This window comes from Mustelus asterias, chromosome 2 (assembly GCF_964213995.1).
Source record: "Mustelus asterias chromosome 2, sMusAst1.hap1.1, whole genome shotgun sequence".
Taxonomy (NCBI): domain Eukaryota; kingdom Metazoa; phylum Chordata; class Chondrichthyes; order Carcharhiniformes; family Triakidae; genus Mustelus; species Mustelus asterias.
The window spans coordinates 138,190,083-138,258,572 of NC_135802.1; the positions used below are offsets into that span (position 1 = coordinate 138,190,083).

Consider the following 68,490-nt stretch of genomic DNA (forward strand, 5'->3'; position numbering starts at 1 on the left):
ACAAACCAAGTTTCTCCAACCTCTCCTCATAGCTAATGCCCTCCATACCAGGCAACATCCTGGTAAATCTTTTCTGTACCCTCTCCAAAGCCTCCACATCCTTCTGGTAGTGTGGCGACCAGAATTGAACACTATATTCCAAGTGCGACTTAACGAAGGTTCCATAAAGCTGCAACATGACTTGCCAATTTTTAAACTCAATACCCCGGCCGATAAAGGTAAGCATGCCGTATGCCTTCTTGACTACCTTCTCCACCTGTATTGCCACTTTCAGTGACCTGTGTACCTGTACACCCAGATCCTTTTGCCTATCAATAGTCTTAAGGGTTCTGCCATTTACTGTATATTTCCTATCTGTATTAGACCTTCCAAAATGCATTACCTCACATTTGTCCGGATTAAACTCCATCTGCCATCTCTCTGCCCAAGTCTCCAACCAATCTATATCCTGCTGTATCCTCTGATGATCCTCATCGCTATCTGCAAATCCACCAACCTTTGTGTCGTCCCCAAACTTACTGATCAAACCAGTTACATTTTCCTCCAAATCATTTATATATATTACAAACAGCAAAGGTCCCAGCATTGATCCCTGAGGAACACCACTTGTCACAGCCCCCCATTCAGAAATGCACCCTTCCACTGCTACCCTCTGTCTTCTTTGACTGAGCCAGTTTTGTATCCACCTTGCTAGCTCACCTCTGATCCCATGCGACTTCACCTTCTGCACCAGTCTAACATGAGGGACCTTGTCAAAGGCTTTACTGAAGTCCATGTAGACAGCATCAACTGCCCTACCCTCATCAATCATCTTCCCCACTTCCTCGAAAAACTCAATCAAGTTCGTGAGACACGACCTCCCCTTCACAAAACCATGTTGCCTCTAATACATCCACTTATTTCCAAGTGGGAATAAATCCTGTCTCGAAGAATCCTCTCCAATAATTCCCCTACCCCTGATGTAAGGCTCACCGGCCTGTAATTACCTGGATTATTCTTGCTACCCTTCTTAAACAAAGGAACAACATTGGCTATTCTCCAATCCTCTGGGACCTCCCCTGTAAGAAGTCTCACAACACCAGGTTAAAGTCCAACAGGTTTATTTGGTAGCAAATACCATAAGCTTTCGGAGCACTGCTCCTTCGTCAGATGGAGTGGAAATGTGTTCTCAAACAGTGCAAACAGACAAAATCAAGTTGCAGAATGCTGATTAGAATGAGAATCCTACAGCCAGCCAGGTCTACAGCCAGACCTGGCTGGCTGTAGGATTCGCATTCTAATCAGTATTCTGCAACTTGATTTTGTCTGTTTGCACTGTTTGAGAACACATTTCCACTCCATCTGACGAAGGAGCAGTGCTCCGAAAGCTTATGGTATTTGCTACCAAATAAACCTGTTGGACTTTAACCTGGTGTTGTGAGACTTCTTACCATGTTCACCCCAGTCCAACGCCGGCATCTCCACATCATGACCTCCCCTGTAGCCAGTGAGGATACAAAGATTTCTCTCAAGGCCCCAGCAATTTCCTCCCTTGCCTCCCTCAGTACTCTGGGCTACATATCATATATGGCCCTTGGGACTTGTCTACCTTAATGTTTCTCAAGAACCCCATGAAGGCAAGACATTTCTTTCTGCAGATAACCTGCAGACTTTCCAAAACAACAGGAAGAGAGGGAAAAACACTTCTTTTTAACTTGCTGTCCCTTCTAAAACTAAAAACTCAAACCTGCAGCTCCAAACAGAAAGTAAGAAAAATCCTGTCCAAAAACACATGACGGTCCTCCTAACAATGCAGGATCATAAAACGAATCCTAGAGTAAACACAAACAACCCCATTTAAGCCACTTAAGTAGCAATGAAAGGACATTTCCAGTCAAGCTAGCAACAATGACATCACTGAAGCTGTGATTGGACTGTTTTAGTCTTAAGAACGTATACTCTGGAGAGGTTCAAAAAGGAGAATTAGGTGAAGAAAATTCAATTACAAGGCAAAGTGTGGAACAATTCCCATTTTACTTATATATACTGCAAAATAACTTGAGTGTGATGATTTTTCTAGGCACGCTAACAGTACTGCTACCTTCACCACATGGACTGCAGTGGTTCAGGAATCCTAAGCACCAATTAGGAATGGGCAATAAATACAAGCCTTCCTAGCAACATTCATATCCCAAGTAAGTACAAATCTATGTTTAGTAATCTATAGATAATTCCTATTATTTCCCAAAAGTACGTATCACGTCTCACTGCTGAAGCCTGGCCTTCTGAGAATTTCCACTGACCCTTTTCTGCTTACCTCCAAAAGTATTAACTAACTTAGGAAATCCAAGAACTACAAATGAGATCTTGCGGTATTTATATTACTGATTATGATCATTGGTAGCGAATGGTTGTACCGCACAGCTTCTATCACTTACCAACTTTAGCAGAGGTTTTAGATGGCACAGGTCTGAGACTTCACACGAATTCCTGTACCAATACAGCATTTCTGCCAGGAGCATAGTCTACCAAGAAACACTTGCCCACTGTGTAAAACACAAATAGATCTGTTCATTACCATCACTGGGCTTTGTAGCCTGTAAAGCTCTGACAGTTGTAGATTATTTCCAAGGTTCCCCTCTTTGTAACAATATTAAGACGCGTTCTCTATTTTATTGGTGGTTTGTAGTGGTATCTCAAAAAAAAAGAGGCTGCAGCTAAATAGGTTTAAAGCACAGGAATCCTAAAAACAAACAAACAACATATGTGCATAGGAAAAAAGAACAGTGGACAACAGCAGAGGCAGAATCGTAAACTTCGTACAAGCCATTTCCTCTGTACTTACTGGGAACTGGAAGGAGCAAGAGCTGCAGTAATCAATTCTTATCCTCACCAGCCAACTGATTGGAATGGGATGGAACTACATATAGTTTACATGATGTAGCATATGCACAATAACCCTCTCCATCTAGATTTCAGTCAGTTACACCCCTGCTCCAGAAAGCTCAGGTTAATATAGTTCTAGGGCTTCGGTCAATGGTGTTCTTCCTCGTCTAGTTTCTAAGTCTTTGTGTCCTTGCAAGTACTCTCCCATCTGATATTCCTTCCTCACAGCACAATGGAAATCAGAAACTCTGAACATCTGTGAAAAGGGCATTTCCTTCCTATAGGCTATTGCACTTTGCTCTTCTACCAGTCTGCATCTCTGTACCATTACGAAAATAGAAAATTTGCATTTTATTCAGTAATACATTCCTGGCAAAAGAAAATGCATCATGATTTCTTTGTAGATGGTTAAAAGTTCTCTTTATTTGTAACATTAAAATTAAAAAGATATTTAAAAGCAAAAATCGCTCATCAATAGCACGCTGCCACAATATGGAAAAAGGGGAATTTTCCCACCTTTACCTCCATAAGTTCACAGGTTTAGGGTTACATTTGACAGACGTAGTGCACTTTGGTGCCGTGAGCATACTGCACCAATGTACAAAACTATATTTCCAAACTATCCATCACAGCTACACTGATGAAGAGGCAAGTCTCAGAACACCAGGTTAAAGTCCAACAGGTTTATTTGGAATCACGAGCTTTCGGAGCGCTGCTCCTTCATCACTCACCTGATGAAGGGGCAGCGCTCCAAAAGCTCATGATTCCAAATAAACCTGTTGGACTTGAACCTGGTGTTGTGAGACTTCTTGCTGTGCCCACCCCAGTGCAACGCCGGCATTTCGAAGAGGCAAGACAGCAGTATAGAACGTAAATTATAAAAGACATTCTGTCATACCGATTTAAAAGCAAGTTGCAGGATTTTTTCATATTAATCAAAGCAAGAATATAGTTTACATGATTCAAAGAAAAGAACAGATTATCACTGAAAACACTTAGCCTCAGCATCAAGTACTCCCAATCTATTGGAAGCGCTGCTGCAGCAACACAACTTAACGCTTACAGCACAGCTGAATAAACTTTTCCATTTCACTCAAAACATATCCTTGCCCTCCAGAATTGGACTGCAAAATAAATGTAATGTACTGTGATGATTTTAATCAATGAAAACCTGTTGAGATACCTGGTCAAAGAACGCGGAATATTTGCATTATCACAATCACACAGATAGAGCGCTTTGAAGTGCAATTCTACTTTGTGCATTGCTTTCCATCCATCCATCTCACAAAATGACATCGAAGTCACATAGGAGCCCCCAGTGATCACTGCAAAACCGCCCACAATCCAACTTGTCTTGTCCCATGAGGGTCATCTGCTGTGGGACAATCTGACCTTCGCTGGCCGTCCTATAAAACACACGGTCAAAGCGGAGCCTGCAAGTGTAACGGGCCTTCAGGTTGTTATTAGTTTTAGTGTCCCAAGTATACTGGCAGTGTTCAGGTTTGTTTAAGAATTCCCAGACGTCCAAGACACCAGCTGGCAAACCTCCAACCTTCGCAACCTGTGAAGAAAGCACAAAGTGAAAAAAGAAGATTTACCTGCACAATGCACCACATTAAACTTTATGTCGGTGACCACACACCAAGATATTTAAACCCCTAAATCTTCCTTCATCAAGTTCAACACCTTGGACTAACACTGGGTGGAAGCCAGGTGCTTTCCAATATGTAGTGAGGTTATCCAGTTCAGGTTACTCAGGTCTACTTCAGTAATATTAAAATGCTCCCAAGTCAATCGTTAACTTCCAAACAAAGAAAGAGAGTGTCCTTTGGGAAGCTGCTGAGGATTTATGGAAGGAGATATATTAAATCCATTCTCTGTTACAAAAAGAATTCTAACTGAAGAACCCCCACACTCCAGTATATAACTAAATATTGGAAAAAATGTTCAACTGAAAACATTCAGTTGTAAGATTATGAAAAGAAAACGCAGAGTGAAAGATTAATAATCAGACTGCAGGCAATATTTGTGTTCATGTGACACACCCTAGCATGTTCATACTTGTAACTTCTCCCTTCATGGATGTTCCATTGGAGGGCAGGGGTTTGCAGGGTGCACTAGCTGATAGAATAGAAAGTAAAGCAAGAGAATGAGGAACCAAGCTTTACCAAAGCATTGCAAGTCCATTAAATCTTCTGGCATTTCCCGTGACCATCTCCTTCTGATCTGAGAGTTAGGAGGCCAGAATTTACAAGACGGCTTCGGTAAACTGTCCATTGTGCAGATTGCATATACTGGTTTAATATCACTAACTATTGCTAAAATGGAATGAGAGTTCACTTGAAAGGATCAATGTGCATAAAGTACTGCGCAGATGCACTATTGTGTAATGTCATAACAAGAATTACACCAAAGCTTTTACCTGACTCTTCATGTGGTCAAGCAAGTTGGCATGTAGTGCTCCAAGCTGGTTTTGATCTCCACTGAGAACCTCGAACACAACTGCTCCATTTCACAGCATCTAGGTCATATCGGGATTCTTTTATTTATTCAAGAGATGTGGGTTTTATGGACAAGGTCAACATTTATCGTCCAAACCTAACTGCCCTTGAGAAGGTGATGGTGAACCACCTTCTTGAACCATTGGGAGTTAGCACTCCCACAGTGCTGTTCAGTTAGGAGATCCAGCATTTTAACCCAGCAATATATGCCCAAGTCAGGATGGTGTGCCACCTAGGAGGGGAACTTACTATTGGTGGTGTCCCAAAGGCATGTTGGTCTTATTCTTCACAGTAATGCTGGTTGCAGGTGATATTGAAGAAATCCTGGCAAATTGCTGCAATGATCTTGTATACAGTGCACACAGCTGCCACTGGTGAAGAGAGTGAATGTTTTAAGATGGTGAATTATGTGCAAATCCAGCTTTAGCCTGGGAGATCTGCAAGTGCTGCTGGCGCTGGATTCATTCAAGCAAGTGCAGTATATCCCATAACGACTGACTTGTGTCTTGTAGATGCTGGAGAGGCTTTGAGCTGCGAGAAGGTACCACTTTGCAGCAATTCCAGTCTCTGACCTGCTCACGTAGCTACAATGTGTGTGTGACGTGTCTAATTAAGCTAGAAAACCATCTTCCTTTGTGCTAGGTTTACCTCTGTTTAGCCAAGACTGTAATGAGGTCAGGAGCCAAGTGGTCCTAGCAGAACCCAAACCAAGCACTGATGAGGTTATTGATGTGTAGGTGCCACTTGATAACACTGTCAACGACAGTTTCCATCATTGTGTTATGATTGAGAGTGAATGCTGGAGTGGTAATCGGCCAGATTGGATTTGTTCTGCTTTTTGTGGTCATATTAGATGAAAGAGGCATATCTGGGCAATTTTCTACATTGCCAGGTAAATGTCAGTGTTGTATTTGCACTGGAAAAGCTTAACCAGAAGCTTAACCAGAAGCAGTCAGATAGTTTTTGAACCAAAAGTCTTTGGCACTTGATGCGCGTTATCACACACGAGGCTTGATGCTCAGGAAATAAAGGCTTTTATTTGCTGTAACAAGGCAGCTACTAATTATATACACGATCCCAGACTGAGGGGTCCCAGACAGAGCAGAGACCTTTATACCTCTCCCAGGAGGCGGAGCCCGACTGGGATGTACCACAATAACTATAATACAAGGTATAACAACCCAACCCTAACCCCAACAGCAACAAGTAGAACAACCCATCCCTAACCCCAACAGCAACATATATACATACTTGTAGTACTGGCCAGACCCTGGCTCAGTACTATCTAGTGGGAACCAACGATGGTTCACCACATTCACCCCTCCTTTGAAGACAAAGGCCGGCGGGGTACAAAAACAGAATAATTTGTCATCAGTCTATAAGTTCAGACGGTCAGGGGGACCGCACCGTCGTTGTGACCTCCTCAATACCGGCGATGACACCGGAGTAGGCACTTGCGGTGGCGTTCTCCCCAAGGCGATGTCCAACTGTTCCTCCACAGACTCACGGGCCGGTTGACCCTGAGGTGACGGTAATCCATGGAGTTCCGACACGCCCTGAAGTGGCGACCATCCTCTGGACTCAGGCAAGCTGTACACGGAAGTAAAAGGGTTAAGTAATGGTCCCGATGCTGCCCGCGCCATGTCCGGAGGGGAAACAAGAGTCATGGGGTTTGTAACAGGGGGTATGGGAGCGACAGGGGTTGCTACGTCCCCTGCTGGCGCCAGGTCTCAGATCGAGACAGTGTCCTCTCGCCCATCAGGGTATGCCACATAGGCATACTGAGGGTTGGCGTGGAGGAGATGGACCTGTTCGACCAACGGGTCGGACTTGCGGGCCCTTGCATGTCGCCGCAGGAGGACAGGTCCTGAGTACGTCAACCAAGACGGTAATGAGGTCCCAGAGGAAGACTTCCGAGGGAATGAAAACATCCTCTCATGGGGAGTAGCGTTGGTTGCCGTACACAGGAGTGAGCGTATGGAATGGAGCGCATCAGGGAGCACCTCTTGCCAACGGGAGACTGGAAGGCTTTTTGACTTCAATGCCAGTAAGACAGCCTTCCAGACTGTAGCATTCTCACGTTCCACCTGTCCGTTACCCCTAGGGTTGTAGCTCGTGGTTCTACTAGAGACAATCCCGTATGAGAGCAGGTATTGCCTCAAGTCATCGCTCATGAACGACGAGCCCCTGTCGCTGTGAATGTAGCTGGGGTACCCGAACAGGGTAAAAAGATCACGGAATGCCTTGATAACCGTGGCAGCGGATGTATCAGAGCAGGGAATAACAAAAGGGAATCTAGAGTACTCGTCAATGATGTTGAGGAAGTACACATTCCGATCTGTTGAGGGAAGGGGCCCTTAAAATCGACACTCAGTCTCTCGAAGGGACGAGTGGCCTTGACTAATTGTGCCCGGTCAGGTCGGTAAAAGTGCGGCTTGCATTCCGCGCATACCCGACAGCTTCTTGTTATGGACCCGACGTCCTCCACCGAGTAGGGCAGATTGCGGGCTTTTATAAAGTGGTAGAGCCGAGTGACCCCAGGATGGCATAGGTCATTATGGAGAGCCTGCAAACGGTCCTCCTGTATACTGGCGCATGTTCCACACGAGAGGGCATCTGAGGGCTCATTGAGTTTCCCTGGACGATACATGATGTCATAGTTATAGGTGGAGAGTTCAATTCTCCACCGCAAGATCTTGTCGTTCTTGATCTTGCCCCTCAGCGTGCTTTTAAACATGAACGCCACGGACCGCTGGTCCGTGATCAGGGTGAACCGTTTTCCCGCCAAGTAATGGCGCCAGTGCCTGACGGCCTCCACAATGGCCTGGGCCTCCTTTTCCACCGCTGAATGCCGAATTTCGGGGCCTTGGAGGGTGCGGGAAAAAAAGGCGACGGGCCTGCCCGCCTGGTTAAGTGTGGCGGCCAGGGCGAAATCAGATGCATCGCTCTCCACCTGAAAGGGGATGGACTCATCAACAGCGTGCATCGTAGCTTTCGCGATGTCGGCTTTTAATTTATCAAAGGCCAATCGGGCCTCTGGTGTTAGGGGAAAAGAAGTGGACTTAATGAGCGGACGGGCTTTGTCCGCGTAATTGGGAACCCACTGTGCATAATAAGAGAAGAAGCCTAAGCATCTTCTCAGTGCTTTTGCACTAGTGGGCAGGGGAAGTTCAGAGAGGGGGCGCATACGGTCTGGATCAGGGCCAATGACCCCGTTTTCCACCACGTATCCGAGGATGGCTAAACGGCGTGTACGAACCACACACTTCTCCCTGTTGTAGGTCAGGTTCAGGCGAGATGCAGTGCGTAGGAAATTCAGGAGATTTGTGTCGTGGTCCTGCTGGTCATGGCCGCAGATGATGACGTTATCCAGGTACGGGAAGGTAGCCCGCAGCCCGTTCTGGTCCACCATTCGGTCCATAGCACGCTGGAAGACCGAGACCCCATTGGTGACACCAAAGGGAACCCTGAGAAAGTGATACAAGCGACCATCCGCCTCAAAAGCCGTGTACTGTCGGTCCTCTGGGCGAATGGGGAGTTGGTGGTAGGCAGACTTGAGGTCTATGGTGGAGAACACCCGGTACTGCGCAATCTGATTGACCAGGTCAGATATGCGCGGGAGGGGATACGCATCCAGCTGCGTGTATCTATTAATGGTCTGACTATAGTCAATGACCATCCGGGGTTTGTTCCCACTCTTGACCACCATGACCTGCGCTCTCCACGGACTAGCGCTAGGTTGTACGATCCTTTCCTTGAGGAGCCGCTGAACTTCAGATCGAATGAAGATCCGATCCTCAGCGCTGTAATGCCTACTCTTAGTCGCAATGGGCTTGCAGCCTGGCACAAGATTCTGAGCTCCGAAAGCTTGTGTGGCTTTTGCTACCAAATAAACCTGTTGGACTTTAACCTGGCGTTGTTAAACTTCTTACAAGATTCTGGAACAGGGAGGGTGTGGTGATCTTCAGCGTCGAGAGACTACAGGCGGGGCGCGTTGGGCAATTTGGAGGCTGCTGTTCTCCCACTGAAAGCGAAGGGAGTGGCCCACCGTACTGTAGGGTTACACTCCTCAAGTGGACCATGAAGTTTAGTCCGAGAAGTATTGGCGCGCAAAGGTGCGGCAACACTAGGAGCTTGAAATGCTCGTAAACTGTGCCTTGCACCGTTAAAGTTACCACGCAACTCCCTAGCACGGTGACAGACCGGGACCTTGATGCCATAGAAATTGTCTGTTTGACAGGTTGAATCTGGAGTCCACACCGCTTCACAGCGTCTGGGTGGATAAAACTCTGAGTGCTCCCGCTGTCAAACAGACAATAAATCAAGTGGTCGTTTACCTGAATGTCCATCATAGACTTGTCAAGTCTATGAGGCTTGGCCTGGTCCAGGATGATCGACGCCACCGTTGGTTCATGAGCGCCACTGCAGGCAGCTGAAATTGACGAGGATGACCCCTGCTGGTCGTTCGCGGTCGGTGCCGACCAACATGGCCGCTCCCATAGGTCGCACGTGGGTGATGGCGCCAAACTCAGCGACCCCTGGTGGTCACACATCTCCGACTCCATCGACCGTAATGGCGTCGTCCCGGCCTCGCACGTGGACGAAACCCTCGATGATTTTGACGATGAAGAACCGGGCTCTGAGGAATCGCAGGCCGCACTGCTGTTCCGAGAAGCAGATTTAGATCGGCGCACTTTCGAATAGTGCCCCTTCTTACCGCAGGCGGAGCACAACACAGCTTTAGCGGGACACCGTTGCCGAGTATGCTTCGCTCCCCCACAGAAGTAACACCGCGGGCCGCCCGGAGCTGCTGCCGTCGTCTGGCCCGAGTGTGAGCACGCCATTACGCAGCATTTCGAACCTGAGGGACGAGGAGGGATTGGCGACTGCTCCTGCCACGTTGTCTCCACGTGGTCTTCAGGATACAATACTAGGCTTTTGGAGGCCGTCTCCAGCATCTCTGCTAGCTCTATTGCCTGGGTAAGGTCAAGGTTACCTTTCTCCAGTAGTTTGAGTCGAATGTACGACGATCCGACTCCCGCCACAAACGCATCTCGGGCGAGGTCGTTCATACTCTGCTCAGCCGACACAGCTTTGCAGTTACAGCCCCTGGCTAGCTGTAGGAGCTCGTTCGCGTATTCCTCCATCGTTTCGCCAGACTGCCGTCGTCGAGTGGCTAAGAGGTAACGAGCGTGTATTTCGTTGGGCAGTTTGATATGACGCTTCTTCAGAAGCTCGAGGGCCTTTGTGCAATCAGTGGCCACACGGATCGCGAGGTAGACAGTGTCGCTTACCCTCGCATGGAGGACCCAGAGTCTGTCATCATCTGTGGCGACCGCTGCGGAGGCTGCCAGGTCGTCTTCGAAACACTTCAGCCAGTGGTCGAAGGTGTTAGAGGCGCCCGCCGCACGTTGATCCAGTGTAAGTCGTTCAGGCTTCAGTATCTGCTCCATACTCTTTTTTTTTCTTCGACGAGAGTTTATTTACAGCAAATAAAATTGATGCGCGTTATCACACACGAGGCTTGATGCTCAGGAAATAAAGGCTTTTATTTGCTGTAACAAGGCAGCTACTAATTATATACATGATCCCAGACTGAGGGGTTCCAGACAGAGCAGAGACCTTTATACCTCTCCCAGGAGGCGGAGCCCGACTGGGATGTACCACAATAACTATAATACAAGTTGTAACAACCCAACCCTAACCCCAACAGCAACAAGTAGAACAACCCATCCCTAACCCCCAACAGCAACATATATACATACTTGTAGTACTGGCCAGACCCTGGCTCAGTACTATCTAGTGGGAACCAACGATGGTTCACCACAGCACTACAGTTGGTATGCTGTTACAGTTCATAGCCTTTGCTGTATCCAGTGTACTCATCGGTTTCTTGATATTGTGCAGGATTACTTGAAATCGCTGAAAACAGGCAAGAGGTGGTGGCAGAGATGGATCACTTCTGCACTTCTGGTGAGGATGGGCAGGATGTTGTTTCGGAGAGTCAGTGCAGACTTGATGGGCCTGATAGTCTCCTTCTGCACTCTACGGATTCTATCCCAATTAGCACAATGATAGTGCCACATAACACAGTGCAGACCATCTTCAGTGTAAAGATGGGACTTTTGGTCCAGATCAGGACTGTAACGTGGATACTCCTATCAATACTGTAATGGTTAGACACATCTGAGACAGCCAGACTAGTGAAGACGAGGTTAAACATGTTTTCAAAGAACAAAAGAACAGTACAGCACAGGAACAGGCCCTTTGGCCCATCATGTCTGTCCCGACACAGATGCCGCTTTAATCTAATATTTTCTTGTCTCTACGTGGTCCATATTCCCTCTATTCCCTGCCTATTCATGTATCTATCCAGATGCCTCTTGAACATTGTTATAGAATCTGCTTCCACCACCTCCTCCGGCAACACGTTCCAGGCATTCACTACCCTGTGTGAAAAACTTGCCCCTTACATCTCTTTTAAACTTTCCCCCTCTCATTTTCAACCTATGCCCCCGAGTAATTGACCCTTTGACCCTGAGAAAAGGACTCTGACTATCCACTCTATCCAAGCCTGTCATAATCTTGTAAACCTCTATCAGGTCCCCCCTCATTCTCTGTCGCTGCAATGAAAACAATCCACGTTTGTTCAACCTTTCTTCATAGTCCATATCCTCCAAACAAGGCAACATCCTGGTAAATCGCTTCTGCAGCCTTTCCACAGACCTCCAGTTAGAAAAGTACCCTTCCACTGCTGCTCTCTGCTTTCTATGCCCAAGCCAGTTTTGTATTCATCTTACCAGCTCACCTCAGATCCCACACGACTTCATCTTCTGTATCAGCCTGCCATGAGGAACCTTATCGAAGGCTTTACTAAAGTTCATGTATACAACATCCACTGCCCTGTCCTGATCATTTTTTTAAATGACTTCCTGAAAGAACTCAATCAAGTTTGTGAGACACGACCTCCCCTTCACAAAGCCATGCTGCCTATCGCTATTAAGCCTATTCTCTTCCAGATGTGAATACATCCTGTCCCGAAGAATCTTCTCCAATAATTTCCCCACCACTGATGTAAGGCTCACAGGCCCAATTTCCCATTCTCTCACCACCTGCCGCTGGCCCAGTCTGGCAAACCTGATCAGTAGTGGTGCTACCAACTTATTCTTGGTGATGGATATTGAAATCTCCCACCCAGAGTACATTCTGCACCCTTGCTACCTTAAGTGCTTCTTCCAAATGGTGTTTGACCTGATGTCAGGAGACTTCACAGGTCTGGAGTCAACCTTGAGTTGACACAGGACAACTCCCTTCCAATGTATACCACTATTACCTCTGGCAGAACAGAACTTACCCAGTGATGGCTATAAAAGAATCTGAGACATTGGCTGTAGATGTATGATCCGGTGAATACGATTGTATCAGGCTGATGCTTGATAAGTCTGTAGTACAGCTCTCCCAATTTTGACATAAACTGGCAGAAGTTAGTGAGGAACTTTGCAAAGTTGAATGAACTGGGTGTGCCATTGCAGCTTCTAGGTCACTGTCAGCTGGGTCTGACTGATTTTGTTCATATTAGTTTTTCATAAAAGTTTGACATAACTGGAATCGATCACATTGCCGTGGGTCTGGGAAAGGATGACAGTTAGATAACTAGTTTTATGACAATCCAGTAGTTCCACATTCTCTATTACTAGAACTAGCTATTTTTTAATTCCAGATTAATTTAGTTATTCAACTGAATTTAAATTTCCCAGTTGCTGTGGAGGGATCTGAACTCATGTCTGGATCATTAGTCCAGACCTCTGGATAAATAGTCCAATATTAATAGAACCAGCAGATAAGTTTCAGGACAAATGATAACAGAAAAATGTAAATGTGATGCTGAATTCAGAAGGGTAGTGTCTTGAATGTGCCAGCAGGTCCAAAGCCACCAGCAGTTTAAAAGATATTTCACAGAATGTGAATCCAATAACGAGGTTAACAGTTGTAGACAGATCAAAAGAAATACATCATCCTGTTAATAGGAAACACTTTGGGTCGACTATTGCACCATCCAGGGAAGGCGTACAAAAGATAATCTTTTAGAACTAAGAGGCTGAGGGGAGTTAGCTAAATATACAGACAGAATCTTCAAAGGGGAACAACATATAATAGGCAATATTTCTATGGGGGCAGGGGGCAGATTCCATCGAGCAGCCTAAGAGACAGGTTGTCCAACCAGTAGACTGTAAGTTGGTTCTAGCTAGCAACTCAGAAGCAAGAGTAGAGGAAACCTTCATGGAAGCAGTTAAAAACCATATCTTCCCTGAACCAAGAGAACTACTCAATCATATACAGTGTGGTAACTATAAGTTGGCCTCTACTTATAGATCTATGGGATTGAATGTTGTTTGGGAAGAGGGAAGTCCTAAAAGAGTTCAGATCTCATGAATGTACTTTGAAACAAAATAAGGGTAATTCCTACTTAAACTGTGAGAGTGTGTTTAGTAGCTTCTTGTACATAACTGGCTTAGATCATTATTGTCCTGTTTGTGTATATGTGTCTTTTCTTTACTGCAATAGTCTTTAATAAATGTTATACTATGACTGGCCTGTTTACTGTTCTCATTGGGTCTCACACATGGCCCCTTACACCATTCCTGTAAACAAAACTAGACACCACCACGAGTCAGTGTTTCCAAGTTGGGACACCCTCGTAGGTAACATCAGCCGGGTTCGTGACAATAAGAAACAACCAGAAGTAATTCTGTGTCGATGAATGACATGTTAACAAAAAGAAAACTCAAACTGTATCAAGGAAATTGTCAGAAGATGGTACATTCTATCCACTTCCTTGTATGCTCCAGAAACCTGGACAATAAATAAAGATCTATGGAAGAAAATAGAGAGCTTTGAAATGTGGATGCCAAGTCAAATGTTGAAAATTCTATATACAGGTCAGAAGACAAATGAAGAGTTGGAGCTTCAAAAAGTGACATCCAGTAAAGAAGATGTCAGTATTTTGGCCCTTTGATTAGACCTGAAACGCTACAGAGCTGGAAGAATAATGAGATCAGAGGCAGCAGGATGTTTTGCTCTCAAGGACTTTAAAAGGAACGTTTTTTCCTATTAAATAATATTTTTGTTCAGCTCAGTTTTTTTTTTAATGGGGCAGCAGAAACTTCTCATCAATAATAAAGCAATGAGATGTAATCTTATTCCAAGTGGGAAAAATAAAATGCCCATCTGGCTCTTAAACAAGAGCGGAAGAAAGAAGGTTCCCTGGAAGTGGCTACACAAGTAGCGAACATGATGTAGCCCCTCCCTTAACTTCTCTTAAATTCAGGTCAAGGACTAAAGTATCCAGTTTAAAAACTATCAAAGGTTGTAGAGCGTAGCAGGAATGACAAGGTAAAAGGAAGGGGATTGAATGAAGATAGGTTTCAGAATAAAAGGTTAACTTTGGAAAGAAAAATCTTCAGGATTGCAGCAGAGAATACAGTGAACAGGAACTGAGGCACATTACCCGAAGAAACCTTTATGCCCGAAAAGATGGGGATGGGAAGATCACATCTTTGCACAGCAGCAGTGCATCATTAATGTCTTAACGGTTTTCCCCTTTTAACTACCTTTCTCTCCCAGTATTTGTGGCTGTGGAGTGTCAACAAATGACAAAGATAAAAATTCAAAAATGAAGCAAGATAGTTGCCCTTATTTCTGAAATCATATTCTCAGCAACAGGGAGATGGAAGTAGACGGGTACAATTTAGATAAGCAAAGGTGAGAGGGGGTCCAGTGCAGCATAAACACTGACATGGAGTGGTTGGGCCAGAATGGCCTGTCTTTCTGTGCCCTATCTCCTGTGTAATCCTATGAAAGTTGGGCAAAACTAATGAAACCCTAATGCACTTTTTGTAACACACTCACCTCCTGGTCTCTCAAATTGGTATCACCTCCGAATATTACAGTGGCACTCGCCGGCGCTTCTTTGATTTTCTTCAGGACAATCTCCAGCTGTTTCATCCGTTCCTTAGAATGTGCCCTAGTGCTCTCCAGGTGGGAAGTCATGAGGCAGAGTTCATTCCCTGCTATGTTTACCTGTAACAGAGTGTGGTTGGACACATTACTTTTCAGCACTTCTATGAAATTGCCACTGCAGTGCTGGAACGTCACACTTATCTGCAAATCACAATCCATCTCCTTCGCATGATAAGCCATGTTTAAAAGATATTCAAGTATATCCCAATTTTTGTAAAAAAAAATTCTGCTTCACTTTTGGAAACTAATTGAGTAATTTTTGAGAATTTTCTTGAGAAATGGGAGTTAATGTTTAACGTTTCCTCAGCTTCAAGGGAAAGGAATGACCAATTAGTATCCAATGGTATATTTTTGAGGGGAGGAGGAGGAGTTAGATGTTGAACAAAACTCAAAACGAAAAAGTTAAGTAGTCAGCAAAATCCAAGGCAAAACTGAACTCTATCTTATTCCCTGAAATTTCAGTAGCTGTATTATATCCCAGTTGGCATGAAAGAATACACAGTCATTAACAATTATGTTATGACTTAGCTTTTTAAGTTTCCTTTAGTTTTGTTGCAAATAAATTTTAAGTTTGGAGTTCCTTTATTAATTGTGCCTCTGAAAGGGTGGAGGGAGAAGAGTTCCCATGTGGATTGTTCATCCTATTAATAAGACAGGGACAACTTGGTCATCCTTATGAAATTATTTTAGAAAGGGTGTTTTGGCACTGTCAGTGATAGAGTTGGAGGGCGGGCAGGATTTATGGCAGGACTTACAGCAAGGTCTATTTTGCAGCAAAGAGTCTCTATAAGTGAAGCAAACAGAACCCTGGACTGAAACTACAGCAGTCTCCATTTAAAAGCAGCAATCTCTTCTTCTTTTAACCTCAGAGTGAAGGGACGCTCCTTTAAAATTAAGATGAGGAGGAATTTCTTCAGCCAGAGGGTGGTGAATCTGTGGAACTCATTGCCACAGACGGCTGTGAAGGCCGGGTCATTGAATATCTTTAAGACAGAGATAGATAGGTTCTTGATCAATAAGGGGAGAAGGCAGGAGAATGGGGATGAGAATCATATCAGCCATGATTGAATGGCGGAACGGACTCGATGGACCAAATGGCCTAATTATGCGCCTATATCTTATGGTCTCCCCTCATAGGTTAGTGGAGGATAGTTACATGCTGCAAACTGCATTTACAGAATCAGTTATGTTAAGGCACAACTGACATAGGAATAACTCAATCATCATCAATCTAGCCAGGACTTGTAACTATATGGCACCTTTCTAAAAAGGCAAGCTGTGAAAGCTCAGATTGACTGGTTTAGAAAGGGTGTTTTGGTACTGTCAATGATAGAGTTGGAGGCGGGTAGGATTTATGGCAGGACTTACAACAGGGTCTATTTTGTGACCACACAGTTTTAAGAGAAGGTCTTGTGGCGCAGTGGTAGCGCCCCTGTCTCTGAGCCAGACGCTCTGTGTTCAAGTACCACTCCAGGACTTGATGACCAAGGAAACTGCGTTCATCATGTGACCAAACTGGCTGTGTATCAACTTGCAAATCCTTCCAACATATGCCAATGGCAGGCAATAAGAACAGGTTAATTTCCTGGTCAGGCATATATGGAAAGAAATTGGAGTCTCTGCCATCACTATCGACAGTTCCAGGTTGCATCATGCATGCAAAATTGTGCATTGCCGCATGTAACAATTGCCACTGAGGCTTAGTTAACTGGACGGCCGCTGTAGATCAGATTGGTGCCAACAACATGGGGCTCAATCTCTGTTCTAAGTGAACTCTTTGCCCTACCCATGGTGGAGAATGCAGTGCTATGGGTCAGACCTACCTTTGAAGAAGAATAGTTTTAAGCACGCCACAGAAGTTTCAGAAAGGTATGGTGAACTTAAACAAAAAACAATAAACACCCCTCAGTACTTTAGAAATGAGTCATTGGTATCCTCAGCACGGTGGAAAATGCATTTGGCAGCAAAGTGGGTATAGAAGGGGCTAAGGGAATAAGTATTGCACAAAAAAATAAGTTTTGCTCCTGACACAGCCAAAAGCGACAGCCAGGGTGGATGTTGGAAGACGAAGCAAGCAGCACATAGATTCTGGCAAACACCAAAAGAGATGCCTTCCATTTTGCCATAATTAAGCTAGAGGTTACTTTGGCTGACAGAACAGAAGTTGCACAGCTCTTTCGAAGTGCAACCCCATTAACCCCACTTGTCCGCTCTTTTCCTATACTCCTGCAACCTTTTCTCCTTCAAGTACTTAGCCAATACATCTTTGAAGGCTGCTATTGAATCTTTTATAGGTAGTGCATCCTAACTGCTAACCACTTATTCCGAGATTGAAGCATTTTCCTTGATAGATTACAGCTGATGGAATGAGGAGTGATAAAAGAGATATTCTAGAATTACAGCAGAGGCAACTGTACAAGTGGGAGAGAGTAATTAGAGACTCTGGGGTTAATTTGATGCATGAAAAATTTTTGTCCAATTATTCCATCTTCTCTAATTCTACTCAAAACATACTTATTTACAATTACAGGATAACATTCGGCCACATACATTATGCTCACCAACCAAGAGCTTGATCTTCAGAACTTCTACATCAGACTTTAAACATTTTTTAAACACGTTTGCACTGGAAAATGATTTTTACCCTCCATGAAAGATGACTAGGATGCAGTTTATAAGGCTGGTTCTTTGTACAATATGACAATTGATAACTGATTTTCTCTTCAGACAGATCATCGTACATCCTTCTTACCTGAGCAGTGAGAAGATTTCTCATCATGGAGGAGGTTGGGAAAGGTGTTATCTCTTGTTTCAACAATTTCACTCGGGACTTTTTCAGCATAATGGCGGTGTAGTAACCATCGTCATTTCCTAAACAAACAAAAATACTTTAAGTTTCTTTATTAAATAAAACCATTCCTTTCTCTTCACCCTTCAATGTAAAAGTGGTTCCACTCCATGCAACTTCAATAATTGAAGTTTACAGTAACTTGCATTTATACAATGTCTTTAACACAGTAAAACATCTCAAGGCACTTTACAACCTCATTGAACAAAAGTTGACAATGAACCACACAAACATACTAGGACAGGTGAGGTAGGTTTTGAGGGGTGGCTGGAAGGAGCAGCAAGAGGCAGACAGGCATAAGTTTCAATGAGAGAATTCCAAAGCTTAAGGCCGTGGCAGCTGAAGGCACAGCCATCAATAATGGGGCAATGGAAGTAGCAGATGCACAAGATGATAGTTTTTATTAGAGCAGCACAATTCTAAGTGTTGGAAATATTCAGCAGGTCAGGAAGTGGAAGAGTTAATGTTTCAGGTTGATAACCTATTCATAGAATCATAGAATCCCTACTGTGCAGAAGGAGGCCATTCGGCCCATCGAGTCTGCACCGACAACAATCCCTTACCCCCACTACCCCACACATGTACCCCACTAATCCCTCTAACCTACACATCCCTAAGGGGCAATTTTGCATTGCCAATCAGCCTAATCCGCACATCTTTCGACTGTGGGAGGAAACCGGAGCACCCGGAGGAAACCCACACAGACATGGGGAGAATGTGCAAACTCCACACAGACAGTGACCCAAACCGGGAATCGAACCCAGGTCCTTGGAGCTGTGAGAACTATTGTCAGAACTGATGGCACAAGTATGGGAATACCAGATGGAACCTGACCAAACGTCATTGACTTAAAACAACTGTTTCCCATTCCACAGTTGCTGCCCGACCTACTGATCATTTCCAATCATTTCTGTTTAAATTTTGGATTTCCAGTGTCTGTGTTCTTTTTACTGTTGTCACTCCACTCTGTGTTGAGCCAAGGCTTGTTACCAAATCAGATAAAAGCAAGTTTCATTGCACACCTAAGGGAAGCATTTTCCAAACAAAGATTGGATTCAATATTTCACAATGTACAAGGAGGGGGGCCCGAGGCAGTCTTTAGCTAAAAGGGATTTTACGCTCCACCTGATATCGCTATACAGCAATATCAGCTCCATTTAGGTAAAGGATGAATCTCAGAAGAAAGTTCTGAAAATATGCATAAGACATAGGAGCAGAATTAGGCCACTCAGCCCATCAAGTCATTCAATCATGGCTGATATTTTTCTCATTCCCATTCTCCTGCCTTTTCCCCATAATGCCCGATCCCCTTATTAATCAAGAACCCATCCATCTCTGTCTTCAAGACACTCAACAATCTGGCCTCCACAACCTTCTCCGGCAAAGAGTTCCACAGATTCACTACTCTCTGGCTGAAGAAATTCAAATATATTCCCAATGCACTTTTATTACATCAAAAAGCTCACAATATGGAAATAAATCTACAGCACTAGCATTAGTAGTTAGTGTAATTCCTTTTCTCACTCCCAAATATAGAAGTTTGAGCAAGTACCTTGAAGCAAGGTTGGAAGACAAAAACTCCATTATCACATTCAGTCCTCGTAACCTAAGGTTTATGTTTTGATTGGCTAATTAAAGCATATTTAACAAAAAAAAACAGCAAAACTACACAAGCATTTTAAAAAAAAATTTCAACTTTGTTACCTTCACCATTTGGTGTCACTCGGTCAATGTGAAAGCTAATGTCACTCCATTTATTCTGACACACTAAAGAGTTTCTCAACAGATTAGTAACATGTAAACTTCTGCACCTCTGACTCAGGGTAACTATATGTTGAAGTTTGTTGTCAGTTAATGTTGAACCACCACTGACTATTGCAATCAATCAATAACCTCACACCACTCTCATGCCAACAATTGTTATCAATACTTAAGAGCATGTGAACAAGACAACCACCATCTACCCTCGATCCTTTCTGATAAACGTGACTTTGAAACCTGAAGGCGTTCCAAGTTCTTTGGTATACTGTTAAAGACAACCAGAGGACAGGTGCCTCCCGAAAGTTGATCCTAAAAGTTAATTTAGGAGCAGAAAGAAAAGTTGGGAGAAAGCTGTAGGGAATAGATTTCCTGCAGGTCAACATATGCTCCAATTGCACTAGCTCCGCAAGTAATAGGAGTGCAAGTGTTAAGACCATTCAGCCCCTCACCTGCTTGGCCAGTCAGATCATGGCTGATCTGTGCCCAAGACAAGGAGCAGGAGGAACTCTGAGACCGGAGGGGATAATAGTGCAGCAGCAGGGCAGGCCCGACACCAAAAGGATGGGAATTCAGCAAGACTAGAGTAGATAGAAGTGTGGCTGGGAACAGGTGGACTGCATTCAAAAAATACATACAATGTGGTGTCACCAGGAAACAGGCAAGTGAGTATTCCCCTTCTTGTTTTTTCTCTCTAAGCCAGGGCATTGATTTTAAACTAGGAGCTGGGAAATTCAAAATTCCAATTGGGGGAAGTAAATCAATATGCGGATTAATAATTAGAGTATTAGCACAGAGCAGCTCTACCCAAGTGCTGATTTCATCAAGTGTAAAGGAATTTGGTGAGTGCATGAATTGGGTGAGGTGGGAGTAAGAGATGCTGCTTGATGTATAATAAAACATAAATCAATAGGGTTAAATTAGGATTGTGGACTAAAATACAGTAAAGCCCACCTTCTTCCTCTTTCATATGGCTTTAGCAGCAGAAGTTGTGTCACAGTTTTAACGTCAAGTCCAATGCTCAGCTGGAGAGCCAATGCTGCTCTAGGATGCCGCCCTCAAACATGAGTTGGGAGCAGGATGTTATGTACTCCATAGTTTGCTCAGGGTTTCCCCAGTTGCAGCCAGTCAAGGTTTAGCACCGCATCGGCCATGTCCAGTCCGTATGCTATGGAGAGTGGTCCATATGCTCTGCCATAGATTGAAGCCTGGTTGTTGAGTTGGAGACAATGCGCTTATTTGGTGTTTGTTGCCCAAGCTTTACTCCATCTTTCATCAGTGTTATGGAATCGGAAATGCCCTACTTGTACCATCTGATGAGTTGTGAGGGTGGAGGGGCAGGGGGGGGTCTTGATGGTCTCTATGGATGGGAGCCCCAATTCTTTTGTTGAAAAACAATTAAACTAAATCAAATAAACTGAAGGACAAATAGGTGGAAGGACCAAGTTGCTCCTGGTAAGAGTCATTTCTGTGTGTTGCGGTGTCCCATCAAAAGGAGAGGGGGCAGTATTTGAGGAGACTGGTAAGCACCGAAATGGAGCTGATCTCAAGAGTTCCAGAGATTATTCTCAGCACTGAGTAAAATTGTGCGCCGACGAGTTTGGTGAGAAGACTTGAGACCCATCCACAGTACTCAGCTGTGAAGAAGAGCACAGCTGCAGCAGAAGTACAAAGGATAGGAATTTTTGCCAGTTTGTGCTGCTGAGATTGTGGCTGCTGCTCACTCATGTCTGGGTCTCTTGGGTAGGATGGCAAGTTAGGGAGCAATCACAGGTTCATGAGGTAGTTTTTCTCCACAGCAGGTGACATCACGTGACACCTAGAGTGTTGCGTACCTTACATTTTTAAGATGGAACGCACAGGTGATGGACTTGGCTGGATTTGGTTGCAGTTTCCAATTGTAGGTTAAAATTTAGCATGGCTTCCATAACTTAGAAAGATTTTGCCCAAGTTGTCAAAGCAATATCATTGACATAACTACATTTTCATGATGATGTGCTGGGCCTGTCACTTACATCGATGTTAAAAAGAGTCAGTGTCAGGCACTGCCCTGTTGGGGACTGTTGTTGAGTGTTCTTGGGAGTGCTGATTTTGCCTTGTGAACTGAGCTCCATCCTTCTGTTGTTCAGAAATGTCCACAGCAGCCAGAGTAATTTGCACGTGGCAGCTGTGTGGCTCAAAGATTAGTGTTGGAGAAATGGGTGCCGATTCATGGGACACTGGGGTGAATGATGACAGCCTTCTTGGGGTCCATCCCACCAAGCGGATTCTTGAACTTTTGAATCCGAAACTAATGTCAACAAGACAGCAACCAAATGCCCTTACAAAAGTTAACTTTTGCTAATAGTTAATGTGGCAAAAATAAAAATCAAAGCTATCACATGAAAGACCTATAGCATATAATTAAATTTAATAAACTAAACAAAGTTATTACCTAGATTAAAATTGATTGATATGTCAAAACTTGAAAATCTAATTATCACAATGATGTGTCATCACGTGCAATGTGGAGTATTAATCATTAGTTTCATCAGCTGGTGTAATGCCTTCGATTTTTTTTTAAAAGGAAAGAAACACCCAGAACTGCAAAGACACTAGTTTTAAAATGGCTGCAGAAGTCACCTGATGTACAACTTGGTCAAGTCTGGAAGTCGCTGAACATGGATTTGCCTGGAGATATGTCTAGGCATTCCCCTGATGGACTTCACACCAGCCTCTACCTGTACTCCACAAAACACAAGGACAATGGGCTACTGGACATTCTGATCCCAGAAACTAACAATGAGGGACTAAACAAAACTCTTCATGCAAGGAGGTTGCTAAGAACCCTTATCTGTTTCGATGACACCTTGATAGCTTTGACAATGGGAGATAAAAACTCCTTTGTTAATATGGATTGCCCTCCATTGTGTACCAATAGCAGCTATCACATCACCAAAACCCACATGTGAAAAGCTAGGATTATAAACTTGTCCTTTGCGAGAGCGTGCACACAAGAGCAAGGATTTGGAGAGACAGTCCACCTTAAAGCTCTGCTTGTTATTTGCCAGATAACTTGTATTGTTACAATTATGAGGTTTATAATATTGTTATAATTTGGGATCATGCCTTTAACTTAAGGAAACTGAAGGAAGGCATGTAACCTGTTCTGAAGTCTGCCTGACAGCAAGCTTGTGTGGTTTTATTATTGGAGATTAATGATACAGGCGACCGCGACTGTTTTACTGTGAAGAAAGTGCAAGGCATATACAATTGGACACAATGGCAGTCAAGATAGAAGAGAGCTCGGGTCTAAAGGATAGCTAATAACCATTTCTGCCTACATACAAGGCCCTTGTGATTCATGCTGCCCGGGTGATGGGCAAGAGATTGGAAGGATACAGAGGAAGCCATTATATGAAAACGAGAGTGGGAGAGACTAAGGACAAACATACTATGATTCACCATGCCATAGTGTAGGTGGAAGTTCGAGCTTTGCTTGCAAAGATGAAGTTTGTGAGGAGTTAAAATGAAGTTGAAAGATTTGCTTAGCTTGCACGAGAGGATTTACAGTAATACTCATGTGAAGGACTGTTCTGGGGTTAGAAGTAAATCCTCAGGAGCCAAGAATCATTTTGGATTGATTCAGGGGGGATTTGAATGTTGACTTAAAAGGATAGTGTAATGTATACCTGATAGCGGGATTTTTTTTGCTTGTGCTAAAAATAAGACGAGGGAGATATTTCATTCTGCACTTTAAAGGCAAAAGTTGCTGACAAAAAAAGTGTTTTAATCTGTTTGTTACGGCAAACATAAAATCTTGCTGTGTCACTCTTTCAGCTGTTAACTGGAAATTTTAATTTTAGAACTTTTTTTTCAGTCCTGACAGATTATATCAGGTTTTTTGAGCTACAGCCAAAACTATGCTAAAAAGATCTTTGCTTTTTCCACTGTGTTCAAGCTATTGGTCAGTTTAAGTGGCAAGTAAAATAAATTTATTTGAATTTTTAATTCTTTGAAGGATTTTGAATAAGATGCCCTTTGTTAAGTGTGGCAAGGAGAGATGGTGGTGTTATGGTAATGTCACTGGACTGGTAATGCTCTGGTGACATTTGCTCAATTCCCTCCAAAACAGCTGGTGGAATTTAAATTAAATTAAAACATCTGGAATTGAAAGGCAGTTTCAGTAATGGTGATCATGACAACTGACACTGATTGTCATAAAAACCCATCTGGTTCAAGGAAATGTGCCATCCATACCTAGTCTGGCCGAGAAGGGACTTCAGACCCACAGCAACACGGTTGACTCTTAATTGCCCACTGAAATGGCCCACTAGTTTCTGGGGCAATATCCACACCCCGTAAATGAAGAGAGGACTTTCACGTCTGGATCAGGATTGTTGGTTTAGCTGCTGCAAGTCGATGTTTTATTCACTGGGCGTTTAATACAGAAAACTGCTGTCCCAAAATTAAATTTGGAGGCTGTTTATTTATCCAGAAACAACCGTAGTTTTTTTTTTATACATGAAGTGCTCACACTGGTGAGCTGATCATTCACTGGCCCCAGGGAAATTCAACCAGCAAAACATCTTACACTGCTCCTTTGTGCATTAAAATGATTCCCTTTCTAATTTAGACCAGAACTGATGGATAATAGCCACTCTTCCCAAAAGAGATGAAATAAAACACATTTAATAACATTAAAACCATCAAACATAACTACTTTCTGTAGGACTGAAAATGTGTTAATAACACTGACAAACTGTTAGTTACTCAGGCAGACGAACTGCATTCCCTCTGAATGACATTTATCAAAACAACATGAAATGAAAAGCAGAAATAAGTCATACTGCAATGCAATGTAGCAGAAAGGCCAGTAGGTGGCTTTCTGAACAGACCACATTTTTTCCTGTTAACCCTTTCAGCACTGAACAACTTGCATTTATACAGTGCCTTTAACAACAAGATACTTCAAGGTGCTTCACAGGAACATTATTAAGTAAAATTGAACACCAAGTTACATTGAAAACTTAGGATAGGTGACAAAAAGCTAAGTCAAAAAGATAGGTTTGAAGGAGTATCTCAAAAATGAGAGGGGTGGAGATGCCTCGAGGTTTAGAGTAGTTATTCCAGGATTCAAGGGCTAGGTAACCGAAGGTATGACAACCAGTTGTCGACAAGTACCGCAACCTTCAAATTCCTCATTATAATTGTGATTAAAGATCAACAGGGACAACAGGCAGCCTGGTGGCACAGTGGTTAGCACATCTGCCTCACAGTGCCAGGGACATGGGTTCGATTCCCGGCTTGGGTCACTGTCTGTGTGGAGTTTGTAAATTCTCCCCGATTCTGTGTGGGTTTCCTCCGGGTTCTCCGGTTTCCTCACACAGGCCGAAAGATGTGCTGGGCAGGTGCACTGGCCATGCTAAAATTCTCCCTCAGTGTACCTGAGCAGGTGCCGGAGTGTGGCGACTAGGGGATTTTCACAGTAACTTCATTGCAGTGTTAATGTGTACGAATAAATAAGCTTTAAACTTTAAAAATGGAAACGTTCAGAGGAATGCAAGGAAAGTAGAAAGAAACAAGGTGGAAGAAGGGCTAAAAGGGATCACGAAAAATCATTGGCCAGCAGAATTAAGGAAAATCTTTTTATACATATGTGAAGAGCAAGAAGGTAGCCAGGGAGAGGATTGGCCCACTCAAGGACAGGGGAGGAAATCTATACATGGAGACAGAGGAAATGGGTGAGGTATTAAATGAATACTGTGAGTCAGTATTCACCAAAGAGAAGGACTTGGTGGATGATGAATCTGGGAAAGGGTGTGTAGATAGTTTGGGTCATGTTGAGATCAAAAAGGGGGTGGTATTGGGGTTCTTGAGAAACATTAAGGTAGACAAGTCCCCAGGGCCTGATGGGATATACCCCAAAATACTGAGAGGGGCAAGGGAGGAAATTGCTGGGGCCTCGAGAGAAATCTTTGTATCCTCACTGGCTACAGGGAAGATCACAGTTAGAAGTTTAACAACACCAGGTTAAAGTCCAACAGGTTTATTTGGTAGCAAAAGCTACCTGAAGAAGGGGCTTAGAGCTCTGAAAGCTTGTGTGGCTTTTGCTACCAAATAAACCTGTTGGACTTTAACCTGGTGTTGTTAAACTTCTTACTGTGTTTACCCCAGTCTAACGCCGGCATCTCCACATCATGACTACAGGGGAGATCCCAGAGGATTGGAGAATAGCCAATGTTGTTCCTTTGTTTAAGAAGGGAAGCAAGAATAATCCAGGTAATTACAGGTGAGCCTTACGTCAGTGGTAGGGAAATTATTGGAAAGGATTCTTCGAGACAGAGTTTACTCCCACTTGGAAATAAGTGAACGTATTAGCGAGAGGCAACATGGTTTTGTGAAGGGGAGGTCATGTCTCACTAACTTGATCAAGTTTTTCGAGGAAGTGACGAAGATGATTGATGAGGGTACGGCAGTGGATGTTGTCTACATGGACTTCAGTAAGGCCTTTGACAAGGTCCCTCATGGCAGACTGGTGCAGAAGGTGAAGTTGCATGGGATCAGAGGTGAGTTGGCAAGATGGATACAGAACTGGCTCGGTCATAGAAGACAGGGTAGCAGTGGAAGGGTGCGTTTCTGAATGAAGGGCTGTGACAAGTGGCATTCCTCAGGGATCAGTGCTGGGACCTTTGCTGTTTGTAATACATATAAATGATTTGGAGAAAAATGTAACTGGTTTGATTAGTAAGTTTGCAGATGACACAAAGGTTGGTGGATTTGCAGATAGCGATGAGGACCATCAGAGGATACAACAGGATGTAGATCGGTTGGAGGCTTGGGCGGAGAGATAGCAGATGGAGTTTAATCCGGACAAATGTGAGGTAATGCATTTTGGAAGGTCTAATACAGATAGGAAATATACAGTAAATGGCAGAACCCTTAAGAGTATTGATAGGCAAAGGGATCTGGGTGTACAGGTACACAGGTCACTGAAAGTGGCAACGCAGGTGGAGAAGGTAGTCAAGGCAGCAAACGGCATGCTTGCCTTCATCAACTGGGGGCATTGAGTTTAAAAATTGGCAAGTAATGTTGCAACTTTATAGAATCTTAGTTAAGCCGCACTTGGAACTAGTATTCAATTCTGGTCACCACACTACCAGAAAGATGTGGAGGCATTGGAGAAGGTTCAGAAAAGATTTACCAGAATGTTGCCTGGTATGGAGGGCATTAGCTATGAGGAGAGGTTGGAGAAACTTGGTTTGTTCTTTACTGGAACGACGGAGGTTAAGGGCTGACCTGATAGAAGTCTACAAGATTATGAGGGGCATGGACAGAGTGGATAGTCAGAAGTTTTTTCCTAGGGTTGAAGAGTCAATTACTAGGAGGCCTAGCTTTATGGTGCGAGGGGCAAGATTTAAAGGAGAAGTATGAGCCAAGTTTTTTTTACACAGAGGGTGGTGGGTGCCTGCAACTCGCTGCTGGGGAGGTAGTGGAAGTAGATACGATAGTGAGTTTTAAGGGGCGTCTGGACAAATACATGAATAGGATGGGAATAGAGGGATATGGTCCTCAAGAGGGTAGGGGGTTTTAGTTCAGTCAGGCAGCATGATCGGTGCAGGCTTGGAGGGCCAAAGGGCTTGTTCCTGTGCTGTAATATTCTTTGTTCTTTGTTCAAACTCTCACGGAACAATTGAAATTTTGCCATACTTTCAAAAATTAAAATCACAAACCATTTTGTTGTCATTCAGGCACAAATCATATTCAAGTCCACAAGGTTTAGGTCATTGCTCATTTCATACCTGGAATAATTGTATAGCTGACTGCTCGTTTCTTTAAGTATAGGTAATAGGGTTCAATAACTTCCTGCAGAAATACTACATCAGGGTTATACCTTCAAAAAGAAGAAAAGTTTGCTCAAGTCATTCTTCAAAATCTAATCAGACATTTTAATATAAATTAGTGAAGAGCTCACAAATCCTTTGAAACCCAAATGCGCTACAAAAACGTCTCACATTTATATAGTATCAGAATAGCATACACTCAGGTAAAAACAAATAACCTGAAGATTAAAGAGATGTATGTAAAATTTCAGGTAAGCCATACTGTTGAAGATGTTAAAAGGTAAAAGGTTCAGAAAAAAATCTAGGAAGTAGCAAAAGAACTAAAAATTGCACAAGTGGGAGAAAGCAAGGAATACAATAAGTTAAAACATTAGAGCATAAGAGCAGGAAGTGCCGACGGCCCAATTAAAACAATTATGTAAAAATTTGTGGAGCAACGAAATAAAACAAGTGAATTCGAAGCACAAATTCAAGGGTATGGCAGAGCGGTCATTACCGAGACCTGGCTTCAAGCTAGACATTACCAGGGGATAAATAAGCCAAGTTACAAGGTCTTTATAAAGAACAGGGAAATTAGGAACCATAGAATTATTTCAGACACTATTGCAGCATTAGAAAGGAAAAATATCAGCAAGGGTGAGTAAGCAGTCGAGACTTTATGGGTAGAATTCATTTTGGTGGGAGTTTTTTTTATTAACCACCATATAACAGCGATAAAGAAGCTGAAACATTAGCACAGATGAGAGAAGTTCGTGAAAAACTGAGCAGTAACGTAGCATCTCAAACTGGACATCCATAAGGCAGTATGGGTCATCAGCAGCAGCGGAATTGCATTCAACCACAATCTGTAACCTCATGATTTGTAACGGTAATGTCATGTCCAATAAATCTAGATGAATTTTGGGGAGATTTACAAGGATGATACAAGGAATGCACGATGGGCATAGACATCAAGAAAAGTTTGACAGGATGGGTCTGTCTTCTCTTTTGCAAAAAGGCTGAGGGTGAACTAATAGGTCTTTAATACGAGACGTTTTAATAGCGTGAATACAGTGCAAATATTTCCACAAGAGACTATCAAAGCAGAATAGTCTAACCCCGCACACATCAATAGGGAATTCAAAAGAAACTCCTTAACCTAAATAATGTTGAGATTGTGGAACTTGCTGCCACAGGGAGCAGTTGAAGTGAATAGTATGGATGCATTTAAGGGGAATCTGGACAAGCATTTTGAGGGAGAATGGAATAGTAGCTTACGATGATAGATTTAGATGAGTAAAGATGGGAGCAGATTAGACTGATATGGAAATCTTTTATAATATGTTTATATGGACTTCAAGACGACATTCAAGTGAGTCCATATAAAAGACTCTTCACAAAAAACAGGAGCACATGGAATTCAGTCAACCAATTAGCTTGGATAGGGATTTGGTTAGCGGGTAAGAGACAAGAGTGTCAGGATAATGGGTATATACTCACATTAGCAGGATGTGAATAGTGGTGTTCCCCTGGGATATATGTACTAGGGCCTCAGTTTTTCACTATATTTAAAAATCTTGGATAAAAAAGTATAGAGGGCTGCATATTATCAATATGATAATTCTAAGTTAGATGATATAGCAAATAGTGTAGATCACAGAATTATTATAACACAAAAAAAGTCAGCCAATTGTGTTTATAATGGCTCTCCAAATAAACAATCTACTTAAATGACACCTGTACATTATTCCTTTTCAGGTAACAGTCCAGTTCCCTTTTGAATGCTTTGATTGAACTTGCCTCAACCAGATTCTCCGGCAGCGTGTTACAGACCTTAACCACTTGATGCATGGAAAAGAAAATCATATCACTGGGGCGGCATGGTTGCACAGTGGTTAGCACTGCTGCCTCACAGTGCCAGGGACCCGGGTTCGATTCCCGGCTTGGGTTATTGTCTGTGCGGAGTTTGCACATCCTCCCCTTGTCTGTGTGGGTTTCCTCCGGGTGCTCCAGCTTCCTCCCACAGTCTGAAAGATTGAAGCTGGTTAGGTGCATTGGCCATGCTAAATTCTCCCTCATTGGCGCCGGAGTGTGACAATTAGGGGATTTTCACAGTAACTTCATTGCAGTGTTAATGTAAGCCTACTTGTGACACCAATAAATAAACTTTCTTTTGCCCATTACTTTAGATCTGTGGTCTCTCGTTCTCAAAACGAAAGCTTTCACAGGGATGTAGTTGGATTAAGTGAATTGACAAAATTGCGCTGATGGAGTTCAACATTAAGGAGTGAGGTCACCCACTCTGGACCCAAGAAAGTCAGATCAGCATATTTCTTTAAACCGGGAAAACACAGAAACTTGGATGAGAAGAGAAATTTAGAATTCTAAATACAGAAAACATGAAATGCGAGTGGGTAAGTCCAATAAATAATTTGAGAAACTAATGCAATGTTGATATTTAACTGAAAAACAGGAAAGTATTTGCATTCTCATTGAATAGAATCCCTACAGTGCAGGAGACCATTCGGCCCATCAAGTCTGTACCAACACTCCACAGCATCTTACCCAGCATCCTATGGGTTCTAAAATGGCTTTGAATAGGTGGCAAGAGAGGTCAACAGATATGTCAAGAGACAAGAGTTCCAGAGAAGCAGAATGATATGATTAAAAAATACAGGTAGTGGGGCAACAAAGACAAGTCCAGAAGGCTGTAAAGTGCCTAATTGGAAGATGAGGTGCTATTCTTCTAACTTGCATTGGACTTCACTGGAACACTGTAGCAACCCAAATGACAGAAATGTGTTCATATGAGCAAGATGCTAAATTGAAATGACAAGCATCAGGAAGGGATCATGCTTGCTGACAGGCCATTGTTCTCTTCTGGCCAGAGGCAGGCTGACAATGCCAGCTTAGCAAACACTGAAGAAGGTCCAAGGTCAAAAACAGAAGTGACAAATTAGACTTTTGAGTGACTGCAAGTCTTGCACTGATACAGCTGGGATGCATTTGGAATATAGGCAGCCCCAGCAAGATGTGACAGCAATCCTGTAATATTATGCATTACCTTGTCTAATCCCCTTTGTATCTAATTTGTATGACAGTAATTCCATCTCTCAGGCTAGCAACATATCACGTTTTGAAATAGATTGAGGTTTAAGATAATCTAGCAATCTTTTGTATATTGTAATATCCTGTGTACAAATCACGCCCTTCCTACAGATTCAGTAGCTTGTGACCCCTATTTCTGTTACTTGGCATAAAAGCTGCACTTTTTTTTCCCAAACAACAGTTAATAAGGGACATGGGCAACACCCAAAATGTACCCATTAACGTGCCCTGATCAATATCTATCCCACAGCCAATGCCAGTAAAATAAAATGATCTAATCATTACCACATTGCTATTTGTGGAGCCTTGCTGTACATAAATCACAATGGACACAAACCTTGACACATTCGATCACCATGGAGACCTGCCTGAAACTCCCATTGCACCAGGGACCCTCTTCAATTACATGAATGTATCATCAACAACATCAATCACAACAAATTTCATACCAATCAAATTCCAGACAGGCCTGGATTTCAGACTGGTAGGCATATATTCTGAACTGCTTAAACATCCCTGGAGACTGAGCAGAAACAAAGGAAGAGTGGATGAATACTGCATTAGAACACTACAATGTACACAGGGTTAAGGGGCTGATGTAACAACGCTCTCACCAAATAATAATTTTAAATTTGTAATCCCAGTATAAATTCATCTTTTCATAGTTGGGCACTACTACAAATTTACAACTTCTTGGCCACCAAGGATTTGCACATTCGCTGTGACAGTTACTTCTGTCACCACAGAACAAATCACAAGTCATAAGTTAATTTTGTTTTGGAGGAGGTACATTTATCGGGAAAGACTGAAGAAGCTAGGGCTCTTTTCTCTCAAAAAAGGCCGAGGGGTGACTCTATAGATTCTAAAATCGTAAAGGACTTTGATAGAGAGACAGAGAAGCTGTTTGCAGTGGAGGGAGAATCCAAAACTAGGGCCAACAAATATAAATTGTCAATAATAAGCCCAACAAAGGAATTCAGGAGAAACGTTTTTACCCAGAGTCGAGAGAACGTGGAACTCACTGCCATACGGGTTGGTTGAGGCAATTAGCATGGATACATTTAAGAGAAGTTAGAGGAGTACATGAGGATCAAGGAAATTGAGGACATGTTGATAGGGTGGGAAGAAGCAAACACTTGATTAAACCAGTTGGGTCAAGTGGTGTTTCTGTTCTGCAAAATTGAATGCAAATCTACGTAAATCATTAGCTCATTGTATGCTCCGCCTAAACATATACACACTTACCTGAAAAAATAAAACCCCACCCAGGTTTACAGGGGGTTGAAGTTCACAAATTTAGTTCGTATGCCCAATTTACATTAAAGTGAAAAGTTGACAGAGATGGCAGTCATCAGCAACTGTGCTGAGTCACGTAAAATGTATATTTTTTATAAAGATTGCTGCATAATATCACAAATTATTTTACAAGCTAACACTGCTTTATTTGTACTGATCTAATATTTGTACTCACAGTGCTAGGCAAGAACAAACACCCCGTGCTCTTTCCTGCAAGTTTGCCAGATCAAGTCCGTCCACGTTCCAGGTTAACAATGAGATGTGACTTTCATCTATTTGTGGCTGTGCACTCTCTCCCTTGCTGGTCTGCACATTGTCAGTGTCTGTCAAATCAATACTGCATTTAAAAAAAGAACAGGAAAAGAAAGTTAATCTGTGCCATATTTGTTGCAACTTGGATGTCACTCTCATTATGTATTTAGCATATGATACTCTAATTTTAATTAAACAAACAAAAACACAGCAGAAGAAGAGGTTATCCTCTTTTTCTTCCCCTGACATTGCCACTTTTTTCCTTCTTGGTTCCTTTTCACATTGCTTATTCGAGCTTTCACAGCTCCCATGTCTTTACTCACTCATAGACGAGATGCAAATTCCTAATGTCTTCACGAGGTTTTGCCTACCTCTAACAACACATCCACGGAACACCTTTTCAGTGGAATATTTTAGCTACAAGAATGACCCTGTCTGCCTCCAGAGGATTTGTTCCCCCATCTTCAATAAAGCAGCATAGCAACACATCATCAACCTTGATGTTAGGATTAAACTATTAAGTGAACTAATTCAGTGAAAGATAAATAACAGCAACACACAGAAATCCACCTCGCAACACTCCGAAAGTAAAATAAATGGTTCCAATCTGAATGCACAGCTTTTTTTTTGGAAATAAACCATTCAATAGCGTTTCCATTTTTGTATTTCTGACAACAGTGCTCATCTATATTGCTTGAGAGTTCCAAACCGATGTGTAAATGTTAACAACTGCAGATTCTGAAAGCTGCATGTGCACAAACAATTTGCACTAAATTTCAATGGCTCAAATAAATGGGGCAACATACCATCCCTGGAAGTCTGCTCTTTCAACCAACTGAGAGGTAGGCTCCATCGCAGAGGAAGATGGCTGATCAGGTGTTTCAAAAAAGGAGTTGAGGGCTCGCTGCAAATAATTACATAAAATAAAAATCACTCCAAAGTAATCTTCAGTCACTAATTTTTAAACAAACACACCGGTGCTGTTTATCTAAGAACGTGTCAGTCTGGAAACATGTTTTTCTGAGCAGCCACCATCTTACGATAGCTGATCTTGATTTTGTACCCTTCCCCATCCTCAGGCTATTCTTTTGAATTCTAGGACAATGAATCAAATTGAAATTTCATTGCGATGAGATTGATTATGAGCAGAAAACTTGAGCAGCAATATCCCCCAGACAAAATGAGGTATGATGTAGTTGGCTGGGTGGGAGTTTAGAACTTGAAGGAAAGAGCACAACATGAAGGGGAAAGATCCTACCAATGTTTTTTTCTCAGCCTTCTTCCCCCTTCATTTCCCAAGTCCTACTATAATACTATCATAGTTAATAGAGATGGAGATACATGAACAAGAACAAAGAACAATACAGCACAGGAACAGGCCCTTCGGCCCTCCAAGCCCGCGCCGCTCCCCGGTCCAGGATTGAATCCTGAATCCAGGATCCCCGCCCAATTTTCCAGCCTATCTACATACTAATATCCTATCCACCGAGCTGTCCCTCACAGCTACGATGCTTTGTTCATCACAACCTAGTAACTCACCCCCACCCCCCCATTCCAGACCATGGGGGAAAAAAATCTGGGAAATTCCTCTCCGACCCCCTGAGGCGATCGAAACGAGTCCAGGAGATCACACTGGCCCTGATCGGAAAATGCTTCCCAACTCTATTCATTTCCACTTCCACGAACACTATCTGAATTCCCTGCCCCCGAGACAGGTTCCCAACTATCCGCAGTCTCGCTCTGTACTGGCACCAGCAAGATGATCATAGAATGAAGCCTTGAAACGAGAAACAAAGAACAATTAGCCCGCGCCGCTCCCTGGTCCAAACTAGACCACTCTTTTGTATCCCTCCATTCCCACTCCGTTCATATAGCTGTCTAGATAAGTCTTAAACGTTCCCAGTGTGTCCGCCTCCAGCACCTTGCCCGGCAACCCATTCCAGGCCCCCACGACCCTCTGTGTAAAATATGTCCTTCTGATATCTGTGTTAAACCTCCCCCCCTTCACCTTGAACCTATGACCCCTCGTGAACGTCACCACCGACCCGGGGAAAAGCTTCCCACCGTTCACCCTATCTATGCCTTTCATAATTTTATACACCTCTATTAAGTCTCCCCTCATCCTCCGTCTTTCCAAGGAGAACAACACCAGTTTCCCCAATCTCTCCTCATAACCAAGCCCCTCCATACCAGGCAACATCCTGGTAAACCTCCTCTGTACTCTCTCCAAAGCCTCCACGTCCTTCTGGTAGTGTGGCGACCAGAACTGGACGCAGTATTCCAAATGCGGCCGAACCAACGTTCTATACATCTGCAACATCAGACCCCAACTTTTATACTCTATGCCCCGTCCTATAAAGGCAAGCATGCCATATGCCTTCTTCACCACCTTCTCCACCTGTGACGTCACCTTCAAAGATCTGTGGACTTGCACACCCAGGTCCCTCTGCGTCTCTACACCCTTTATGGTTCTTCCATTTATTGTGTAGCTCCTCCCTACATTATTCCCACCAAAATGCATCACTTCGCATTTATCAGGATTGAACTCCATCTGCCATTTTCTTGCCCAAATTTCCAGCCTATCTATATCCTTCTGTAGCCTCTGACAATGTTCCTCACTATCTGCAAGTCCTGCCAGTTTTGTGTCATCCGCAAACTTACTGATCACCCCAGTTACTCCTTCTTCCAGATCATTTATATAAATCACAAACAGCAGAGGTCCCAATACAGAGCCCTGCGGTACACCACTAGTCACAGGCCTCCAGCCGGAAAAAGACCCTTCCACTACCACCCTCTGTCTTCTATGACCAAGCCAGTACTCCACCCATCTAGCCACCTCCCCCTTTATCCCATGAGATCCAACCTTTTTCACTAGCCTACCATGAGGGACTTTGTCAAACGCTTTACTAAAGTCCATATAGACAACATCCACGGCCCTTCCTTCGTCAACCATTTTGGTCACTTCTTCAAAAAACACCACCAGGTTAGTGAGGCATGACCTCCCTCTCACAAAACCATGCTGACTATCGTTAATGAGTTTATTCCTTTCTAAATGCGCATACATCCTATCTCTAAGAATCTTCTCCATCAACTTCCCCACCATGGACGTCAAGCTCACCGGCCTATAATTACCCGGGTTATCCTTCCTACCCTTCTTAAATAACGGGACCACATTGGCTATCCTCCAATCCTCTGGGACCTCACCTGCGTCCAGTGACGAGACAAAGATTTGCGTCAGAGGCCCAACTATTTCACCTCTCGTCTCCCTGAGCAGCCTTGGATAGATTCCATCAGGCCCTGGGGATTTGTCAGTCTTTATATTCTCTAACAAACCTAACACTTCCTCCTTTGTAATGGAGATTTTCTCCAACGGTTCAACACTCCCCTCCGAGACATTCCCAGTCAACACATCCCTCTCCTTTGTGAATACCGACGCAAAGTATTCATTTAGGATCTCCCCTACTTCTTTGGGCTCCAAGCATAAGTCCCCACTTTTGTCCCTGAGAGGTCCGATTTTTTCCCTAACAACCCTTTTGTTCCTAACGTATGAATAAAATGCCTTGGGATTCTCCTTAATTCTGTCTGCCAAGAACATTTCGTGACCCCTTTTTGCTCTTCTAATTCCCCGTTTGAGTACTTTCCTACTTTCTTTGTACTCCTCCAGAGCTCCCTCCGTTTTTAGCTGCTTGGACCTAACATACGCCTCTCTTTTCTTTTTGACCAGTCCCTCAATTTCCCTGGTTATCCACGGTTCTCTAATCCTACCCTTCCTATCCTTCTTTTTTACAGGCACATGCTTGACCTGTAGCCCTAACAACCGTTCCTTAAAAGACTGCCACATACCAGATGTGGATGATATATACATGAATAGATAGTTATAGAATATTGTGTACTAAGTATCACTAAGCATTTCTAAAATCTCTTTGGCAGAAAGATTAAAATGGTAAGAAAATAAGATAAAGGCCCAGATAAAAATAGATTTGAATTTGCATAGAGTCTCATAACATCTAGACATCCCAAAGCATTTTACAGCTAATTACAACAGTGACTATTCTTCAGAAGTACTTGATGTACAAAATATAGCCTACACTGTAAATGTTAAATACCTCTTAGACGGACATGAGATTATCAATGCACCCGAGTCGCAGTATAGATTTCCATCAAATGACCAAGTTCATCTTTTCCAAGATTACTATGAAGTAGTGATTTTTGCTGTTCGTTATGTATCTGCTCAAGATCAACATGCTGAGTTTATGTAATATCAGGTTAATTTTGGGTCCATTCCCAAGATCTTTTCCAAATACTGGACCATTGATGTCTAGGCTCTAAGGAGGACTTAGCGGTGACAGTGGAAATGGATACTGACTCCCTTTTCCTTGCACCAAAGTGGGAGATTTTTAAGGTCGCCCAAGAAGAATGACCTTGAATGGGTTTTGCTGACCGTTTGCTCCCCAGAATTAAATTGAGAAATAGATTAAAACGCTCTGATCAAGGACACATCAAGGAAGCTGAAGGCCAACCTGTGGAAAGCATGAAAGGAAGAGAACATTGACTTTCACCAAGTCCGAGTTAACACCAAGCAGGACTCTATCAAACACCCAGGCACATTCACGGATACACCGATAAACACTTGGAACTGGTGAGGGTCACCATTTTGATTCTCTCAGTTTCAAAAGTCTCTCTTTGAATGGTTTCCAGCCTCCAGTCCATAGCACTTGAGGGGTTATAACACTAAAACAGCAGCCTGGGAGAGCTGTGCATCCATTCCGCACAATCTGGCAACAGATCCTTGGTAACACTTACCAAGCATCGAATGAGGCTAAGGTAGCAGCCATCAAAATCCCATCACGGCCACCAATTGCCAAGAAAAGGTACCCTGATGCGCTGTTTTAATTGCGACCAACTGAGACACTTACCCATGACTGTCACAATAGGTGCATTACATAGGCTGACTGTGTGTCCTACTTTCCATTTATTCCTCTACAAACGAGTCCTGACCCTGTCGAGGTGCAGCTGGAGGAGACAGAGGACTTGCAAATTAGCAATGAAGCTTGGCTGTTGCTGCAGTGCATCAGGTACTTAGGCAAATAGCTCCAGACTCAGCTGTGACTCAAGCAGGTCGCTCACAGAGGTGCCTTCCCCTCTCCAGTACAACAGTAACAGGAAATCAACAGTCTATTCTGTTGATACCAGGGGCCAACAATTAATGTTAGTCGAATCTGATTTCTTATTCATGATCCCTGGCCTGGCCCTATGAAGAACAAGGCTCAAGTTTTATCAGACTTTGCTGAGAGCTATGACCCAACCATGTCAGATAACTCCAAGGTACGGGCGAATCGGGAATCTGTGCCAGCTTTATTTGCAACACAAACATGATTGTGGAAACACGACCAAACCCAAAGCTATTTGCAGACTAGTACGTGCTCTTGTGTAGCAATACTCTTACCCAGCTGAGAATATGCAGTATACTCGAACTACTGCAACTCCTTGATAAAGCAGAGTGCTGTCCGAAAACAACAGAAATTGAAAAATCAGTTTGAGAAAGAATCTACTAAATTTGGAAACAGTTGGAGTTTAACCTGAAATGCTGTCTTCCTGATGGGAATGCTTGTCTTTGAAGTTGATAATGTCACGATGACTTCTGTTGTTTTCAATTCCTTGCAATCTTGTGCAAGTTTTAAAACGTACAAAGATTTCAGAAAACAGTTTCAAATGGTGCTTGGCTCATCTTTGATCAGGAAGTAAAAGCTACGTAAAGTGATGCAATTGCACACATCTGAGAATGCTTATTCCGCCCTTTCACAAACAAGCAAAAAAGTTAACCCTTTCTGCTGACAGCTGTTTTTAATTCATTGCACAGTTTTTGTATTACTGAATGTAAATTTATATATTGGACACGGTTGAATATTAGATTTCCCAAAGTGATATAATTGGACAAATTTGCCCACTGGGCTTTTAAGCTGAGACACAATGGATTATGTTTTTTCAGGTGAATGGGCCCATGGTTTCCAGGACCACACGAGTGCTGATACCGCGGCAAGAAATCAAGAAGCAAACTGTTGCATCTGTCCAATTCAGATCCTTCAACCAGCTCCTTAATCAAAGTTTTACTTAGGTGCCTTTATTTGTGAGAAGAACAAAGTACGGACACAGATATAACACAACAAACTTTATTAAATATTGTTAACCCGTAAATTACCCACTATGTATACAAGAAAACACCCAGGATTCAGCTATACTACCCATAAAGGTGGCATGGTAGGCTTTAGCTCCGGTTCGTGGGTCCCTCTGGTTCGTCTTCGCGAAGGTGATTCTTGCTGGCCATTTCTTCCTTCTCTGGTCTCAGTCGTCTCCTGCCTTGAGTCTTCGTTCCCAAGATGTCCTGAATGCCTATTTTATCCCCCTGTGGCCTCGTGTGTTTTCCACCTGCCCTAGGCCTTCTGCCAATGGAGTCTCGGGAGGGGTCTCATCGCCCAATGGTCTAGTTGATGACCTGTTGTCAGGACACCTGAGCCCACCCCTAGCGCCTTGGAGTCTGGCCCCATCTAGACTGCAGGTAATACGCCCATGCATATCAAATAGGAGCGATGATCACTTGATGGGCTGTCGGGGGCTGATCCAGACATGCCCCGGCAGCCTGTCTGAGTTCTGTATATTTTGGCCAGGTCCGATTTTCTGCAAGCTATTTGCTGGAACCGGCTATAATTTAATTTATAGAGTGCCCAATTCTTTAATTTCAAATGTCTGGGCTCAGCACCACAGAACTTAAGAATTTTTCTCCAGAAATCAATTGCACAGTATGCTGACAATTTGGACAAAAGACTTTGCCCTTTAAAGATATTTGTTACCTTCCAAGACAAAGTGCTCAAGAAAGGTGATATGGAAGTCACCTCAAAATTAACCGTGAGCACTTCTGCCTCTCAAGTAAAGAGGTCACAAAACCTGGGCATCTTTGTTTCTGAGATTGGAAAGGGAAAAATACATTGATATGAGTTGCTATTTCAAGCATTCAAAGGGAAAATTTACCCGAAGTTTAAGGAGACAATCAAATCTTTATTTCACAGAAAACTGATGAAAAAGCATCAGTTGCTCCTGAGTATCATTAAATAAAGTTTTGTTGGAGGAGAAATAAATTGAACACTAATATTTGTCAACCCAAATAACACTTATTTCAATTTAGGATAATATTGAAATGATTAAATATCAGGCACATTTTAATGGGTTAAAATATCTAAAACAAAACAAAAGAACAAAAGCAAAATGTGTTAATAGCTGGAACCACTTGAGAAGTTTTGATATTTGTTTTGAAGATATAGTGAGAATATCATTTTGGGCTGTGTTGATAGAGGCCGGAGTTTTACCGTCCCGCCCACCATGGGAATCGAAGCGGGCGGACCATGGAAAGGTCCGTTGACCTCAGGCAAGATTTTCCGGTTTCGGGGCAAGCGAGGCTAAAGGAGATGGGACAAATAGATCCCCAAATGGGAACTGGAATAAGTCATTACTGTAGTTCAATGGAATACATCAATCTGGTATCCATGTTCATCCTAGGGAAAGTCAGAAAAGGGTAGATAAGACTTTTCAAATTGATAGCTTTCTCTGGAAGGTATTTGCACACTTGCATATCAAGAAAACTGCATTTGATAATCTGGCAAATATCCAAGGCAACAGGAACACATAGGAGGAAATAAGCAAAGACTGCAACACAGACATCCCTCCAATCGTCTGATTAGATCATCTGAAAGTCTAGAAATGGAATGGCTTGCATCTGATGGAAAGTGTGGCATGATATTGGGTACCAGTGTAAGGCTGCAAATGTGATTTACTGCATGTGAAGTAACTAACATGCGAAAATGCACGGGGGTAGCACCAAAGAACAGGTCCCAGATATGCTCAGCTATGAAATAGTTATTGTGGTGAGTAAAGTTAGACAACATTTTAAAATCATCAAAGCATTGTCGCCTACTCCAACGAGAAACTGACTTTAAAATCGAATTAAACATATTGGTATCCATCAGAGGGAGTAAATTAAAGAGGGATATGGAATGCAGATCAAGAGAATTGAAGGCTGGGGCTAATACTGTCCACAGGACGAATGGAGAGGAATGGACAACTGGAAAATCTTTTATTCCATGCCCGATTTGTTATTTGAAACATATGTTTTTACAACATGCTAACTTCAAATTAGCAGTATTTTTGCCAAAGAGTGAGTATTGCTGAGTGAAATGATCGGCAGGTGGAGAATCCTAATCCAAGTTGACAGTGATCACATTTTACTGGAAGCCTTTATATTTATTGCCGGTGGCAGCTCAAGGTGATGATTCTGATCATTCGAGTATGTTACTACAGTGTCTGAAGAAGAAGTTGGGAAAATAAGCTTAGAATTTAGAAATACTTGGGTTTGTCAGGGGTCGATTCTGGGAAGTCAACAAAAATATTGTCTTCTCAAGATGCGGAGAATGTATGAAACGGCTGTCTAATGATTTTATAAGATCTTAAGAAATTTATTGAATATTACAGAAATGGCTCCGTAATTAGATTAATTACCTGGCTGACAAACAAAAGAGAGTATAGGCCCATTATCTCTGCCAAGGACCTGACTCTAGCACAGGCTCTGGTAAAGACATTTCTAAAGCCTGATAAGATGAAATCTCAAGTCTCATATTAAAACTAACCATCTGAGAAATGGTTAACAGGCTATCCTAGCAAGCGATAAACAAGATGATTCCATGGTTTCAGACAGAAATAGAAGAGGAATATTTATCCTTTCCTAATAAGTGACTGGAATGAAACACCCACCAGCTCCTCAAAATAAGGTATATAAATGGGCTCTTGGAAAAATCGTTTCGGACAAATTAGAGCCTTTTTTGTTGTATCTATGCCGGCTCCTGCCAGAAGATGACAAAAGTAGAAGAGGTGAATGCCACCAGCTAAGGAGATCAGCAACACTCTGCTTCACCAGTCCATTCACCTGATCTGGAACTGGTAAATACTTCTAACCCGTTATGGATCTTATATCTTTTCTGTCAATTAGCTTGTGTCTCATATCTGGACTGTTGTTTCTTCAAACTGCTTTAAAGCTACATGGCCATAATTTTTCAGTCTTCCTTCAACTCAGACGACTGAGAAATTGCAAGCATTACATCGATGTCCAAATGGCATGCAAGATTAAGCCCAGCAACTACAGACCAGTCAGTTTAACTTCCGTGGTGGGGAAACATCTATAAACCATAATTTGAAATAGACTTAATAGTCACAGAAATAAATGTGGGTTAATTACGGGGACCCAGCATTGGTTTCTTAAAGGAAAATCATGTTTAACTAACTCGTTGGAGTTTTTCAATAAGGCAGAGAGAGTTGATGAGTGAATGTCTGTTGATGTGGTGTACATGGGCGTCCAAAAGACATTTGTTACAGTGCCCCACAACAGACTTGAGAAAAGTTACAACTCTTGGCATAAAGGGGATAATAACAACATGGATTTTTAAAAACTGGGTGAAATGCACAGACAGCCAGTGCAGACATGACTGGCCAAATGGCCTCTTTCTGCACTGTAATAATGCTGTGACCTCTTCCTTAAATCTCTATTTTAGATCATTTGTGGCTCCCACATGAAACCTTAGCGCCTTTCTAGAAAAAGATTTAGTGAATGCGGTTGTCCCATTTTTTATATAAAATTTCTACCTTCCTTAACCACAGGAAAAGACTGCACACATCCTTTAACAAGTCTGTTCACACAAATAAAAGTTGAATTTAGGCCTGCTAGAAGGAAATTTGGAACTGAGAAACCGGAGAAATCTCCCTGCGTGTTCAGTATACCACCCCCACTGCGGCCAGCCCCCCACCACTCCCAGCCCCCCCCCCCCCCCCAACCACTCCCAGCCCCCCCCCCCCACCACCACTCCCAGCCCCCCCCCCCCACCACCACTCCCAGCCCCCCCCCCCCACCACCACTCCCAGCCCCCCCCCCCCACCACCACTCCCAGCCCCCCCCCCCGACCACCACTCCCAGCCCCCCCCCCCACCACCACTCCCAGCCCCCCCCCCCCACCACCACTCCCAGCCCCCCCCCCCCCACCACCACTCCCAGCCCCCCCCCCCCACCACCACTCCCAGCCCCCCCCCCACCACCACTCCCAGCCCCCCCCCCCCCCCACCACCACTCCCAGCCTCCCCCCCACCACCACTCCCAGCCCCCCCCCACCACCACTCCCAGCCCCCCCCCACCACCACTCCCAGCCCCCCCCCCCACCACCACTCCCAGCCCCCCCCCCCACCACCACTCCCAGCCCCCCCCCCACCACCACTCCCAGCCCCCCCTCCCCACCACCACTCCCAGCCCCCCCCCCCCACCACCACTCCCAGCCCCCCCCCCCACCACCACTCCCAGCCCCCCCCCCCACCACCACTCCCAGCCCCCCCCCCCCACCACCACTCCCAGCCCCCCCCCCCCACCACCACTCCCAGCCCCCCCCCCACCACCACTCCCAGCCCCCCCCCCACCACCACCACTCCCAGCCCCCCCCCCCACCACCACTCCCAGCCCCCCCCCCCCCACCACCACTCCCAGCCCCCCCCCCCCACCACCACTCCCAGCCCCCCCCCCCCACCACCACTCCCAGCCCCCCCCCCCCCACCACCACTCCCAGCCCCCCCCCCCACCACCACTCCCAGCCCCCCCCCCCCCACCACCACTCCCAGCCCCCCCCCCACCACCACTCCCAGCCCCCCCCCCCACCACCACTCCCAGCCCCCCCCCCCCACCACCACTCCCAGCCCCCCCCCCCCACCACCACTCCCAGCCCCCCCGCCCCACCACCACTCCCAGCCCCCCCGCCCCACCACCACTCCCAGCCCCCCCCCCCCACCACCACTCCCAGCCCCCCCCCCCCCACCACCACTCCCAGCCCCCCCCCCCCCACCACCACTCCCAACCCCCCCCCCCCACCACCACTCCCAGCCCCCCCCCCCCCACCACCACTCCCAGCCCCCCCCCCCACCACCACTCCCAGCCCCCCCCCCCACCACCACTCCCAGCCCCCCCCACCACCACCACTCCCAGCCCCCCCCCCCCACCACCACTCCCAGCCCCCCCCACCACCACCACTCCCAGCCCCCCCCCACCACCACTCCCAGCCCCCCCCCACCACCACTCCCAGCCCCCCCCCACCACCACTCCCAGCCCCCCCCCACCACCACTCCCAGCCCCCCCCCCCCACCACCACTCCCAGCCCCCCCCCCCCCACCACCACTCCCAGCCCCCCCCCCCACCACCACTCCCAGCCCCCCCCCCCCCACCACCACCACCACTCCCAGCCCCCCCCCCCACCACCACCACTCCCACCCCCCCCACCACCACTCCCAGCTCCCCCCCACCACCACTCCCAGCTCCCCCCCACCACCACTCCCAGCTCCCCCCCACCACCACTCCCAGCTCCCCCCCACCACCACTCCCAGCTCCCCCCCACCACCACTCCCAGCTCCCCCCCACCACCACTCCCAGCTCCCCCCCCACCACCACTCCCAGCTCCCCCCCCACCACCACTCCCAGCTCCCCCCCACCACCACTCCCAGCTCCCCCCCACCACCACTCCCAGCTCCCCCCCACCACCACTCCCAGCTCCCCCCACCACCACCACTCCCAGCTCCCCCCACCACCACCACTCCCAGCTCCCCTCACCACTTCCAAACCCAGCCCCCCCACCACTCCCAAACCCAGCCCCCCCCACCACTCCCAAACCCAGCCCCCCCCCCCCACCACTCCCAAACCCAGCCTCCCCCCACCACTCCCAAACCCAGCCCCCCCCACCACTCCCAAACCCAGCCCCCCCCCACCACTCCCAAACCCAGCCCCCCCCCACCACTCCCAAACCCAGCCCCCCCCCACCACTCCCAAACCCAGCCCCCCCCCACCACTCCCAAACCCAGCCCCCCCCCACCACTCCCAAACCCAGCCCCCCCCCACCACTCCCAAACCCAGCACCCCCCCACCACTCCCAAACCCAGCACCCCCCCACCACTCCCAAACCCAGCACCCCCCCACCACTCCCAAACCCAGCACCCCCCCACCACTCCCAAACCCAGCACCCCCCCACCACTCCCAAACCCAGCACCCCCCCACCACTCCCAAACCCAGCACCCCCCCACCACTCCCAAACCCAGCACCCCCCCACCACTCCCAAACCCAGCACCCCCCCACCACTCCCAAACCCAGCACCCCCCCACCACTCCCAAACCCAGCACCCCCCCCACCACTCCCAAACCCAGCACCCCCCCCACCACTCCCAAACCCAGCACCCCCCCACCACTCCCAAACCCAGCACCGCCGCCCCCCCACCACTCCCAAACCCAGCACCGCCGCCCCCCACCACTCCCAAACCCAGCACCCCCCCCCACCACTCCCAAACCCAGCCCCCCCTACCACTCCCAAACCCAGCCCCCCCCACCATTCCCAAACCCAGCCCCCCCCCACCACTCCCAAACCCAGCCCCCCCCCCTCACCACTCCCAAACCCAGCCACCCCCCCACCACTCCCAAACCCAGCCCCATATGTCATGCTTGAGCACCTCACTCCCTCAGGATGTGCCAAAGTGCTTCTGAAATGCAGTCCTGTTAGCATATAGGAAGGAAGTTCAGTAACCAATTTGCACACAGCCGAGTCCCACAAACAGTAATGTCATTTCAGTATGCCTGGTACTCAACTTCCAAAGCAATGCTCTACTCGGAACTCAAGTCATGGCAGGAGACGCTCAGGAGTAAGTGGACATACTTTGGGGATGGCCTTAAAACATCTCTGAATAGATCAAACATCTCCACTGACTCATGGGAGTGCTGAGCCTGTGTCCAACCAAACTGGAGAAGGTTCATTCAATACAGCACCAAACACATCGAGAAGCTTCATTGGGAACATGCAGAGGCAAAGTCAAGGCATCACAGAGAGGGCAAAATCTCCCATCAACCCGACCCTTCAAGCATCACCTGTCCCACAAGTGGCAGAGTTGGTAGATCATGCAACAGACTTATCAGCCATCTCAGAACCCACTGAACCCGAGCAGAAGCAAATCATCCTCGATCTGAAAGGGCTGTCAAAGAAGAGTGTGACAACTAATCAAATAACCTGTTTTAAAATGAAAGAATGATGTGAAGATGCCAGCGTTGGACTGGGGTAGGCACAGTAAGTAGTCTCACAACTCCAGGTTAAAATCCAACAGTTTACTTGGTAGCACGAGCTTTCAGAACGCTGCCCCTTCATCAAGTGAGAGTCTGATGAAGGAGCAGCATTCCGAAAGCTCGTGCTACCAAATAAACCTGTTGGACTTTAACCTGGTGTTGTGTCTCTTAAAGTGAAACAAAAACAGAAAAATACTGGAAAATCTCAGCAGGTCTGACAGCATCTGTGAAGAGAGAACAGAGCCAATGTTGAGTATGGACGACCCTTCGTCAGAGCTGAAAAAGGGTTTGACGAAGGGTCATCCAGACGCGGCACATTGGTTCTATTCTCTCTCCACAGATGCGGTCAGACTTGCTGAGATTTTCCAGCATTTTCTGCTTTCGTTCCCTATTCCAGCATCCGCAGTATTTTGCTCTTATCTTACTATTTTAAAGTGATGTTGATGAAGGAACAGATATTGCCCAGGACCCCTGGGGATAACTCTGCACTTCTTCAAAATAATGCCATGGGATTGTTTTTTCCCCACCTGAGAAAGCTGTCAGTGTCAAATCTGAGAGAGAGGGGGTGAAGATTAAGAACGAGCCATGGTCAACAGGTGCTGCTCTGCCAGCATTGCCCACATTAAGTTGATCTTTCTCTACACCCCTAGCTATGACTGTAACACAACATCCTGCACCCTCTCCTTTCCTTCTCTATGAACGGTATGCTTTGTCTGGATAACGGGCAAGAAACAATACTTTTCACTGTATTCGAATACATGTGACAATAATAAATCAAATCAAATCAAATCCCGCTCACAAATAAAAACTAACGTCCTATTCCCGGATGACCAAAGCCTCTTTCCTGTCCCCAGCTATGACATTTTGAACCAAAAGGCGGCCAAACTTCCCCCGCTCAGTTAACCTACTTCTAAAAGCCAGTCATTTTCCGCCAGGTAACACTGAGCAACGGCCTCATCCGTACTGGTCACAACAGCGAATTCGGCACACAGACCCTCGCGGTGTCCGCGCCTCTCCTCCTCCTCCTCCTCCTCCTGGGCTGCCCCCGCGGGAGCGCCTTCCCCACTCGGCCCTTCATCCTGGGCCTGGCCCTGAGCCGCTTCTCCATCCTCCAGACCACTGAGCCGCACTCTTTTACTCGGCGGTCCACTCATAGCCAGCAACCCCGCTCTGCGCCTGCGCCGCTGCCGGCTGCCGGAATCCTCACCCACTGCGCACAATCGGAATTACCCAAGCTGATTGGAGGAGGTGAGGGAGAAGGCGGGGCGGAGAGGGTGAGGGAGAAGGCGGGGCGGAGAGGGCGAAGGCGGGGCGGAGAGGGCGAGGGCGGGGCGGAGAGGTAGCGAGCTTCCGGCCTCCCGCCCTCCAGCGCCCTCAGCAGGGAGGGAGGTTGAAGCACAGCAGCAATCATTCTCTTTCTGCTCCTACTTCATTGGGGTGGACATCAACACACTCATATCTCTGTTCTGTCTCCTGATGAAGGGTCATCCTGACTCCAAACGTTAGCTCTATTCTCTCTCCACAGATCCTGTCAGACCTGCTGAGATTTTCCATTTTGATTTCATTTGATTTATTATTGTCTCGTGCATTGGGATGCAGGAAAAAGTATTGTTTCTTGCGTGCTGTACAGACAAAACATACTGTTCATAGAGAAGGAAAGGAGAGGGTGCAGAATGTAGCATTAGAGTCATAGCTAAAGAAAGATCAACTTTCGGCCTACTCCTGTTCCTATCTCTTATGGTCTTATCCAAACATTTTTGGTAGTGCTTCAGCCCACTGCTCATGAACCTTGACCTCGAGGATTGTCAACTCAAGTTTCATCATCTGATCCCCCACATCCAATTGATTAAGTTGCTTTTTTTTTTCTATTTTCATTTTCTTTAATGACTCACAGACAGAAATGTTCAAAGAAAATGAAAGCGACACACAATTTTTTTTATCACCCCAAAGTGTTTTCTCCTGGATTTCACTCCGCAGTCCCCAGGAGATTAATGTTTAATTCCTGGAGACCAGAGGACAATCCAGGAAGGTTGGCAACACTGACAGGAGGGAGGGGGCAGGGGGCACGGCTAGGGGAAAACAGGTTGATTGGAAAACAGACCTCTCTGTGACCAGCGGACACCACAGAATCTTGCTTGCAACACAAATAATGATGAAGGCAAGATTATAATTTTGTTGGGTTTATTTTTGAGTTATACTAATGAGTGTTAACTCATAATTAAGAACACTGAATTGCTCCTGCCACTTTTTAACCAATTTCCCAGTCTTAGCAAAATCTCTTCGCAGTTTCCTTTGGTCTTCTAAAAAAAAAGATTCATTTTATTTTAGCATCATCTGAAAACTTTGACACTGTTCCCTCCAAGCCTACATCCAAATATGTGACGTAAGCACAAAACAGATGTAACCCCAGAACCCAACACAAGTGGAAAACCATTAACCATTTCCAATGAAACTGAAAAATAGACTTCAAATTCTATTCTCTGTTTTCTTCTGTCTGATCATTTTTTAATAGTATGCTACCTTCCCAAATTCAATACCCCAATCATCCCAAATAATATAACATTTGGTACCTGCTCAAAGGCTTGTTCTACAGTTCATGTATACAACAGATGAGATACCTTAATGTTGGAAGTGCAATTGCCAATTTACAACAAATTGCCACATGAGCAATGAGCAAATGATCTATATTAGTGTGGTTTAAGTCATGTGTCTGCTACCTTTGTCTTTCTAGGAGTTAGAAGTCACGGTTTTGGAAAATGTAATCAAAGAAGTCTTTGACTAGATGTTGCAACGCATCTTGAATATGGTACACACTGCTGCCACATTATGTTGCTCGTGCAGAGATTAGTTGTTAAAGTAGTGGATAAGGTGCCGATCATGGTGCTGCTTTGTCTTGGGTTGTGTCAAGCTTCTTGAGTGTTGTTGGAGACCCCGCTACTCAACCAACCAATGAGAAGTTTCCCCCGTGATTCCCATTGACTCCAGTTTTACTAGGACTCCTTGATGCCACACTTGATCAAATGCTGTCTTGATGTCAGGGCAGTCACTCTCTCCTCACCTCTTGAGTTCAGCTCGTTTTTCCATGTTTGGGCCAAGGCTGTAATGAGGGCAGGAGCTGAGTGGCCCCAGCAGAATGCAAATACAGAGCACAGAGCATTGGTAAGCAAGTTATTGGTAAGTAAGTGTTGCTTTATAACACTATCAGCAACCCCTTCCATCACTTTGCTGATGAGTGAGAGGAGACTGATGGGGTGGTTATTGACTAGGTTAGATTTGTTCTGCTTTTTGTGGACAGGACATAAGTGGGCAGTTTTCCACATTGTTAGGTAGATGCCAGTATTGTAGCTAAACTGGAACAGCTTGACTAGGGATGTGGCTAGTTCTGGATGAAAAATCTTCAGTACTATTGCCAGAATGTTGTCAAGACCCTTTGTAGTATCCATTGATCTCTCTCACCGAGAGAACATTCTGTTGCCTTGGTATCCTCAGTAATTCTTCCAAGTGGTGTTCAACATAGAGGATTACTGATTCGTCAGCTGAGGGAGAGTGATAGGTGGTAATCAGCAGTGTGTGTGAGAAGAAGAAAATAATTCTGAATTAATTTAAACCCTTGAAGTCAAATACTGAGAGATTGGAGCTGAAAGAAACAAGTTAGTAGATCTACAGCTAGAATTATAACTTAAATCATTTTGAGAAATTCTTTAAAGTGTCTGAGAGAGATAAACACGAGCAGAGACTAAAATCATTTCATATTATTTGATTAAATGGTTAGTTATAAGAACATATAAGAAATAGGAGCAGGAGTAGGCCATCTGGCCCTTCGAGCCTGCCCCGCCATTCAACAAGATCATGGCTGATCTGAAGCGAATCAGTTCCACTTACCCGCCTGCTCCCCATAACCCCTAATTCCCTTATCGATCAGAAAACTATCTACCCGTGATTTAAACATATTCAACGAGGAAGCCTCCACCACTTCAATGGGCAGAAAATTCCAGAGATTCACTACCCTCTGAGAGAAGAAGTTCCCCCTCAACTCTGTTCTGAACCGGCCCCCCCTGATTTTGAGGCTGTGCCCTCTAGTTCTGGTTTCCCTTCTAAGTGGAAAGAATCTCTCCACCTCTACCCTATCCAGCCCCTTCATTATCTTATATGTCTCTATAAGATCACCCCTCATCCTTCTAAACTTTAAATTAAAAGAATATTTCACTGAAACAATTTAAAGTAAAAATTCATAAATTGTATTGAAAATTGTACATGTGATAAATAATCCAGTTCATAATTTTATTTTTGATTTTTAAAATAGGAAATTAATTTGGAATATTCTGAAGATTTATAAAGAATAGATTGTATTGGATTTTTATAAGATAAATTTGGTTTGTAGATTATATTTAACACTTGACAAATTTATCTCAAGGCATGACACGACGAGAACAAGCAGTGCAGCAAGATTAGCTGTACGGGCCAATGTGGGAATTTCTAGAAGGTTAATTCTGGTTCTTATTTCAATATTAAAGTATTAAAGAAGCTAAGTGTCTAGGAATAGAGGAGGGAAGGAGCAAGTGTTCCCATATCATAAGGCCAAAAGACATAGGAGCAGATGTAGGCCCATCGCAACTGCCCCGCCGTTCAATGAGACCATGACTGATCTGATATGATAATCCTCAACTCCATTTTCCTGCCTTATTCCCCATAACCCTTGATTCTCTTACTGATCAAAAATCAGTATTTACTGAACATACTTAATGACCCAGCCTCTACAGCTCTCGGTGGTAAAGAATTCCACGGATTCACTACCCTCTGAGAAAAGAAATTCCTCCTCATCTCTGTTTTAAATGAGTGACTCCCCCACAAGAGGAAACAACCTCTCAACGTCCACCCTGTTAATCTCCTGAGAATCCTATATGTCGCAATAAGGTTGCCTCTCATTCTTCTGAACTCCAATGAGAGAATAGTACAGGTAAGGTATTGTGGGGAGCGATAGCCTAGTGGTATTAGCACTAGAATATTGATCAAGAAACACAGTTAATGTTCTGGGGACCTGGGTTTGAATCCTGCCACTGCGGATGGTGGAATTTGAATTCAATAAAAAAAATCTGGAATTAAGATTCTACTGATGACCATGAAACCATTGTCAGGAAAAACCCATCTGGTTCACTAATGCCCTTTAGGGAAGGAAATCTGCCGTCATTACCTGGTCTGGCTTACATGTGACTCCAGACCCACAGCAATGTGGTTGACTCGCAATTAGGAATGGGCGATAAATGCTGATGCGGAGATGCCGGCGTTGGATTGGGGTAAACACAGTAAGAAGTCTACCCCAGGTTAAAGTCCAAACCTGTTGGACTTTAACCTGGTGTTGTTAGACTTCTTACAATAAATGCTGGCCAGCCAGTGATGCTCATGTCTCACGGATGAATAAAAAATATTTTCACGGTGGCTGGGAGAATTGGTCCTACCTTATTCCTCCCAGTTTCCTCTTCATAAACTCCTTTGGACAGTAAGGTAGTAATATAAAATCTCAAACTGTTGATTTTGACAAGTTTGACTGTGTACCAGACCAGACCATTCTTTATTAAAAACAATAAGTTTTAAAATTAATGTGCAAGTTAAAATCCCTGTAAAGGGATCTACTAAAAACTATCAGTTTGAGCAGGAAAATGCAGCAAGGAGCGGATGTTATTGAGTGGTTTAACAGTAGGGGGGGTGCAGTGGAGACTGAGTTGAGGAAGCTCTCGCTGCCAGCGCTGTGTGTGTTGGTGCTGGGGGGGGGGAGGAGTTATCAATCAGCTGGAACTGTAACAATCGAAGCTGTAGCGAGTGGAGAGGCTTCGCTGCGGCTCCTCTTCCCCCTGTGAAGCTGCAGCTTTGTCCACTGGACCAGATCCCAGGCAATGGCTGCTTCGACCTTGAACGCCCTGAGGCAGGTGGTCCAGGGTTTGACGGGAGGAACCGGCTTCGATCGGGTTTTGAAGAAGGTAGACAGCCGACAGCGTCACGGTTCAAAGTGTCGCCAGCCTACATGGAAGCCCAGTCGAGGTTTATTCAGGAGCATTTCAGGAGAGTAGCAATACCCTCCTCCGCCCCAATAAAACAAATCATAGAATCCCTACAGTGCCGAAGGAGGCCATTCGGCCCATCGAGTCTGCACTGACTCTCTAGACAGAGTATCTTACCCAGGCCCTCCTCTTCCCCCTTCCCTATCTCTGTAACCCCACACCTTTACCCCGCTAATCCATCTAACCGACACATGTGGGGACACTAAGGGTGGGAATTTATGGCCCCGCTTGTAAAATCCTGCTCAAGATCCAACGGACCTTTGTGTGGTCCGCCCCTTGCCCCCTCCGATTCCCGTGGCTAAACGATAAAATTCCAGCCTAAGGGTGACTTTAGCATGGCCAATCCACCTAACCCGCACAACTTTAGACTTGGAAAGAAACCGGAGCACCCAGAGGAAACCCAAGTGGACACGGGGAGAATGTGCAAACTCCACACAGTCACCGAAGGCCGGAATTGAACACAGGTCCCTGGTACTAACCACTGTGACATCCTTGGTCTGTAAACATCTGATTCAGGTGACCATAGTTGGTTTTCTTAATGTGTCTTTAACACATTGCAGTGGAAAATGTGAATAGCTCCCAGATAAAAATATGCAAGCAGCTGTTCCGCTGCATTGAGATGATTTGGGGAAATTAGATCCAGGTTTGTTTTACTCTATAATGCCTGAAACATTAGCATGGGTGCAACTTATTTTCTCCCACAATCTACGTTTTACAATGCAACAATTAAAGGTGCTGCGCAAACACTAACGCTATCACATTTATAATTTTGCAACTCAGAGGCATGGGGTAGCTCCCTTTGACCTTTGTGACCAGGATTTGAATGGAATTCAAATCTCCCTCTGGTGGCTGCAAGGGCAGAAAGTTAGCAATAAAAAACAAAATTCTGAAAATACTCCACAGGTCTGGAAAATCTGCAGAGAGAGCAACAGAGTTTATGGGCTGGAGTTTCATGGAGTTTGGCCGACTCAATGGGGTTGTGGCATCATGACACTGGTTAACACTGCTGCCTCACAGCGCCAGGGACCTGAGTTCGATTCCTGCCTTGGGATCACTGTCCAGTGTGGAGTCTGCACATTCTCTCCATGTCTGCGTGGGTTTCCTCTGTGTGCTCCAGTTTTCTCCCACAGTCTGAAAGACGTGCTGGTTAGGTGCATTGGCCGTGCTAAATTCTCCCTCAGTGTACCCAAAAAGGCGCCAGAGTGTGGCGACTAAGGGATTTTCACAGTAACTTCATTGCAGTGTTAATGTAAGCCTACTTGTGACATTAATAAATTAACTTTAAATGTGCAAATGGAGGCTGGGACTGACTCTGGAATCCCTGACCCTCTTTCCTGGCACCCCCAATTTTCACTAGTGTGAGTTAAGGGTGAGGGCTGGTGCCACTTTTCTGCCCACCTGACCAGTCCATTCATATCTTCCTGCAGTCCTACAGCTTTCTTCATCACTATTAACCAGATCGCCAATGTTCATATAATTTACAAACTTCTTAATCATTAAATTATTGATATATACCACAAACAATAAGGTATTCAGCAATTAGGCCTGCAGAACCCCACAGCCTTCCAGTTACAAAAGCACCCAATGACCATTACCTCTTGGCTTCCTGCCACTGAGTCAACTTTGGATCCAACTTGCCACACCCATGGATCGTGAGCTTTTAACTTTCAGACCAGTCAGCTACATGGGGCCTTGTCAAAAGACTTGCTAAAATCCATGCGGGCTATATAAACACACCACCCTTATCCACCCTCCTTGTTACGTCCTCAACAAACTCACACAAATTTTTCTCCACAGATCCATGCTGACTGTCCTTGATTAATCTGTGTTCCTCTAAACGGTGATTTATACTATCTATTTTTACCCATAATTTGCCCACCAGCAGGGTTAGGCTGACTGGTCTGTAAATGACTTGGTCTAATGCTTCCCCTATTTTTTAAACCATGACACTGTTAGTGGTCCTCTTTTATCACGCCTCTGCCAAAGAGAATTGAAAATTATGGTCAAAGCCTCTGCTACTTGTTCCCTGCTTCTCTTAGCAATCTGGGTTACAATTCACTCAGGCCTGATAATTTATCCACTTTCAAGTTTGCTTAACACCTTAATACTACCCCCCTCATCACCCCCCCCCTCCCCCCCCCCCCCCGCCTCCCCCTGCCCCCCCCCCAACCCACCACCACCCCCCCACCCCTCAGCATGCTTATCCCATCCGGTAATTCGCACTTCTCCTTAACCACAACATCTGTTTTCTCCCTCTCTATGAGAACAGATGAGTGGCCTAATTCCACTCCAATGTCTTATGGTCTAATGGAAGTATAATAATTGTTTAGTAGAAAAGAAGGCAGCCAATCTGTGCACAACAAAATCCCGAGGAGATTGTTAATATCCATCTGAGAAGGTAGACAGGGCTTCAGTTTAAGGAGTTTAATGAACGATACTCGCTGTTTATCAAAAGAGTACTTTTAAAAGGCAAACTCATTTCAGAATGGAATCACAATTGTGCCTTTTTCTAGATGACCGTTGTTTCAGCTAGTCCTGGGAAATTAGTCTGCGAAATGAAAGTGGAAGAGGAACATGTGAACCGAGCAGGAACTCTGCACGGAGGACTGACTGCTACTCTTGTGGATGTGGTATCAACGACAGCCTTACTTAATACCGAACGAGCACTGCCAGGAGTTAGTATAGACATGAATATAACGTGAGTGAAATTTTCTGAATTTGGTCAATATAGCTGAATTGTTTTGGTGATATTATAGCAGTACTGAAGACTTATTGCACAGAAACTGAATTCACTGCCACTAGCTCATATAAGTAGTAGTTAACCATAGTCCAAAAGGGACCATAGACATCTCTCCCTATTAGAGAGACAACTGGTTAAATAGCTTGAAGAGCAAGGCATGAATTACCATGCCATGAATACTCCAGCTGGTATGGGCATTGAACCCATTCCACTGGCATTATTCCGCACCACACTTTTTCCACCTAGCCAACTGAAGTAACCAACTTCAGGATTATTTTCAAATGTAAAATGTGGCAGTGTTGCTATAAGGACATTTAAACGATGTGTATATTTGTTAGAGATTAGAGCTTTAAAAAAGCAGAGCATAGATTCACATAGCACAGAAGGAAGCCACTCGGTACACTATTACATGAAAACACTATTGAGATGAATTGGATAGCTATCCAATTCACCTCAATAGTGTTTTCATGTAATAAACACCGCAGCCAGTTTGCACCGAACAATGTCCCACAAACAGCAATGAGCTAAACTGTTAACTGTCCTGTTGGTTGAGCGAGAACATATTGCCTGGCCAAGGCACCAGAAATAACTCCCCTGCCCTTCTTTGAAAAGTGCCTCGGGATAATTACATACATTTGAAAGGGCAAATGGGGCCTCAGTTGGATACTTCATTCAAAAAATGATGTATCTGACAGAGTAGGATCCCTCACTACTGCAATGTGTCACTGGAATGGGACTCGAATCCACAATCTTCTGACTTCAGCTGAGTGTGCTACCAACTCGATTATAGTTGAAAATGGATGTGAACCTTGAGTATACCAGTCATTTCAATCTACATATTAATGCGGCTGGATCAACTTCTTCCATACTGATCAAATAATACAGGCAGATCAATTAAAGAGCAACATGGAGAGTGTTCTTGCTGGAGATATTTATGAGTAAAAGGACCCTGGCCTACCATCACGAAAGTGGCATGGTGGCACAATGGTTAGCACTGCTGCCTCACAGCACCAGGGACCCGGGTTCAATTCCTGGTTTGGGTCATTGTCTGGGCGGAGTCTGCACATTCTCCCTGTGTCTGCGTGGGTTTACTCTGGGTGTCCCGGTTTCCTCCCACAGTCCGAATGACATGCTGATTAGAGCATTGGGCATGCTAAATTCTCCCTCAGTGTACCCGAACAGGCACCAGAGTGTGGTGACTAAGGGGATTTTCACAGTAACTTCATTGCAGTGTTAATGTAAGCCTATTTGTGACATTAATAAATAAACGTTAGCTTTAAGCATGACTGCGAATTAGATTGGGAGGAAATTGCACAATAGGATTTATTTTTGATTTTTAAAATTAACATTAATATCCAATAACCACTATGGCTTTCTCAATAGCTGGAAATGTATAATTGTACGACATAACATTATTCCTCCTTGTAGGTACATGAATGCAGCTAAACTGGGAGAAGATATTCTCATAACTGCTCAGGTGCTAAAGGAAGGTAAAACTCTTGCATTCACAACTGTGGATTTGACAAGCAAAGTAACAGGAAAACTCCTTGCTCAAGGCCGACACACAAAGCATTTGGGCAGCTGAACAATTTCTTGATTCTCGCAAAATGTTCCTATTGTCTCTGTTACTCTGTCTGAGAAAAATGTAAAATGTAATGCAGAAATTAAAGAGTTTAATTTCACATTTTGCAGACTTTGCTTTCAATTTACCACATGTCCATTTTTAATCTTATTGCTGAAAGTAAAGACAAAAAAAATTGCACTGCAGGTCAAATTTAAAACTGCCAGATAATGATCCACCCTATTGATGTTGGGCACTTACATTTCCTGACACTACATTATGTCAACTAGTTTCAGACAGCACCATTGAGTTTAACTTGTGAATGCTCTCTTTACCCAGGATCAAGAACAAAAAGTACAGGCATCACTCAACATTCAGGAGCTGTGAAGAGAAGCAAGATAATGCTTCCATAGGGACCCTTTGTAAGAACTGGTAGACTATGGGGGCAGTCTTATGAAAAAAATTCTAGGTTCAGAACGAGTGTGAAAATGGGAGAGTTTTGGATCCGTTTTTTCGGCGAATCCAAATGTCGAATCGTACGTGCATGAAAGGATCCTGCAATCCATTTCTCGCCAGTATGGGGAGTGGGTGGGGCCTAAATCACCAACAAGCCAGCTGACGGCAACAGAGAGCACCATTGCGCATGTGCAGGTCTTTGCTCTGAGAGCATCAGAGACTTGTCACACAGTCTCCGCTGCTGTAGCTGGCCTCACTAGGTAAACCCACAGCCCCCTGGCACAACCGCAGGACTCCATTTGTAACTACCTCCCCCCCCGCCCCCATCCGGAACCAGAGGTTCTACTGGAGAGGCCATCACATCTGGTCCCTGTTGATGGGGGACCATATGTGATCCTTGCCAGAGAGAACCTCCGCCGGTGAAGCCACACAGGCAGGTGGGCCCAGACTATACCAACCCGAAATTAGTGGAGCTCACTAATTTCATTTAAATTATATGGAGATTCAATTTAACTAATTTATTCAGCCATGTGCATCGGAAATAGGCGAGAGGCTGATCATGCCAGATATCTGGTGCCGGTAAGATCGCGAGAGGTGAGAAATCGAGCATGAACTTGATTGCCCTTATGTGTCTCTTCTCCCCACTAATGGTAACTGACCTGCTGGGTGTTGCCTGTGTTTTCGGTTTCATTTCCATAATCTGTAGTATTTTATTATTTCTCTCCTTACCCAGCTTGATTTAAGAGTGGGGTCATTCCATTATTAAGAACACCCCAACAGAGAGAAAATGTTGGTGCAAAACACTATAATGGAAATTAAACCAAGAAAAGTGAATTCCTTAAGCAGCATTAATTACGATCATTTCAAAGTGGGCATTTCAAAGTGGTTTGAACATACCTGATGATATGCTAACTGGCTTTATGCTTCCTAAGTGAAAACAGCTCAGAAATGTGTAAGATCACCTTGGCTGAAAAGACCCCTGTAAAGAGTTAAGGCCAAGGCTTACATTTCTGGATTTGGTGTCATTTGTCCTATATTTGATCTGTGGAATTTTTCACAGGCAGAATCGTTTTTGTGAAGTAAAGCGGGCATTGGTCCTCTAGAGAGTCTGGGGAATTAATAATGCAAAATAAGGAAATAGCAGATGAGTTGAACAGATGTCTGTCTTCACTGTAGAGGATACAAATAACATCCCAGAAATAAGTGTGAATCAAGAGGTGAAAAAGAGGGAGGAACTTAAAACAATTAGAATCACTAGGGAAAAGACACTGAGAAAATTATTAGAATTGAAAGCTGGCAAGTCCCTGGGTCCTGATGGACTTCATCCTAGGGTCTTAACAGAAGTGGCTACTAACATAGTAGAAGCGTTGGTTTTAATTTTCCAAAATTCTGGAGATTCTGGAAAGGTCCTATCAAATTGGATAATAGCCAATGTGACGCTTCTATTCAAGAAAGGAAGGAGATAGAAAGCAATGAACTACAGGCCAGTTCACTTAAAACTGTTATGGAGAAAATGATAAGAGTCTATTATTAAGGAAGTTCAATGGGGCAGGAAATCTCAGTGCAATCAGGCAGAGTTGACGCGGTTTTGTGAAAGGAAAATTATGTTTGACTCATTTGTTGCAGTTCTTTGAGAAAGTAGCAAACAACATGGATAATGGGAAACCTGTGTAGGGGGTGTTAAGAAACTCAAACTTACCTTGGAGGTCAGGAACTCCCAGTCCTGATGAAACTTGGACTTTCTGTGCGTGTGCAGGCGGGGAGCAGGCTACACATGTGCAGTTCAGCATTTTTGCGTTCTTCTACATGTACTGTGCACCTGCACGTGCAGGAAAGAGAAGAAGGGTGTGAAAGCCCAAATCCAGTAACCAGCACAGAGCACCAAAACTAGCAAGCATCCCGGAGAGAGAGGGGCTAGGAGGGAGACAAGGAGAGGCCCCAAAAGAAACTCCCAGGTAAAGGACGAAAACGGGACTGAAACAAGTCCCAAGTAAGTTCAGGTTTGTTTTACTCTATAATGCCTGAAACATTAGCATGGGTGCAACTTATTTTCTCCCACAATCTACGTTTTACAATGCAACAATTAAAGGTGCTGCGCAAACACTAACGCTATCACATTTATAATTTTGCAACTCAGAGGCATGGGGTAGCTCCCTTTGACCTTTGTGACCAGGGTTTGAATGGAATTCAAATCTCCCTCTGGTGGCTGCAAGGGCAGAAAGTTAGCAATAAAAAACAAAATTCTGAAAATACTCCACAGGTCTGGAAAATCTGCAGAGAGAGCAACAGAGTTTATGGGCTGGAGTTTCATGGAGTTTGGCCGACTCAATGGGGTTGTGGCATCATGACACTGGTTAACACTGCTGCCTCACAGCGCCAGGGACCTGAGTTCGATTCCTGCCTTGGGATCACTGTCCAGTGTGGAGTCTGCACATTCTCTCCATGTCTGCGTGGGTTTCCTCTGTGTGCTCCAGTTTCCTCCCACAGTCCGAAAGACGTGCTGGTTAGGTGCATTGGCCGTGCTAAATTCTCCCTCAGTGTACCCGAAAAGGCGCCAGAGTGTGGCGACTAAGGGATTTTCACAGTAACTTCATTGCAGTGTTAATGTAAGCCTACTTGTGACATTAATAAATTAACTTTAAATGTGCAAATGGAGGCTGGGACTGACTCTGGAATCCCTGACCCTCTTTCCTGGCACCCCCAATTTTCACTATAAGATCTCCCCTCAGCCTTCTAAACTCCAACGAGTACAGGCCCAATCTACTCAATCTCTCCTCATAAGCTAACCCCCTCGTCTCCGGTATCAACCTGGTGAACCTTCTCTGTACTCTGAACAGGTTGGAGGGGCCGAATGGCCTGCTCCTAATTTGTATATTCACATCAAAAGGGTAGATGGAAATAGGACTGAACCCAACATGAAAGTCAGTGGGCTATATGTTTATTGAAAACTTGGCAGGAAAGCATTTTCTTCCTCATTTGATAGCATGCAGTTAGAAAAGGGTACAAGAAAGGAAAGCCAAGATTCATTATAGCACAAAAGGATGCCATGCAACCTGTTATGTTTGTGCTGATTGAAGGAGCAATTCACCTGGTGCCAATCCCCTCCCTTCTCCCTGAAGCCCTGTACATTCTTCTTCTTTAGAAAATAATCAAAATCCTTCTACATTGCCTCGAATGAATCTTACTCTACCACACTCTCGGGCAACACATTCCAAATCCTAAGCTGCATGAAAAGCTTTTTCCCTCATGTCGCCATCATGTCTTTTGCCAGTTACCTTAAATTTGTTCTCTCTGGTTTTTGATCATTCCACCAATACAAAGAACAAAGAACAATACAGCACAGGAACAGGCCCTTCGGCCCTCCAAGCCCACGCCGCTCCCCGGTCCAGGATTGAATCCTGAATCCAGGATCCCCGCCCAATTTTCCAGCCTATCTACATCCTAATATCCTATCCACCGAGCTGTCCCTCACAGCTACGATGCTTTGTTCATCACAACCTATTAACTCACCCCCACCCCCCCATTCCAGACCATGTGATCTCCAGGGAGAGGCGAAAACCCAGAGTGAAAACCCCAGGGCCAATATGGGGAAAATAAAATCTGGGAAATTCCTCTCCGACCCCCTGTGGCGATCGAAACGAGTCCAGGAGATCACACTGGCCCTGATCAGAAAATGCTTCCCAACCCTATTCATTTCCACTTCTGCTTTACGAACACCATCTGAATTCCCTGCCCCCGAGACAGGTTCCCAACTATCCGCAGTCTCGCTCTGTACTGGCACCAGCAAGATGATCATAGAATGAAGCCTTGAAACGAGAAACAAAGAACAATTAGCCCGCGCCGCTCCCTGGTCCAAACTAGACCACTCTTTTGTATCCCTCCATTCCCACTCCGTTCATATAGCTGTCTAGATAAGTCTTAAACGTTCCCAGTGTGTCCGCCTCCACCACCTTGCCCGGCAACACATTCCAGGCCCCCACCACCCTCTGTGTAAAATATGTCCTTCTGATATCTGTGTTAAACCTCCCCCCCTTCACCTTGAACCTATGACCCCTCGTGAACGTCACCACCGACCCGGGGAAAAGCTTCCCACCGTTCACCCTATCTATGCCTTTCATAATTTTATACACCTCTATTAAGTCTCCCCTCATCCTCCGTCTTTCCAAGGAGAACAACACCAGTTTCCCCAATCTCTCCTCATAACCAAGCCCCTCCATACCAGGCAACATCCTGGTAAACCTCCTCTGTACTCTCTCCAAAGCCTCCACGTCCTTCTGGTAGTGTGGCGACCAGAACTGGACGCAGTATTCCAAATGCGGCCGAACCAACGTTCTATACATCTGCAACATCAGACCCCAACTTTTATACTCTATGCCCCGTCCTATAAAGGCAAGCATGCCATATGCCTTCTTCACCACCTTCTCCACCTGTGACGTCACCTTCAAAGATCTGTGGACTTGCACACCCAGGTCCCTCTGCGTCTCTACACCCTTTATGGTTCTTCCATTTATCGTGTAGCTCCTCCCTACATTATTCCCACCAAAATGCATCACTTTGCATTTATCAGGATTGAACTCCATCTGCCATTTCCTTGCCCAAATTTCCAGCCTATCTATATCCTTCTGTAGCCTCTGACAATGTTCCTCACTATCTGCAAGTCCTGCCAGTTTTGTGTCGTCTGCAAACTTACTGATCACCCCAGTTACTCCTTCTTCCAGATCATTTATATAAATCGCAAACAGCAGAGGTCCCAATACAGAGCCCTGCGGAACACCACTAGTCACAGGCCTCCAGCCGGAAAAAGACCCTTCCACTACCACCCTCTGTCTTCTATGACCAAGCCAGTTCTCTACCCATCTAGCCACCTCCCCCTTTATCCCATGAGATCCAACCTTTTTCACTAGCCTACCATGAGGGACTTTGTCAAACGCTTTACTAAAGTCCATATAGACAACATCCACGGCCCTTCCTTCGTCAACCATTCTGGTCACTTCTTCAAAAAACACCACCAGGTTAGTGAGGCATGACCTCCCTCTCACAAAACCATGCTGACTATCGTTAATGAGTTTATTCCTTTCTAAATGCGCATACATCCTATCTCTAAGAATCTTCTCCAACAACTTCCCCACCACGGACGTCAAGCTCACCGGCCTATAATTACCCGGGTTATCCTTCCTACCCTTCTTAAATAACGGGACCACATTAGCTATCCTCCAATCCTCTGGGACCTCACCTGCGTCCAGTGACGAGACAAAGATTTGCGTCAGAGGCCCAACGATTTCACCTCTCGTCTCCCTGAGCAGCCTTGGATAGATTCCATCAGGCCCTGGGGATTTGTCAGTCTTTATATTCTCTAACAAACCTAACACTTCCTCCTTTGTAATGGAGATTTTCTCCAACGGTTCAACACTCCCCTCCGAGACATTCCCAGTCAACACATCCCTCTCCTTTGTGAATACCGACGCAAAGTATTCATTTAGGATCTCCCCTACTTCTTTGGGCTCCAAGCATAAGTCCCCACTTTTGTCCCTGAGAGGTCCGATTTTTTCCCTAACAACCCTTTTGTTCCTAACGTATGAATAAAATGCCTTGGGATTCTCCTTAATCCTGTCTGCCAAGAACATTTCGTGACCCCTTTTTGCTCTTCTAATTCCCCGTTTGAGTACTTTCCTACTTTCTTTGTACTCCTCCAGAGCTCCCTCCGTTTTTAGCTGCTTGGACCTAACATACGCCTCTCTTTTCTTTTTGACCAGTCCCTCAATTTCCCTGGTTATCCACGGTTCTCTAATCCTACCCTTCCTATCCTTCTTTTTTACAGGCACATGCTTGTCCTGTAGCCCTAACAATCGTTCCTTAAAAGACTGCCACATACCAGATGTGGATGTACCCTCAAACAGCCTCTCCCAATCAAGAGCTGCCAATTTCTGCCTGATCCCACTAAAGTTAGCCTTCCCCCAATCCAACACCTTACCCTTGGGACACCACTCATCCTTTTCCATCACTATCCTAAAGCTAACAGAATTGTGGTCACTATTTGCCACATGTTCCCCTACCAAAACTTTGAAGACCTGACCGGGCTCATTCCCCAGTACTAGGTTCAGTATAGCCCCCTCTCTAGTCGGGCTGTCTACATATTGTTCCAACGAACCCTCCTGTACACATTTTACAAATTCCTCCCCATCCAGAGTCCCTGCCCTCAGCGATTTCCAGTCTATACCAGGGAAATTGAAGTCTCCCACTACAACAACCCTATTTTTCCTGCACCTATCCAGTATCTCCTGACATGGGAACAGTTTAACCCTATCTACTCTGCCCAGAGCCCTCATGATTTTGAATACTTCTATCAAATTTCCTCTCAACTTCCCCTTTGCCAAGAAGAACTGTCCCAACTTCTCAATCTATCCATGTAACTGAGGCTCTTCAAACCTAGAACCATTCTTGTGAATCTTTTCCACACTCTCTCTAATACATTCACACTCTTACCTAAGGTGCCTAAACTTGATTCAATACTCCAGTTGAGTCTGAACCAGTGCCTTATACAGGTTTCACATAACCTTGCTTTTGTAATCTATGCCCTATTGATAAAGCCCTGGATTCCATATGCTTTATTAACCATTCTCTGTACTTGTTCCATCACTTTTGATGATTTAAAGGCCCAACTCCTGTTCCTGCTTCAGCATTGTATCTTTTATTTTATATTGTGTTCCTACATTCTTCCTACCAAGATGAATCACTTCACGCTTCTCTGCACTAAATTTCATTTGCCACTTGTCTGCCAACATATCTCAGTCCTTTTGAAGTTCTAAACTATCTTCCTCACAGTTCACAATACTTTCAAGTTTTGTATTGTCTGCAAATTTTGAAATTCTGTCCTGTAGCCCAAGGTCTAAGTCATTGATCTATATCAGGATGAGCAGGGGTCCTAACGGCGACCCCTGAGGAACTCCACTGAACCTTCTTCCAGCCCAAAAATGTTAATCTTTACTCAGTTAACGTTAATCTCTACCAGCTCTGACGAAGGGTCATCCAGACTTGAAATGTTGGCTCTATTCTCCACAGATGTTGTCAGACCGCTGAAATTTTCCAGCATTTTCTGTTTTTGTTAATCTCTACTCTTTGTTTCCTGTCTTTCAGCTGATTTCATATCCAAGTTGCTATTGCCCCTTCTATTCCACGAGCTCCAATTTTGCTCAGACATACTTATTCCATGAGCTCTAACCTTGCTCACAAATCCTGGAACCTACTCGGAACAGCACTGTTGGTGTACTTTGCACCAGATGGACAGCAGTGTCTCATGAAAGCAGCTCACTACCACCTTCTCAAAGGTAATTAGGATTAGAAACAACTGCTGGGCTGTGCCAGCAATGCCACGATCCCATGAAATACTAGAAAGGTTCCTCCCCTTCTAACCCTCAGTAAAACGAGTTTACAAAAGCTATCACTGTCAGTGCAGAATAGAAGTTTGCAACATTCTCCCCTCCTGGCTCAAGATGCCCATGCATACGCCCTGCTGCCCAATGGTCCCTCTAGAGGTGGTGGCCATTAACACAGGCCTGTCACCAACAGAAGGCCCAGAGGCTGCCAGCCAGCTCAATGAAACTGCAGTACCAGCTTCTGATAAAGTCTATCCATCCACACACCGGCTCCATTCATCTTCGCCTTGGGCAAACTGCATGGTAGTTAGCATGAAGGACCCGGTGTGCTTTATCATTCTTTTTGATTTGAAAGTTTAAGTTCTATAAAGATTGCTGAAAAAAAGATATGCTGTCGGATGTTTTTTGTCTTGCATTTATCAGGCCTGTTTACAAGAACGCCGACAGTAAAGGGACCATCAATTTATACTGCATGAGAAGAGTGCTGATTAGTTGGCAAGTGTATTCTGATTGGTAGAGGTGTTGCCATGGAGAATGTGCCACTTACACATGCTAGAAGCTACATATATTCACACAGGGCCTTGTCCTTTGCATGTCCACTCATTGAATCAATGAATCAAGTTTGGCAGACAGCCATTCCCTGGTTTATTCCCCATGGCAATGCCTTGAGTAAAGATAAGCTGCCTGGTTTTAATTTGAACAAAGGTTTGGCAGTTAACCGTTCCTTGGCGCGTTCCCCATGGCAATGTCTCTACCAGAGTCTACTTGTCAACCAAATAGCACCCTCTTCTCATATACTATAAATCTTTGCTCCCTTTACTATTAGTATTCTAACTATCCTGAGTGCAAGATGAAAAGCTTCCACAGCATGTCTCTTCTTTCAGCAATACTCAGTTCTGCACTAGCAATGACTATTTCACAGACATGTTAACCAAGCATAGCTAATCTGAGATTTGTGAGATACACACAAGGTAACAGCAGTACAGGCTGTCTTTCACACCAGTAAATCCACAAATTTTATTTGCATCACCAAATCTCATGAAACTAATGTTCGACAGTTGTGTTTTACAGGTCAATAAAACATGTAACTGCAGCATCTGGAAGGATTATATAAAAATAATGTGGGGTATAAGGATTAGTCGAGGTGGGCCAGATAGATATCTTTGAGTCATTTGCACTCTGCTGATTTTTGCCCATCCCCTTTTAATTGTTCCACTGATGACAGCCACGTTTTCAGCTGCCGTAGCCCTCAGCTTTGGAATTCTTTCCCTAACTCTCTCTTAAATGGCAGGCATTTAAAGAACAAATAGGTGAACTCCAGATATTGTTTATTCCTGTTTGGCCCAAGAGTGGTAAGGGAATTGTGGCCAATCCATGGCTTACAAGGGAAATTAGAGATAGTATCAGATTCAAGGAAGAAGCATACAAATTGGCAAGAAAAAAATAATAGGCCTGAGGATTGGGAGCAGTTTAAAATTCAACAGAGGACCAAGGAATTGATTAAGAAGGGAAAATAGAGTATGAAGGTAAACTAGCGGGGAACATAAAAGCTGACTAAGTTTTTATAGATATGTGGAGAGAAGAAGATTAACAAAAACGAATGTGGGCCCCTTACAGTCAGAAACAGGAGAATTCAGAACGGGGAATAAAGAAATGGCTGAGGAATTAAATTTGTACTTTGCTTCAGTCTTCACAAAGGAAGACATGAATAATGTACCAGAAGTGCAGAGAGAAACAGGTTTTAGTGAGGAACTGAAGGAAATCAGCATTAGTAGAGAAATAGTTTTGGGGAAATTGATGGGATTGAAGGTGGATAAATCTCCAGGTCCTGATAATCTTCATCCCAGAGTACTTAAGGAAGTGGCCCTGGAAATAGTAGATCCATCCATGTCTATGTGGAGTTTGCACATTCTCCTCGTGTCTGTGTGGGTTTCCTCCGGGTGCTCCGGTTTCCTCCCACAGCCCAAAGATGTGCGGGTTAGGTTGATTGGCTATGTTAAAAAAAAATTGCCTGTTAAGAGTCCTGAGATGCGTAGGTTAGAGGGATCAGTGGGTAAATATGTAGGGATATCAGGGTAGGGTTTGGGTGGGATTGTGGTCGGTGCAGACTCGATGGGCCAAATGGCCTCTTTCTGTGCTGTAGGGTTTCTATGATTCTATGATCAGTGGTTATTTTCCAAAATTCTTTGGACTCTGAAATAGTTCCTACAGATTGGAGGATAGCAAATGTAAGCCTGCTATTCAAAAAGGGAGATAGAGAGTAAACAGGAAACTATAGACCATTGAGCCTAATGTCGTTACTGGAGAAGTTGCTAGAGTCTATTATCAGGAATTTCATAACTTGGCATTTGGAAGGCAGCAGTATAATCAAAGTCAGCATGGATTTACAAAAGGAAAATCACGCTTGATGAATCTATTGGAATTTTTTGAGGATGTAACTAGTAGAGTTGATCAAGGAGAACTGATGGATGTGATTTATTTACTTTCAGAAGGCTTTCGACAAGATATCACGTAACAGATCACTATGTAAATTAAAGCACATGGGATTGCAGATAATATCTTGAGATGGATAGAAAGCTGGTTAGCAGATAGGAAGCAAAGAGTTGGCATAAATGGGTCTTTTGCTGATTGGCAGTCAGTGACAAGTGGGGTTCAGCAGGGATCTGTGCGAGGACCCCAACTGTTCACATTAAATATTAATAATTTGGAAGAGGGAACAGAATGTATTATCTCCAAATTTGCAGATGACACAAAGTTGGGTGGGAAGGTGAGCCGTACGGAGGATGCAGAAATGCTTCAGCGTGATTTGGACAGGCTGAGTGTGGGCATGTGCATGGCAGATGCAGTAAAATGTGGATAAATGTGTTATCCACTTTAGTAGCAATAATAGGTACAGATTATTACTTGAATGGGTGTAATTTGAGAAAGGTGGATACTCAATGAAACTTTAAAGTCCTCGTGCATCAGTCGCTGAAAGTAAGCGCACAGGTACAGCAGGCAGTAAAGGCGGCAAATGGTATGTTGACCTTCATAGTGAGAGGATTTGAGTATATAGATGGGGATGTTTTACTGCAACTGTATAGGGCATTGGTGAGGCCACACCTGGAGTATTGACTATTGTGTGTAACTTTGGTGTCCTTATCTGAGGAAGGATGTCCTTGCTATCGAGGGAGTACAGCAACGGTTTACCAGGCTGATTCCTGGGATGGCAGGTCTGTCACATGAGGAGAGACTCAGTCAGTTAGGATTACATCCACTGGAGTTTAGAAGAGAGAGAGGGGATCTCATTGCAACTTCTAACAGGGTTAGGCAGAATAAATTGAGAAATAATATTCCCAATGATGGGAGAGTCAAGAACTAGGGGGTGGTGAATGTGTGGAATTCACTACCACAGAATGTAGTTGAGGCCAAAATGTTGTCCAATTTCAAGAAAAAATTAGATATAACCCTTGGGGCTAAGGGCATCTGGGGGGGAGATCAGGATATTGAATTCGATGATCAGCCATGATCAAAATGAAAGGCCCCGTTCTGAATTCTCCTGTTTCTGACTGTAAGGGACCTACATTCGTTTTTGTCAATCTTCTTCTCTCTACATATCTATAAAAACTTTGAGTCAGTTTTTATGTTCCCCGCTAGTTTACCTTCATACTCTATTTTCCCTTCTTAATCAATTCCTTGGTCCTCTGTTGAATTTTAAACTGCTCCCAATCCTCAGGCCTATTATTTTTTTCTTGCCAATTTGTGAGGGCCGAATGGCCTACTCCTGCTTCTAGTTTTGATGATTAAGATGCCTCTTACAATGTAACTCTTTGATGAAGCTTTGATAAGCTGTCCTGATATCTCCTTACATGGCTTGGTGTCAGGAGTGTTTATTGCTTGTTAAGCACTTTTGAGATATTTTGACATTACAGATGGCAAGCTGTTAACATAGTTCAGGACCTCTCATCATATCACAGAACACAAGAATTAGGAGCAGCTGTATACCAATCGGCCCATCGAGTCTGCTATGTTGCTCAGTACACATGGCTGACTTTGGGCTTCAACTCCACTTTCCCGCCTACAACCCATGAGACACAAATTTGTCTGACCCAGACTTAAACATGTTCAACAATGGAGCATCCACAACTCTCCTGTCTAGAGAATTATAAAGATTTACAACTCAGAGTAAAGTCATTTCTCATCTGAGTCCTAAATCATAGAATCCCTAGTGTCAAAAGAGGCCATTCGGCCCATAGTCCCCACTGACCACAATCCCACCCAGGCACTATCCCTGTAACCCCACATATTTACCCTACTAGTCTGCCTGACACTTAAGGGGCAATGTAACATGGCCAATCCACCTAACCCACACATCTTTGGACTGTGGGATGACACCAGAGCACCCAGAGAAAACCCACGCACACACAGGGAGAACGTGCAGACTCCACACAGAGTGAGCGAAGCTGGGAATTGAACCCAGGTTCCTGGTACTGTGAGGCAGCAGTGCTAACCACTGTGCCACCGGATCAGTACTTATCTTGAAACTACCCTCATGTTTTAAATTCCTTGTCTCTTTACTATACCCATTACCACTCCCAGTCTTTGCACCATTAGATCTTTAGCTAGTGAATCTCTCCTGCCCTCCAACCTATCACAGATGTGTTTTTTTTCCTGCCCTTGCCCTTCTACTGGCTCTAATACCCTT

At 44.7% G+C, this 68,490-nt stretch overlaps 2 protein-coding genes across 3 annotated transcripts; one reads left to right on the forward strand and one right to left on the reverse strand.

Annotated features, from left to right (window-relative positions):
- Window positions 1-2,977: 2,977 nt before the first annotated feature.
- Window positions 2,978-46,800, reverse strand: tdp2b (tyrosyl-DNA phosphodiesterase 2b). Of its 2 annotated transcripts, none has more exons than XM_078241936.1 (7): window positions 46,529-46,800; window positions 33,257-33,354; window positions 32,374-32,535; window positions 27,774-27,865; window positions 18,139-18,257; window positions 15,276-15,446; window positions 2,978-4,426 (listed from the first exon to the last, which is right to left on the reverse strand). In XM_078241936.1, exons 1-7 carry the CDS (start codon window positions 46,772-46,774, stop codon window positions 4,148-4,150), a joined length of 1,167 nt encoding a protein of 388 aa, XP_078098062.1. In that variant the 5' UTR covers window positions 46,775-46,800; the 3' UTR covers window positions 2,978-4,147. The 2 variants fall into 2 exon arrangements, with proteins under 2 accessions (XP_078098062.1, XP_078098067.1); XM_078241941.1 differs by lacking the exon at window positions 33,257-33,354 and adding an exon at window positions 33,990-34,227 and having other exon boundaries at window positions 46,529-46,778.
- A 4,531-nt stretch (window positions 46,801-51,331) lies between these two features.
- On the forward strand, window positions 51,332-56,098 carry acot13 (acyl-CoA thioesterase 13). Its single transcript, XM_078228913.1, has 3 exons — window positions 51,332-51,595; window positions 54,190-54,374; window positions 55,845-56,098. Exons 1-3 carry the CDS (start codon window positions 51,512-51,514, stop codon window positions 55,999-56,001), a joined length of 426 nt encoding a protein of 141 aa, XP_078085039.1. The 5' UTR covers window positions 51,332-51,511; the 3' UTR covers window positions 56,002-56,098.
- The last annotated feature ends 12,392 nt before the right edge of the window (window positions 56,099-68,490 follow it).

Coding starts and splice junctions, on each gene's coding strand:
- tdp2b (XM_078241936.1), bottom strand. CDS start 46,774: ATGAGTGGACCGCCGAGTAAAAGAGTGCGGCTCAGTGGTCTGGAGGAT. Junction 33,355..46,528: donor AAAATGACTGGCTTTTAGAA/GTAGGTTAACTG, acceptor AATTATTTGCAG/CGAGCCCTCAACTCCTTTTT. Junction 27,866..32,373: donor GTTTGTTCTTGCCTAGCACT/GTGAGTACAAAT, acceptor TTCTTTTTGAAG/GTATAACCCTGATGTAGTAT.
- acot13 (XM_078228913.1), top strand. CDS start 51,512: ATGGCTGCTTCGACCTTGAACGCCCTGAGGCAGGTGGTCCAGGGTTTG. Junction 51,596..54,189: donor TCGATCGGGTTTTGAAGAAG/GTAGACAGCCGA, acceptor GCCTTTTTCTAG/ATGACCGTTGTTTCAGCTAG. Junction 54,375..55,844: donor AGTATAGACATGAATATAAC/GTGAGTGAAATT, acceptor TCCTCCTTGTAG/GTACATGAATGCAGCTAAAC.